Raw genomic sequence first — 72,089 nt, 5'->3', positions numbered from 1 at the left:
ACCAGAAAAATTTCGGCTACAGATTTATTATTAGTATAGATGATTGACCATATCAGTTGTGTATTAAGGCAACTTGTTAAAGACAAGCAGCTTCATTTATTTGTTTCTTTCTATTGTTGGCGGATTGACTGTTAGGCTATTCAAAGCTTTTTTAATTCATTTCATTAGGCAAACATATCTTACAGCAAACTGTAGCTATCTACTTATCCTATAAATTCCATTACCCTAATATTTGTAAGCTTATAGATTTTACACGCAATAATAGGGATTTCCGCAAATCTCCTGTGACTTTTTTTTACACGTTATTGTTATTAGTTAGCTCATGAACCAATGTAATTTGTGTTGCCACATCCAATGACGCCTCCTTCCCTCGCTACGGGCATGTGACGTCCAAGTTGTATAGGGTAAACAATGGTAATTTCGTGATAATTTCATGAAAACTAATTTAAAATGCAAATATGTAAATATATCCTTATTCCGATTTTTTCATCTAAAAGACGATAACTTGCTGTACAAATCTGGAGACATAAAAGATTGGATACGTTCTTGAATATGTGCCAAAAACCACTTTTGCAACTTAAGCTGAAAGGTTGGTTATTTCGTGATAACCTTGGTAATTTCATGATATTGCATTGATAATTTCGTGAGAGGTAGAAGAATTGTGGAAAAATTCATTAAAGTCAAATGAAATTCTCATTTATTGTTACAAGACTTCAAACATAGTAATTCCGTCTAATATTAATAGCAAGAAAACCTAGAAATACATATCAATACATAATAAGAATGAAATCAAAGTAAAAATTGAAATTGAAAAGGATCTTCTTTGCCCTGAAAGGGTGAACACTTTTATTACGGACTTTACTAAAGCCTATACTATATTACTAGGGTAACTCCAAAAGTAATGCATAACGTTTGTTTAAAAATTGTATTTTTATCCTACACCTTTGCTATTTTCACAGAATGTAGATGCATCCTTAAGGAACAAAATGTCACTTTTCCACATAATCCCTGTCCCTTTCAACTGCCTTAAGTAACGTAGGAACGAGGGCCTGTAGACCAGCACGGTAAAAGTCTGGACCAACACGTCTGAGCCACTCTTTAGCAGCGTGCACAAGGGAGTCATCTTCTAACCTCGTTCCGCGAACGTTTACCAAAGAGATGGTAATCGCATGGTGCCAGTTCAGGACTGTAAGGCGGATGTTTCAGTGTTGTCTATCTGAATTTTCTGATCTGGTCTGTGGTCTTGTGACTGACATATGGCTGTGCGTTGTCGTGCAATAGCAGAACATCCTGCTTCTTCCGATGTCGAACACGACTCAGTCGAACTTGAAGTTTCTTGAGAGTTGCAACATACCCGTCAGAATTAATGGTGGTTCCGTGTGGCATGATGTCCACAACCAAGAATCCTTCTGAATCGAAAAACGCAGTATCCATAACGTTTCCTGCCGAAGGTGTACTTTTGAATTTCTATTTCATTGGTGAATTTGCATGATGCCACTCCATTGTCTGCCTCTGTCTCCGGTCCAAAATGGTGGAGCCATGTTCCATCTTCTGTCACAATTCTTGCAAGTAAGTCATCTAGCACTTATCATTGACACTTAGCATGATAACAAATCAAACAGAAGCTACACTGAACACATTGCGTCTCCCTTTTCTTTTTTGTTATCACATCTTGTCTTCAGATTTCTAAAATTCCTATTGCAATATATTTTATACTATTTTAAAAATTGTAACACTTAATGCTGAACAAATTTTCGCCTCAAACAGCTAAGATTTCTATTAGTAAAGCTAAGTCTATATGGCGACTACAGATGTATCTAAAATTCCAAAAACATTTCCTAAAATTACATGAAGATACAATAAATCTTTGTACCAAATATCATATGCTTACCTTGAGTAATAAGCCTGTAATATAATTACAGACATCCACAAAATATGTATGCCTGAGAAGTCGACGCAAACTTGCTCTCTCCAAACATAAAAGCTCACTGAAGCAACTACAATAGTCACAGAAAGCTTAGCTGTATGTTTCTGGAAACTGGACAACATATATGCAATCCCTTGGCGGAAATTTGGATCTCGTAACACCATTGGTTAGTTCACGAAAGAGCAAAGAAAAAGTATCACGAAATAACCACTGTCACGAAATTACCAATGTTTACCCTATAAAATTATCCATGACATGCTGACTCTCTCAGTAATATCTCTGCATCGAGAGCAGCTACCATTCATTTGATTTGTAATCGTGAATTCTGTATTATTAAAATGATACAATTTGAGTGAGCCATAGTAAAAAATTTGTTGTGAATTGAGACTAATTTCGGAATATTAATTTATATGAAGAGAAAGTACATTGCATGTACTTCATTAATTACTTCTCTTACCAAAGATATACCATTTTGTTAAAGACAGACTTAATTTTACAGAAAATTGTATTTATTCATCTAAATTCTATACCCAAACTCTCGCAGAGACGTTACATGCAATCTTAGGGATTTCCTCATATCCCCTGTCACTTTTTTTTCAAGAATTTCTGTATTTTCTTTCCCCTCAAATATGTAAAAAAAAGTCTTCTTTAATATAGGCCTATTTAAGTTTTTTATTTCGTCTGAATAACTATTTGTCTTCCGCGTTTTCTTTATTTTTATAAACAATCATTCGACAACTCCAAACATTCAGTATAGAACACATAGGCTAGGCAGCACCACCATCGGATATTATTAAACGTATACAAGAAACAATAATTGCCTGCAAACAAAACATTTCATTTTTCCTCGGTCAGTCGCTATGCTAGAACGTAATTCCGGAGTACCTACAATACCAATTATTATTTTAAATGGGTGGTTTATGGTTTTAAAATTAATAATGGCTTATTGACAATAAATAATTTTCACCTTAATACTTAATCCTATTCCAACAGGATTGCCAGTGTTCATTTTATTTCAGCATTCAAATCGGACATTGATACATACGGCTCGACGCGGCCGCACCATGACCTGTGCCATACGTGTGTGTCTCTGCGCCCTCTCTCAGCCTTGTGTAAACAATTCGCTTTCCCATTATTTTGCTTTGACGACGATTGGGCGATTTTGTGATTCGGATCCGTGCCCCAAAACCAACGGTTGTATTTGTTCGTTTGCCCCTGTCATTGCCACATGTTTATTTCCAGCATTGTTCTGGTCCCAGGCGAGAGAGCATTGTTTCATTCACACCTCAAAACAAAACATAGGGTGGCTCGTTCAATGTGTGTGTGTGTTGACTTTGAGTTCGAATCGTTGTTTGATATATGCAGCTTCCAATGCAACAGTCACCTAAATCCACACGTGCTTCACCTTGCATTTGCTTCTCTTACTGTGTCACGAGAGAGGAGAAGAGGTAAACACTAAGAGTGGTTGCATGTCAACACTTCATAGTGTCTTCATTTTATGTAAAGTATACACAAATTAAGTTTTAATTATTCTAAATGGCTCAACAGCTATAAATTCAGAGGACCCTATCTCGAGTTTCTGATCAGAAATGAATAACCATTTCTTCCAAAGATACAAGTGTGTGTGTGTGTGTGTGTGTGTGTGTGTGTGTGTGTGTGTGTGTGTGTGTGTGTGTGTGTGTGTGTGTGTATTGTATATTGTCTAAGCGGCGTCCTCGTTCATAACGTTAAACACATGCCTAAGTTATCCCATTAAGTGTTTAAAGGTTTACATATGTCAGAATCTGAACACACATTTTCAGCTGAATAAACCCTATTTAATAATAATAATAATAATAATAATAATAATAATAATAATAATAGTTTTCTGCCCAAGGGCAGGCCTTTCAGTGGAATTCTAGCATTATCCAATCGTCCCTATTTACTGCCTTTCGTTTAGTCTCCGCATACAATTCATATAGGCCTATCTTAATGACATCTATCATCTGGTATTTTCTTCTTCTCCGAACTTGTCTTCCGTTCACCATTCCCTCCAATACATCCTTCAGTACACAGTTTCTTCTTAGCCAATGACTCAGTCAATTACTTTTTCTTTTTCTAGTCAGTTTTAGCAATATTCTTTCTTCAGCCACTTCACTTGTTTTTCTGTCTGCCCATTTCACACTCTCCTTTCTTCTCCATATTCACATTTCAAATGCTTCTCGTCGCTTTTCTTCACTTCGTCGCAATATCCATGCTTCTGCTCCAACAATGTCACACTCCACACAAAGCACTTCACTAGTCTCTTCCTTTTTTCTTTCTCCATAGATCCGCAGAAGATGCTATTTTTTCTATTAAAAGCTTCTTTTTCCATTGATATCCTCCTTTTGACTTCCTGGCAGGAGCTCAAGTTACAAGTATTTGAAGCTGTCCACGTGTTCTACTGCCTCATTTCGAATTCGTACATTTACGTTCTTAATTTTTTCCCGATAACCATGGTCTTTCTTTTGTTTGCATTTATCTTCATCCTATACTTAGTCATAGCCCTAGTAGCTTTTCATTATTATTATTATTATTATTATTATTATTATTATTATTATTATTATTATTATTATTATTATTATTATTATTATCATCATCATCATCATCATCATCATCATCATCATGGTTATTACACAGTGAATAACAAAAAAGTATGCCAAAACTTTAGGAAAATATTCCTCGCACGTAGAGTATGAAAAATGTTGCATGAACATGAGTCCGGAAACACTTTATTTCCTTCTTTTTTAGTAGGTTATTTTACGATGCTGTATCAACATCTCAGGTTATTTAGCTTCTGAATGAAATGAAGGTGATAAATTAATACCGGTAAAATAAGTCCGGGGTCCAGTACCGATAGTTACCCAGCATTTGCTCTTATTGGGTTGAGGGAAAACCCTAGAAGAAACCTCAACCAGGTAACCTGCCCCGACCGGGAATCGAACCCACGGCCCGCCTACTTTCGCGGCCAGGTGCGCTAGCCGTTACTCCACAGATGTGGACCTTTATTTCTTTGTTATAGGCCTAGCTATTTTTCTACAACTCTGCTTACATTGTATGATGCGCAAGTTATTTTGTTTTTGTGTGGAATGCCAAGCAAAGTGAATCATATGACAAGATGACTACGTAGTACAGTTCGAACAAAACAATACTGCGGTGAACTTAAGAATTACGAACATCACATCTAGTCCACTCCATCCCTCCCATTGGCAATCATATTTAACCAGAGGTAAATAAGATCGTCTAATGTAATCAGACTGTTCTGGTGTGGGGTTGTTGTTACACGATAGCTATAGTATGATGGAATTCCACACTAACTAGCTTGCACATCATACATTGGAATGAGGGTTGTAGAAAAAGAACTCTAACAAGGAAATAAAGAGTTCTCGGTTTCACGTTCATGCAACATATTATTTCCATCCTCATACTTTTGCGTTACAGACTGTATGGCACAGCGCTATGATTATAACTTGAAGGAAATTAAATTTCTCCTTTCGGGGAAATTATATAATAATTATTTCTGCAATATATATATATATATATATATATATATATAAATCAATATTAAATATTTTGTCAGAAGTTCGGAGAAATTTCATAGTTTGTGAATATGTACCAAGATGTATGACATTAATAAGACATTGTATGTAGTATTGAACTACTTGAATATTGAAATAAAGTGAACAGTAGCTATTCTATTGCAATCCCATTAAGTAATAAAGTGAAATTATTTATTGCCAGCAAGCCATATACCTCTGATTAAGTGATTGATGTTCTGACTGATACATTTATTATAAAGCAGTACATCTCAATTGACGATATGTGTCAAAGGAAGGACAATTATTGTTGCATACAACTCAAATATAATTAGTGAAATATGTTAGTAGTCAGCGATGTATGCAATGGAAGGGAAAAGGAATTGGATTAATTGCCTTATGAGTGGTGCGTTATTAGTATCACGACGTTCCAATCAGTCTTCGAAGTATAGACCTACATACTGTAGGCATATAGACCTATAGATCCTATTATTTTTAAAATAATAAATCGCCCATTTAAAAGCTTTTCTCAGTCAGTTTAAGTTGGTCAGTTATTTAATTCCCTAAACGAGTTTTCCCAAAGTCGAGATCTAGCTAAATCTTTTTATCGCATCCGAAAATAATAGCTTTACCCCATTTCATCAAACTCTTTAGGTCAGTTTCCAAGATAAAATTTACAAATATGGTATTCAAGAAATGCTCGTATTTCATTCATTCATTAATTAATTCAGTGACAAGGTTTGAGACTATAAATTAGAATCAGACCACATATTTTATTGTGTTTTTTTTTTCTTTTTAAGGAGGACCCGAAGGCTTGCACCGCAGTCTGAGGCGTATTGCGTCGACCTATTAATTACGGGGATGATTGTGGAAGTCTACAGGACCGCATTTCTGCAAATATCGTGATTCACTGTCTGGTGGCATCTATCGATTCAGCTACAACACCCAGGTCCGACGGAGTCCGTGCGTAACAACCAAAGACGCCCCTCCGTCCTCCTGAGAGATCTGCAGCCTCTTCAAATCGATGTCATCTCTACGTAAATCAGGTACATCCTGTTTCATTCTATATTGACCTGAAATTCGCGTATCGTGATTTACTATTTGGTGTCATTTGTCCATTCAGCTTCACAGCACCCATGTCCTACGCAATTCGCTATGAAAGCCTCTCCGTCCCCCTGGGACTTATGCAGCTCCATCAGACAAATGCCATCCGTGTGCAAATCACGGTACAATTGAAACTATTGAAATGAAGTTGAAATTAATGAAGGCGGAATGATACGATGTATTTATTTGTCAGCCAACTTTACAATTCATATTTAAGATGAACCTTTACATTTCTGCTTTTCGATCCATCAATTTAATATATATCCACATAACACCCTTGTTCATTGATTATCATTATTATTATTATTATTATTATTATTATTATTATTATTATTATTATTATTATTATTAACACTGAAGACGAATTGGGACCGAGGTCCAACGCCGAATGTTATTCAGCAATTCTGCTTCAATTGGTTGAAGGGGGAAACCTCGGAAAAAACCAAATCAAGTAATTTATCCCGATCCCGCTCGTTTCACGGTCGGACATACTAACCGTTACTCCACAACGGTGGATTTATTGTCTGATACTCTTACATTTTATTTTGAATTTTCTCAAGTATTGTTCCTGCTCCATTGTGAACATACTATTTTTGGAAATATTCTATCTGTATTTGACCAGTATTCGTACACAGTTCCTATGGAAACATAATGAGTCAAGGGTTTTCAAAGAGTTTGGTGGTGGTGGTGGTGGTGGTGGTGGTGGTGGTGGTGGTGGTGGTGGTGGTGGTGGTGGTGAGAAATAAATTACAGATTTATGTGTATTACTTGACCGAGGATAGTGGAGTCCTGCAGCCCAGACCGCCACTTGTACTGCTCCTGCGTTCGTATAGCGTCATCGCAATAGTCCACATTACGCACAAAACACTCGCGGAGTTCAATATACAGTGAAATGTTTATGTTTTTACGCCGTATAGTAAATGCAGGTGTACCGCTGTGGTTCTGTGGATAGCGTACAGTACGTGCTTCCCAACCAAGTGGTTCGTGGCTCGATTCTCGGAGTGGGCGGAGATTTATCTCCATTCTTAGGAACTGGTGTTTAAGCCTACCTTGATCTGTGATTGTTCTGTGATGTCTCCGTAGTGATACTGCGTCGTACCGATCATACGACAAGGAGGTCTGCAATGTGAATATGTCTGGGATTGGTCAAATTAAATCCCCTTCAGTACGCCGAAGTCTTTTGTAAGGCGGCATAAAGAGGAAATAAAACATAAAGAAAGAAAGAAAGAAAGAAAGATGCAGGAACATCCAAAGTTTCCGAGCTACAGTATGTATCGATTGTATCACCAGGCAGTTCAGTCTTGGAGAAAATTCCTGGTAACGAATCCAATAGATAGGTTTCCCTTGCTTTACGTAAAGTTGTGCAAAATTATTAGGTCGTCTCATAACTTATTTTAACAATAACATAACATTTAATAAGTTAATTCATTACAGTAAACATTACACAATTTTATCAAATAATCCAATTAATTTGAAAAACTTTATCACACTATTGCATTAAGAAGGTTCACCTAGAGATCCTACTATATCGATGGAAATTATTGCATATTGTAAGCATGTGACAGTCGTTAATAGTTAATACAATGTAGCTGTATAAAATAGAGTTTTTATTGAGATAAGAGTCATTCTAAAGCACTACTGGAAACATTATCATAAATCTGCTGCAGCGGCTCGAAGAATATGTGAAGTCGAGGGTGAAGATGTCGTTAATGAGTGTGTAACACAACGATGGTTCCATGGTTCTAGCGTTTTAATAATGGAGAAGGAGACATTAATGATTTACAACGTCCTGAAAAATCCAAGATAAGGAATATTGAAAGTACGCGCAGACTTTTGAGACAAAATCCACAAAAAAGTACTCGTAGGTTATCAGAAGATCTTGATGCTTCAAAACATACAATACGCTTAGAAAATCATACAGAAGTTGTAGATCTATACTTCATGAATTGACACCTGAACAGGCTCAACGCAAAGTGAATATCTGTCGTCAGCTTATCGCAAATTCCATGGGAGATAGATTTAGCAGGAGGTTACATATGATGAAAAGTGGGTAGCCTAAATTACCGTAACTCTGAAACCTCAAAACAGTGGCTCGATCCCCGTCAGCCTGCTAAAGTCGTCGTTAAACAAAATCGGTTCGGCCTCAAAGTAATGTTATGTATGTGATGGAATGTATAAGGTTTGATTCAATGGGATTTTTTCCAAACGGACGTGCAGTCGATGTGGATCTTTATTCTCAACAGCTAGAACGGGTGCAAGAAGCTTTGAGAGAGAGAGTTACCTGACATCAGTTAAAAATAGTATCTGTAATTAGGGTCTTAATGTAGGCCTATCTACTTAAACTGTACAATGTAAACCGTGTTTAAAAATAACACTTCCATCATTTTATTATTATTAAGTAAAGTATTAATAAGAAATTAGCATGGTACATTTCAAACTTTCAGAGTTTAATGTTCAACATTTCGAAAAATACCTATATTATTTCTGTTGCCATGGAAAACATTGTTGAAAAATGTGCAACTTCACAACATAAATCATTTTGCGTTATGCAACTTGAAAAAACAAATTCTTTCAATGCGGGTATGTGAAGAATGCAGCTTATGTGTCACCTCTACCACAGTCTAGTATATACAGCCACGAAGCTCAATACGTAGGGAATATGCATCCACAGATAGTTGCTAACCACTAGGATCGCTACTATCGCCTCATCATAGACAATGCGAAATAGTACCGGCACAGTATATTGTTCCTAGTACTCTAGGTAGTACTCTCAACAATTCAAGCTTCGTGACTGTATATATTAGACTGTGCCTCTACCTTGAAGAAGCAAGACATCGGATTATTACTGTGATTGTATCGATAAACAGATATATGGAGAGAGTGTGGCAAGAATTTGACTATCGTGTTAATGTATGCCATGTAACAAGGGGTTCTCACAAAGAGTGTATATAGCATATCAGTAAAAACTTTCAGAATTTTCTTAAACAAGTGTGCATACCATGATATTGTATAATTAAAACTTAATAATAATCATATGGAAGAGTTACCATAGTCTAATATATACAGTCACGAAGCTCAATATGTAGGAAATATGCATCCATACAGAGTTGCTAACCACTAAGATCGCTACTATCGCCCTATTACAGACAATGCAAAATAGTACCGGTACAGTCTATTGTTCCTAGTACCCTCAACCACTCAAGCTTCATGATGTATATACTAGACTGTGGTGTTACCATAATTTTGAAACACGATATATAAATGAAAATATCTTACTTTTCGGACTATAAAGAAAGCCTTTAATGTGCAATCTGGAAAACGAAAGGCATAATTTTATTTAAATTCATATAGAATACTTATTTATCTAGAATCTAACAAATACATATATAGAATAGTTTCTTAGAAATGGGTACCGGTACTTGTATAACAATGTCAGAAAAAATTCCATTTTGGATACAAGAAATAACAGTAGAAATAGTTACTTGTTTTGTGTTATTTCATTTATATATACCTTTGAATAATAATTATTCAAGAAAATAAACTGTAAGCCAGCAATATCATTCAGAACAGTATAAAAAAATGAATTGTTACGACACGCGTAAAACGTAGGCCTATGATGAGAAAGTACGCCCTCATGACATTTTTTACTACGAGCCTTTGTGACGTAATCAAGCATCGCTTGCATTCTGTTCACGATACGTTCTTATTATGATTCACTTGCAACTTTTGACATTAAATCATACACTATATCTAATGTTATTAGGAGAAAGAAAAGACATACAAATAGCAAACAGCTGTGCGTGTGGAAATTTGAGACATCTTTGTTTCATTAGGTTCTTTCAGTCTTTATGGTTTGTAGTTCTGTGTGGTTTTACGTACCTTGGTGGAAAACAGAAAACTACAGTTTCAGCGATTAACGAAAATTAGAAGGCAATGAGAAATTCGAGAATGGTGAATCAGCTACTAAACTGGTGGCAGATTGTAGAAGAGAAGTGACTGTACTGTTATGCTAGATTGTCCGGATTGTCTGTTTTTTCTGAAAATGTGTGCATATATTAAACTGAATAGTCTGATCGTAAGTTACTGTAAGTGCTCTGTTCCCAGAAGAGCTTTATCTTGCAATTCGATAAAGCTGTTTTATCCAGGGATATTTTTCACACAACTTTAAAGTGAATGTGATATAGGCCTACTGTTAGTTTAACAATAATTATTTATACGATTATTACTTTCTATTATTATTTCATAAAATTAAAATCCAAAACTAATTGTCACGCTTCTATCTCTTGCACTACATCTGGTGCAAGTATAGTTTTTAACACAATAACAGTCCAACAACACTGGTTTATATATGCTCTCCTCTCTTGGATTTGAAAGCCGGTATAACTAAACCGACAACCACTGGCCCTGCACATGACAGAGGCAATAATCCCATGTTTACCTTCATGTCGCGCGCTGGATTAACATGTCCTGATGGCTTGCGGCTGTTTTCCGCACACACGTACACTTCGCGCAGCGCATTCTGATTGAAAATTGAAAACGGGTTAAAATGGAAATAGAAACGCTTTGTCACCTCCCCCAATACACGGCGCGTAAATATATTGAGGCAAGGCCAATTTCAACAACTGCACAAGTTCATGTACAGAGATACAGCACCATATCGTGTCATCGGATAAAATGCGATATAATGAATGTCCTGCTTTCCATGTTATTATCATTATCTAGAGTGTTGAATAAAATTATATCTATGTTACTTGAAATTCTGTAGATCGATATGAATTAACTGCTGACTATTAAAAGAAAGACGACACACACACACACACACACACACACACACACACACACACACACACACACACATATATATATATATATATATATATATATATATATTCATATCATGCACATTAAAATAAATAATCTAATTATGTAGTAAGCATCAGCCAGGTCATTTTCAATAGAGGACCAGGGTACATACATTAACAAATATATACATAATGTGTTTAATTAAGTGTTCAACGTTTTCATGTGATTGATATATTGTTAGCCTCTTTACACTATAACAGGGTAGCATATTCTCTGGACCTATATTGCGGGAATATGGCGGTTTGGTCAATACTTACAACATAATTACCATAAATAGGTAAGGGATCAGTAGAGTGGAGAAAAATTCTCTTCGGCACCGGGATCCGAACCCGGGTTTTCAGCTCTACGTGCTGATGCTCTATCCACTAAGTCACACCGGATTCCAATTTCGATGCCGGTTTGAATCCTCTCAGTTTAAGCTCCACCTCTTAGTTTCCCTTTAGTGGCCAACCCTCATGCACTGTGTCACAGATGTGTGGCAGTGGCACAATGTCTAACACACTAATGTTCAGAGATGCACTCATTACGAGTGACTAAGTGGCCGGGATCCGACGGAATGAGCGCCGTCTTAAATCACTAAGTGATTATATACGCATATCATATCCGGTGTGGCTTAGTGGATAGAGCGTCAGCACGTAGAGCTGAAAACCCGAATTCGGATCCCGGTGCCGGAGATAATTTTTCTCTGCTCCACTGAGCCTTCATCATATGAAAACGCAGAATTCCTTCACGGAAATATATGTGCTTCGGTACATCGCAATAATATAAATAGGTAAGTAAATAAATGGTTTACTGTAACTTATCATTTAGTGAATGCTGAAAGAATAAGGATCATTGATCTGAAACACACGCAATATTAGAAGAAAATATGAAGACTGGAAAGAAGTTATCACAAACATTCATTCGTGGGTGGATATGAAGAAGAAGAAGAAGAAGAAGAAGAAGAAGAAGAAGATTGAAGAAGAGGAGGGGGAGAAGGGAAATGTGTTATAAAAACCAAATGCTAAGGTCACATGCTTCATTAAAAGGGTAAAGTTTTGACTTGATAATTTAAATACTAATATTACAATTATCAACTTTATAATCAAACAATATTAGCCTATGTTATTCTAATCACATTTCGGTCTCGAAAAGCGAACCTTCCACAACAGGCCGAAATACCTTTGAAAGCTTCTACTGTAAGCTTAAATACTGTAAAAAATATGATCTATGAAAATGTAGTTATCGATTTAAACTAACATAAATAAATAAATACCGGTATGCTTCAAATACAAAATGTTTCGCTGTACTGATACTCTTGGTACTTACTTAAAAAATTCGTCGTTAACGGATATGTCAGTTGCGTCACAGCTACCCATGTAGTAGAGGCAGGTTGGTGAATTGAAGGCTCAATTTTACAGAGCAGTATCTGCTTTGTTTTACAGTCTGACAGTAAGAATCCATAGTATAATAAAACTCGAAGACGAACTATGTTTTATACATTTGGTATATAAGTCTCTCTGGTGATAGACCAGGGATAATGAAGATCCGTTATATACAATTGATGGTCTTATTTATAGGCTAAATATATTATAAATATTTCTAAATTTCTGCAATAATGTTGTACTAACCGAGCGAGTTGGCTCAGATGGTAGCGTTTGAGACTCACATTCGAGAGGCCCCGGGTTCAATCCCGTGGTCGGCCAATCTGATTGGGGTTTTTCATGGTTTCCCTCAGTCACAAAGGCAAATGCCGGATTGGAAATTTACATGCAATGATGATTCATCACTGCCTCAATCACCAACATCATAAACATTAATAAAAAATCTAAAATCAGTTACATGAACGCAAGCCATCTACACCACACAAGAAAAACAGGAAATCAACAATATACCAACGGCCAACTGGTACACCCACAGATCCTAAAAACACGTGATACGACCACAGATGTTAAAGCGTGCATAAATAAACGTGACAAAAAATGCTATACTATTGTGAAGGCTGTGTTTAAAAAATCTGACAAAGGGATGGCAGGGGATTTATAAGATCTCCATAATTGTGTGGAACGTTTAAATGATTGGTAGTTGTGTGAGTTTGGATGTTTGTAGGTTTTTGCTTCAGGAAAAGGTACGAGAGATGCAATTGGACTGCTACGATCAATTGAAGAAGGATAAAGAAGTGTATGTAGTATTTGTGGACTTAGAAAAGGCGTTTGACAGAGTGGATTGGAACAAACTGATGGGGATCCTAAAGAAAATTTGCGTGGATTGGAAAGAGAGGAGGCTGTTCAGTAACCTTTATATATGAAACAACGATTCAAAGTCAGGATAGGAGAAGAAATGTCAGAAGGAAGTGAAATAGCGAGAGGAGTACGACAAGGATGCCCTTTATCACCTACCCTGTTCAACATCTACTTGGAGGATTTAGTGAAGAACTGTTTTCAGAACATGGGAGGAGTGATATTAGGAGGAAGAAGAATAAAGTGTATAAGATTTGCTGCTGATATGGCGTTGTTCTGAAGAAAAAACTAAGGAAGAGACTAGTGAAGTGCTTTGTGTGAAGTGTAGCATTGTATGGGGCAGAAACATGGACATTACGACGAAGTGAAGAGAAGCGAATAGAAGCATTTGAAATGTGGATATGGAGAAGGATGGAGCGTGTGAAATGGACAGACAGAATAAGAAACGAAGCTGTGTTGGAAAGTGTGGATGAAGAAAGAATGATGCTGAAACTGATCAGAAAGAGGAAAAGGAATAAGCTGGGTCACTGGTTGAGAAGAAACTGCCTTCTGAAGGATGCACTAGAAGGAATGGTGAATGGGAGAAGAGTTCAGGGCAGAAGAAGATATCAGATGATAGACGGCATTAAGATATATGGATAATATGCGGAGACGAAGAGGAAGACAGAAAATAGGAAAGATTGGAGAAAGCAAGGTTTGCAGTGAAAGACCTGTCCTTGGGCAGAACATTATGAATGAATTAATGATGTGTATGAAATAAATTAGAGATCTTGCTTGTTATATTATTAAGAGCATTTTATTTCCATCCTTTATGCTATGTTGCGGGTTGCATCTGCCCGCTGCAGCTATGTGTCGGTGTGCTCCTGCTAAGGAGTAAGATGCGCGTAGAATATTACAGAATTGATAACGAACATCTATCCCGAATAGATCCCCACTTAAACTTTCCACTTTAAAAGGTTACTCAAATACATATTTTAAGTTTTCTGGAAGTTGTTTTCGTAATTATCACGTAGATTTATTTTTATGTTTGAGCTTTTCTTAACTACCTATCGTGTCTGAATTTTGAAGAGCTTTCGATATATTGATTATATGAAAGATTCCTTTGCCAGGATTAATAATATCGTCAGTGAATTCTTTCTGCGATCATCCATGGCCTATTTCTTTGAAGTTAACTAGCTTTTTTCTTTTGCGTTTGAATCTTCATTAACAGTAGGCCTACCTACAATGTCTGAATTGTGAAGAGGTTTTCGATATGATGATTACGGAAGGTTACTTTACCAGGGTTAATAACATCGTCAGTCAATTCTTTCTGCCATCTTACACGGTCTATTTCTTTGAAGTATGGAATAATAATTTAGAAATATCTTGTGAAGTACGGAGTTGTATTTATCTGTTCCACAAAATAATGACAAGTATTGCATAATTATTATTAACAAATACAACATTATTGGACCTACCAAAAATGTCTGTGCATATTTTGGTGCGATAAATGTCAGTTAATAGTTACAAGTATTTTTATTAATTTATTTATTCATGTTCCAAACAATTCAAGTACACATTTTGCAAAATTGTAGATGTTATGGATAAATAAGCAGTGTAGTTAGTAAATGTTATACAACTGACCGTGCTTGCCTGTGTAAGTGTGGTAAGGCCTACCATATTGCAACCTATGCCTCATATAAGCTTTAATGTTGCACGCTCTACTAAAAAGTAGAACTATTTTTTTTCTCTGTACGCAGCAAATTTAATTAAATTTACTACCAATTTCGCTACTATAAACTAAAAAATATAGAAATATATCAACATATGAATTAAATTCATTTCTTGAAAAACCAGATACCATTAAATTCGAATATTATTTCACTACTAAATAAATATTATTCATTCATTCATAGTTTTCCGCTCAAGGGCAGGTCTTTCACTGCAAACCCAACATTCTCCAATCTTTCCTATTTTCTGCCTTTCTCTTAGTCTTCTCATCTGATCCCTATATTTTAATATCGTCTATAATCAGATATCTTCTTCTGCCTCTCCCGTTCACCATTCCTTCCAGTGCATCTTTCAGTACGCAGTTGTCACAGAAAACGTCAGAAAGAATGCCATTTTGGATACAAAAATAACAGTAACAATAGTTCGTTTTGTATTATTTCATTTATGTATGTCTTTGAATAATAGTAATTATTAATATTATTTATAAAACAGTTGCGAATGATATTGCTGGCTTACAGTTTATTTTCTTGAATATCTAAAAAACGAAAGGCATAATCTTATTTGGATTCATATTAAACATTTATTTATTTTGAATCTGACACATATGTCTATATATGTAAGCCAAAAGACACAGAATAGTTTCTACACAAAGAAGAGAATGGGTACTTGTATAAAACAGTAACTAAAATAACCTTTTTTTATTCTGCGGATCCCCTAAAATGTTTTCTATGATTTTGGCTGGCAAATATGTTATGCTTATTATGCTTAGGTATCAAGGAAACAGAAGTGTAAGATGAACTACGTGCCTCGTGGTTTTTCATGTGGTCTCTCTTGCTCGATTTTCGTGGTTTTCCACAAAAGTTATAGTAATATTGGGTATATGGCTTATGCAACTAAATATCAAATAAAATACAGAAAGAACGAAAGAAAGTATGTAGACCTTATTGTTTTTTTATTACTTCTGTTCGAGTATAGATGTTTCACACAATCATTTGGATTTCCTTAAATCCTGTCATATATACATATAGTGAATCAGCTCACCACTTGTTTACTACGAACTCCCCTTTTAGGAGGCCTTAGTCTTCATGAGACAAAATTGGCTCATTCATTCACTCATATACTGTATAATAATAATAATAATAATAATAATAATAATAATAATAATAATAATAATAATAATAATTTTTTTATTATTACAAAATTGTATTTTACTGAAAATTGGCTCAAATAACATTAATTGAAATTTTTTTACATATGCCAAAGCCATATATGAATGACACAGGCAGTAGGTCTCTTAATTCATTCTTTGTAGAGTAAGTTAATTATTATTTATTTAATTATACATCCAATCTAAAACCTCAGGCAAAAAATAATTAAGGTCAAACATATTCAATTTGAATTCTTTGCAAAATTAATGTTATCCTATATGTTACGAAAATAGAACTGAAAAGAGAATTTATTATTGAATTACTTATGACAGAATTTTGCCTCCACTTAAAAAACCTCTTCAGAAAAAAAAAGGGGGAGAGGTTAAATTATCTATACAAATTTCCAAAATTTATGTAACCCTAAGAGACTAATTCTGTGAAAAATTAATATCTATGAAATCATTTTGCAAACGGAACTGAAAAGTCCTGACAGAAATTTTATTTTAATGTCTGAAGATATATACACATACTATTTTCTGAAGTTAATGTACTGTTACTTTAACCATTACAGAGATGCATTGATTCACACATACTCATTCACTCATGTAATCGCATGTATTTGTTGCAATTATAAATATTTTTCACGTGACTTAGTTCATATGTTCCATGTTCTTCGTGGCTGCAATATTTTGCTGGGCACATGTATTTTTTTAATTGTTATTTTGCCGCTCTTTATTAACTGCTACGGTTATCTAGAATCTGAGTGAGATGAAGGTGATAATACTGGCGAAATGAGTCCAGAGCAAAAAGTTACCCAGAATTTGCTCTTAATCAGTTAAGGAAGATCCCCGGAAAAAACCTCAACCAGATAAAAGCCTTGGTTTTTCTGAACTGATGCATGTGAGGTCTGTCTCACACCAATTCAGACTATACGAGAGATAGTGAGTGGTTTCTATAGCTGCGAGGTGCGAGGTCTGCGCACCTCACAGCTATATTCACTAGCTCTCGTGTAGTTCAGATTTGTGTGAGGTGGGCCTTGCCTCGGACCTCGCATGTATCGGTTCAGAAAAACCAAGAATTAACTTGTCCCAATCAGGATTCGAACCTGGGCCCACTCGTTTCACGATCAGACATGCTAACCGTTACTCTACTGCAGTGAACAGGTGCATGTAATATTTAACTTATCATAAAATAATAACAGCAATTGAGGTTTAACATTACAATTATGCAATGTTGCTTAAGCAAAATGGCTCATGTTGTTCTGCGCAGCTAAAAAACCGCGACCTTCATGAACTAAGTCGCATGAAAAGAGGTATAGAATTTAAACTAAAGGATCTTAAAATATAACTATACAAAAAGGCAATAAAAAATTAACTATCATGTTATAAATAATGTCTTTACTGATTGAAATAACAGGAATTACATGACCTTATTCAAAATATCCAATATGTTTAGTTGAATTTCCTGAAGATTACAAGTGCGTATAATTCAGCTCACAAACTTATCTCGTACAATAGGCTGTCCTTCCCTTCAGAAAAATACCTACATAAAGTTCCCTCATTCAAAACACATAATCAAGAAATATACCAGTACTCAAAAACCCACGTGGTAGCCCACTTTTAGAAATGTTGCTACCAACATCTTTTAGTAAATTTCTAATCTAAAAGAAAAAGGTACCAGTACCAAAATAAAATATTGGTAAAAAACACAAAAAATTTTACACTTCACTTATATATCATAAATTAAAAACAATAATTACAATTACAAGCATAATTCCATACAATTATCACATTATACAGCAAATGACAAGTAGGAACAATTAATATGATGGCCAGTTTGACCTTTATGTACAAACAACACGTAAATACTGCGTGATATGTTTTCACTAGATAAACCTATACACTGTTTTAACACACTTTCTATATACAAAAGACTAAGCCCACAGACAAAATATGACATGAGGCATGGGCCAGAATGTGACAAGATCTGGTAGGTAGTTACAGGAAGTAAACATTACAAGAACCAAAGAAACAACAAAGATGGTACAAACTCTAGTAGTTTTTCCCAAGGAAACTAAACAATATCGTATTGCCTCTATACCGCTTGTTAATTTCACTTATGATGAACATACACACGAATAGAAAAACTATGAAATAACTATGACATTAGTTAACTGTTTATACAAGAGTCAGTTTTTATTTTAAATTTACAATGCTCTTTACTTAAACAATTTGTCATGATTCATAACATCAAAAACTAACAATTCACGGAATTTTTTTTATTTACTTTACACTTCCTCTTTAGAATAATTTTTTATTTCATTTTATTTTCCAATAGAGAAAAGGTGGATCACATTTTTCAAAAAGGAACCACCCCACATTATAACTAAACCGAGAAAAAATGCACTGTAAAGTTAAACGTGAATGATAAGTTCACAAGTAAATATAACTGTATACTTATTGCTTCAACCAAAACCATATTATACTAAGTATGTTTGTTCAAAATATAGATCCTTGGAATTATTTAATTATTGAGACATTAAATTTGTTTGTGGGTTGGTCCCTTCATGCAGAATGTGGTAAAGTTATTCTGTTACATATTCACGACTAAGTGTCCTAAAATATTTTATCACTATCATCTGTAGCAGCACCGACCTTTAAGGATGGAATTCCTTTCTCCAATCTTCTCTCCACTTTCGTTCGTCTGTTTGAATGGCACAAGATCATCAGTTAAGAAAAAATAGGTCAAATACTCAAAGAGGGATGAATGAAACTTGAGAACTTCGAAATGAAAATGGCTGAAAATTAATAAGCACAAAATGGGAGAATTTCTAATATGATTTAAATTTAATTTCGAATTGTTCCAGAAAAACTTTTGCAACATTTGAAGTTGTCTCTGAATATAATAGTATATATTGCAGATATGGAATTTCATTTCCAAACTGTTATGTAATGAACCAGAAGAATTAGATACAATACATATAAGCCCTTGCAAATTTCCAAAAAAGTATGCATATCGGATATTAATATTGTGTTGCAAGATGCAGAGCACTGGATACAAACTGATTTTGTTTTATATCAACAAGAAATAACAGTCTCTAAACACAAAATATAGTTTAGTATGAAATTCTTAGAAATCCTCAATGGTAAAATGACTTGTGGGACATGAAATTAGTCTTTAGAGACTACACCTTGCCTCTCTTTTACTTTAAAAGACAACAAACATAAATTTGGTAAATTTATGAACTGAAAATAACACTGGTCGACACTGAAAATGCTTCGGCGATTAAAGTAATCAATTCCTACTAAATTTGGGTCGCTGATCACGAATATATTAATTTTTGTCAATTTATTCTGGTTTTGGCGATATAGCATATGACTGGATGTGCTCTGTTCTTTATAAATATTAGGCTACACGAAATTAAGATTGTATTAGTTTTACCACTCTTGAATGAGAAGGTATTCATTTTAAGACATCCAGCTTGACTTGCCACTGATAAAGCGAGCTTCACAGCACTAGGCAGTTGCTATTGAAGATTTTGTTAATGAAAATGTCTTTTCTTTACTGTGTTCCCTTATGTTTTGTTCAATTTTGTACAATCGGTTGTGATGAGATCCTATGTGATTTTCTGTGAGCAATATTTTTGTCTGCGTAAATAAGTAAATAGTAAGGTCAATTTTTGTTACGAAGAAATTCGTTGAAGATATGAACCTAAACGGAGATGCATATAAATACTTTCTGCGTAAATTTCCACGAATCACTGGAAATAAAATGGAAGGTATTTTTATTGACCCTCAGATCCATAAACTCCTCAATGATCATCATTCTGTAACACTGTAAAATGATAATGAACAGATGGCATGGGATGCTTTCCGAAACATGCTGACACAATTTCTGGGAAACGTGAGGGCTGAAAAATTCCCATACAATTGCAATGCAGTGAGTGACTAGGATGGACAACGTCCACTACAATGGAGAGATGATACCAAGACCGGTGGAGCATCTCTATGCTTGCTGATTATTACTGAACCATTGTAAGGGTTGTTCCAGAGCTGGAGTACAAACAACAGGCAAAGAGGCGCAGTTTGTAATATAGAAATAAGTTATTGTTTTGTTAGATAGATCGTGTAAAAATACATTAATAATGTACCCAATATTTTCTTTCATTACTCATAAATGATAACCAATCCAGCATTTTTAAGATCACTTTCGTATTCAGCAGCTAAAAATGAACAAGGGAATGTACTTTTAATTTCCGAAGCATAAAATAAGCTAAAATTTGTTGTACAGTGTAGCCTAATTGTAACATCATAAGTGGGGTACCGGTACTTGTTATGTTGTTTACTGCATATTTTCATAAATAAACTGAGCACCAATCTGTCACTCTTTTTTAAAAAACATTTCCACTGCCAAGGATTGAAGGGAGGTACAAGGAAAGCATGAATATTGTGCAAAAAAATGGGCGAATTAACCAAAATAATATAAAATTATTTCTATTAAAATGTCATGTAATTTAAGTAAAAAGCACTGTCAATTTATTTTCAAACCAACATTCATACGATAACATGTTTGGGTCAGTTTGAACTATATTAAATTATATTAAATTCCTTTAGGCTAATTGTGCTTGATTAGTAAATATTTCAAATAAAGATATCAAAACGTTCACAAAATCTATGCTACTTTGAATATTGCACCCAATATGAATGGATTAACCAATATGAAACTATTTCTACAATGAAAAATGACTTAAACATATAATGGCAAACAAAAAATGTATTTGCTCCCATTAACATAATATCGCAAACTGAGAAGCCTACAACATCAAATTATTAATAAATACTAAGTTTTTCACTGATAGCTGTTTAAAACCACACAATGTTACTCCTAATTGACTATAATTTCAATTTAAAATACCTAGTATTTTATGCCAAGAAATGGCATTATTTTAACATAGTGAGCTTGTTTTAGGTTATGTATTCAAAATCAATTAAGGACTTCACTTTGAAACTATACATGGAAGAAAATGTGAAACACTATAAAAACAATATGATACTCAAAGACATCCCTCAAAAACATACTGTATCCACACGTTACAATCTTTCTCAGTCAGTCACCTAGCTGCAAATGACTTGAGGAACAGCTATATTCTACAGACAGCAACACTGGCTCATCATGAAACTCTCATCCTCAGTCACTGGCATTCATAAACTTACAACAAGTGAATTTGGGGTCATATTTTAAAAACTCGAAACCATTTAATTAATGATGTAAGTTCAACAGTTTTTAAAAATTCATTGAAGTAAAGGGTTAAATAATGTCAGATATAAATATCCTAACATTTAATAATGCATTTGCATGCTTCACATGATTTCTTGAGTTACAATGTAGTTTCTCATCAGAAGACTTCCCAACTGGCTTAACCATTTAAAAGTTGCTATACAAAATACATTATATGCGACACCATTCTTTATACAGAATATTATGGCTTCCTAAAAGAATTCTGAAATTTTGTTCCTCACTCTCTTGCTCCATATGATTTTTCATCACTATTTCTTCATCATTATTAATTCTTCACAATCAACATCATAATCATTATCATCGTAATCATCATCTACTTTTTCTTCCATTATTGCGTAGAACACAAGTCTGTTCTAGCTTTTATGGAAATGTTTATATTAACATTTATATTAAATTTAGTACCAGTACATAAAAATTATATACCACAATTTCAGATATAAATCTTATTAATTCTGTACAATATAGTGTCACTGATTAAAGGTCACATTATATTTATTTCAAGGAAAAAAATTTTACACAGTTAACTGTGAGTTGTATTATTCAGATACACTGAAAATAGTTCACACCATTAGCCAAATGGCTATATCATCTGCTTTCCACACTGGTAATCAAAGTTCGAATCCCGGCAGGTCCAAATGAAATTTGTAGTGGGCAAAGATTGTGCTTGGTGGTAGATTTTTTTTTGCGGGGTACTTCCTTTTCCCCTACCAGTATTCCACCATGGCTCCATTAATCATCACCATTATGTGGTACCATGTAGATTCCATCCATCCCATGGCGCACTGAGGGCAATACCTACAGTGGCTAAAAGAACTATAGCATCAGCATGTTAATTCACAGATGAGAACACTTGAGTGAATGAAGCAAAATCAAATATCCTCATTGGATATATATATATATATATATATATATATATATATATATATATATATATATATATATATATATATATATATATTGAGAATAGTGAATGAGGAAAATTTAGAATTCATAAAAAAGATAATATTTGTCCTTAATTCACACGAACATACACCATTTTCTTTGTTTTTATTTTATTGGGTTATTTTACGACGATGTAACAACATCTCGGTTATTTAGCGTCTGAATGAAATGAAGGTGATAATGCCAGTGAAATGAGTCTGGGGTCCAGCACCGAAAGTTACCCAGCATTTGCTCGTATTGGGTTGAGGGAAAACCCCGGAAAAAAACTCAACCAGGTAACTTGCCCCGACCGGGATTCGAACCCGGGCCATCTGGTTTCGCGACCAGACGAGCTGACCGTTACTCCACAGGTGTGGACTTTTCTTTGTTACATGTCTTGTACAGTCAACAGTCCAAAGACTGGTTGGAACCTCTTAAGTGACACCAATAAGGCATCACTCAAGAGTCAAATAACGCAGGAGATAATGTGGTAGGATAGTCAGTTCCTTTCCCCCTTTTGTTATATTAATTATTAAAACAATGTATGATTTATGGCCATACAAAGAAACATAGTCAAAAACAAACTCCATACAACTGATTAACAAATTTATGGTTTCTATAGCTGATAAGGCAACTGTAACCCAAGTCACTTTTTTTAATTAATTCCTCTACAGGTTATGCATTTTATATGATCATGCATTGTTTTTGTTAGAAAAAATATGTGTACTGTTCAAACAATTATTCATTTCTTTTACATTAGAATAATGCAGGATACCCAACAAGTAAGATGAAGTAAATCAGTTCTCATAATATAGCTCTTTCTAACATATGCCAATATTAAGAAAGTAATTGATTAAGTATCTAAATGAATGCAGGAATGAGATTTATACTAGAAAAGTGGGATACATGACAATAAAATCACTCACAATTTGTTCGTGTCTATTATGACATCTTGTTCTTAAAAAGAAATAAAAGAAAAACTCAAACAAGACAAGGGTTCACATTTGTATCACAAAATAATAGTTAGATGTTTTTTTTTCCCAGGCATTGTTATGAAGTACACCTCAATTGACACTGACATTGTGTCAATTTAAATTCTATTATAGCATATTGTTGTTGTTTTGTCAACTGTCCTAAGACAGTCTCAACCTCATTATTATATAAAATTTCAAAACTATAAAGTATCTAGTTAAACTCAGGTTAATCGATTTTGTTTCTCTGTCCTTTAATTTACGAAAATGTCAATAAATCAAATTATTGTTCAAGCAACAAGTTATACAAGAGCATGTGGGATGGTTACTTTACTCAATTATTAAAAAATTATCCTTTTTTCAAAAGATATAAAGATGCGTGTTTTTCTATCATGAAATAATAAGACGTATGTTATGCATGACATGGTGTCTAACAACCTATTAAACCAATTCAAAAGTTAGCAGTCAACAACGAAACATATTTCTTTAAGGAAGAGTTGGTCAATTTTAAATAAATTTGAACTTACCAAATATAAATATTAGTTACAATTCGAAAAAGGCGAGTTATTCCATGTAAAAGACACAATTAACAAAATTGGTACTTTCATTGCACAAAAAATGCAGCTAAAAACTGTAATTATTATTTACACAACAAATTTTAAAAGTAGATAATTATTACAAAGCTATTTCTTTCAGTTATAAAAATAGTTATTAATCCATCACTTATCTTAACACGAATTCTTCAAAGCTTCTGTATCACCACTGAATAGTATGATTATTCCAAAAAGAAGCAAATTATTGTACGGAACAATTTAATGCATTTTTGCACCCAACTTAAAAGTAACCCCAACAATGTACTTCTTACTTATAGTAAGACAGTAGTAGGGCCAGCCCACCTCCCTGTTTTAACCCTTGATTAACATGAAAGGTTAATTCTAATTTCCCTTGTGTGTTTACAGTAGAGATTGTTTCTGTTATTGTTGCTTCTATCAATCAAATTAGTCTTCCAAGGATTTTAAACTCTTGTGCATTTCTTTTAAATTACAACTTTATTAATACTCAAAGGAAATGATTTCATTACATGAGTGTAAAGAACAAATTCTTCTATTTGTCTTTTTTTTTAATGGATACGATTCTTGACAAATGAGTTACTGCAAATCTCTATTACAATGACTTACAGAAACCACAATATTGATCAGACATAAAAGAACTTTAAAAAATTCGAACGAGTTTCATATTAGTATTTGCTATATTGAAAGAATATAAAAACGTCTTCAAAGTCATATGCAATAAAACTTATCAGTGTGGTAGCAAATTAAAAGAAGGATGACAGAAATATCATAGGTTGCCTAAACTGAATTTCTGTACAGCAATATAACACACAAGAACATGCTAAAGCAAGACTTAGAAATCTATACACAGAAATAACGTTTTCTTTTATACAGCAAGATGAAGGAATAAAACTTGAAGCCAGAACAGTCAATCCTTCCGTCCTCTCCATTCCCCTCTCTCCCATTACTGTGTTTTCTTCTAGTTTTTGTTTTCACTTTGCTTTTCTATGTTAAATGTCGAGTTCCTGGGAGGTTCTGTAAACTAATTATTTAATTATCAAATTAGATATTGCAGTTTTATATACTCTTATATTATAAAGTATATTCAATTTAGTTATTTAGAGCCAATATGATATATTCAGAATGTTGCAAGTCCACACACAACATTCTGGAACATTAAAAAATACAAAGAATTTGCATGCATACTACTGCAATATGCACTGTGTCCTTTCCTGTTCCATTTAGTCTCCGGTGTTTTCTGATAGCTGCTCATGATTGCTGAATTCATTTTGTGTGAAACATTAAAGAGAAAAGAACGACAGAGTATTTGTTGCAAGACAGAGACATATAAAACAGATATTTATAGAGGCAGTGATTTATTATGTAATCTATCTTCAGATAATTTTGGTCAGTTCAGAAATGTTTGTTACATATCCGGTGAAGATTGAGTTAGTATTGAATCGGTTCAAAAATAAGTATACGAAATCATATGTGTAAACTAAATGATTACTACTGACTTTTAGATTGCTAACTTTTGCAGAATCTTAACACCAGCTTATCATACATTTCATATCTAAAAACAGAGCACTTAAAAAATAGCTGTGCTAATACTGGCATCACTCTATTTTTCAATAACAATTTTTATGTTGTAGGTTCAAAATTCCGGTATTCTTCTACAGTGAGATTATTCGTTTGTGAATCAGCTTTTCTGCTATCTCTTATTGGGTGTGAAAGAGTTGCTGGCCAGCTGGCAAGTCAAGCTACAGTCATTTGAGTACCTTGTCTGTTCAGCAGTATTCAAGCAATTCTACACTGAGAGAATAAGCCTACAATTGCATGATTTTAGTGTTTCTGTCTTTGTGAAATAATACGTAAAGTTTTTATAGTGTGAAGAATTCAGTAGTGTATAGGTCCAGGGGGGAGGGGCAAAGGCTAATTGGGATTTCCAAGTCTCTATCGGGTTAAAAACCCTGACAGAACTGATATTTAACCCTTGGGGTAAATTTCGGTGAAGTCCGGAGGACCCAATTAGTCAAATCCACTCTCCTCACCTCTATGCTGGGGTCCCCTGGGATCTATTAAGATGCGAAAGAGAGAGTGGTATGCAGAAAGCAATGGGAAGCTACTGCATTTATACTTCCCAAGAAAAACTGCAAACATGGCATGATGAGTCTTTCCACAATATTACGACGAAATGAAGAGAAACAAATAGAAGCATTTGAAATATGGATATGGAGAAGATTAGATCATACGAAGTGGACAGACAGAATAAGAAATGAAGTTGTGTTAGAAAGAGTGAGTGAAGAAATAATGATGCTGGAACTGACCAGAAAGAGAAAAAGGAATTGGTTGGGTCACTGGCTGAGAAGAAACTGCTTACTGAAGGATGCAATGGAAGGAATGGTGAATGGGAGAAGAGTTCGGGGCAGAGGAAGATATCAGATGATAAACGACATTAAGATATGTGGATCATATGCAGAGACTAAGAGGAAGGCAGAAAATAGGAAAGATTGAAGAATGCTGGGTTTGCAGTGAAAGACCTGCTCATGGGCAGAATAACACTTATGTATGTAATATATGTATGTATAGATCCAGAGCCTTTATGATGAGGACGTCAAAATGCCACATACGAAATAATCCTTACGGCAATGAGTGTTAGGCAAGGCCAGATACAAGAGTGACTTATTCTGTATATCAATGGTTTCCACTGTATTTAAGAAATCTTACCATATTCACAGCAGATTCTACGTAAAGATTATTATTATTTTTTTTATTTGCTCCTACAGAATACATCTGTTATGGTAACAATTAATATTAGAGGAGAAAAATTCGCTCTGGCGCCGGGGATCGAACCCGGTTCTACGTACCAAGCACTCTCACCATTGAGCTCCGCCAAAGTCCAATCCACAGCACCCGCCACCAAGTCACTCAACTGAGTGCGCTCCTTGTATAATGGCAATTGACTTAATATAAAATGTCATCATACATGCCCAACTTGGAATCAGGCCACAAAGGGAAAAACACTGGAGGAGAGGGGTTCGATCCAGTGCTGTGGATTGGACTTCAGCGTAGCTCAATGGTGAGAGCGCTTGGTACATAGAACCAAGGATCTGGGTTCGATCCCCAGTGCCGGAGCGAATTTTTCTCCTCTAATATTAATTCACAGCAGATATTTAAAGTGATCATCTTCTTTGGTACTCACACACTCATTCTCTTCAACTGATCACAAAATCTAATGACAAAAATATAATCTAATACCTTTATCTCTAGGAATAAGCTGGTGTACTGAGTTTGTCTTTAGAACTTTAATTTTAGGAAATTTTGTGGCATTTTGTGCTGACGATTTAGACACCCCAGTCTCTTGAAAAGACGCTGTAAGTGAGTTTGTTGGTATGTTCTAATCATTTACCAATCTCGTTTAGTTTCTGTTCTGTTAAAATCCAGTGTTTTACATTTTGCTTCTTTTCAAGTAATTTTCCCAACTCTCTCAAATTTTTCACAAGCCTTTGAAAAGTTTCTCTATTTGGAACATTAATACCAGGACATTTATTTTGAAATAGTCTTATTGTCCTACCAACTAACTCAGTTTTAACAAATGTATCATACAGAAACACTCGTAAAGAATATTTCAAATACACAACATTTGGACATCTTTGTCACGAAGGATCTAGACCTATACACTACTGAATTCTTCATACTAAAGAAAAACATAACTTATTATCTCACTAAGACAAAAACACTAAAATTATGCGACTGTAAGCTTATTCACTCAATGGTGGAAGTGACTGAATGCTGCCGAGCAGACAAAGTACCCAAGTGACCACAGCTTGATCTTGGTGGCTGGTGTCAAGCTCACACTCAATAACATATAGCAGGGAAGCTGACTCACAAACGAATAATCTCACTGCATCTCAGACTGATGTAACACATTTTGCATGAAGTAGCAATTTCTTTTGTAATACTGACAGCAAACAGACAATGTTTCTGAATGTGTGAAACAACTCAATGCTCAGTAACACGTTCACACTTCGATCTAATGCAGTATTCGCAAATTTGTACTTTATTTATGCTTTCTGTTAAAAGTAAAAATACGTCATTCTTTTTTTTTTAACAAATCAAGCTAAAATGCATCTCTGTTAACATAAAAACACACAACAAACAAAATCGCTATGAGAAATGATTATCTCTCTACACACGAACAAATAACTTTTCTTTTTACTTCCAATCAGACACGAAGTCATATAAACAGATGAAACGCAAATTCTGTAAAAGATATAATTAACTTTTTAAAATAATTTTCGAGATGAAAGTTACATATTTATTCTGTTTATTAGAAAAAGTATATGTCAGGTTCTAATTGATAAAATATCGTTATAAATGCTTACTTCTGAAAAAAAAGTGATAGGTACTGTATATAAATGTAATATAATATGCACTGCCATAAGGTAACAAATTTGTGCTTACATTGCAGAACATTTCAGTTCAAGAAAAAGTTATATTACGTCACAAAATTCAACATGTACATACATATATGCACAGAATGTTATAACTGGTATTTTGGAAAATTCAGGTGGTGCCCCAAATTTTGTTTCTGAGTCTACAACATTTTCATTTATATCCGCGAAAAGTGTTTCTAAATTAAAATGTTTAAACTTTATAAAATGCTTTACTAAAAGAAAATGTATATAATTAAAATCGACATTCAACCATTTCCCCCCGCATTCTTCAATTTATAACAGTCTGTTTTGAGGCCTAAAAAAACCAATACTATAGTGTTAATACTTATACATGTACACAATCAGTGAACTACACCTTTTATCAACTTTCAAAGGAAACAAAACTTAACTTAATATGCATATGCGTTATAAAAATAATATAAACATGCATTGAACAGTAGAATCATGTTTTGATTTATACAATTACACTACAGATAAATGATAAAGAACATATTAACCAAGCAAGATTCAAGTAAAATAATGTTCAATTGTATGGTGTTTGACTGCAAATTAAGTGGGGCAGAGGAAGAAAAAAGGGCAAAAGGAAAACTGTTTACATGTGTAAGTATATTATACCAGACTTTTTGGTAACAAATGTTTATCCTTATTGCATATATATATATATATATATATATATATATATATATATATATCCATGAGCGTCAAGGATGGGAGGACAAGGTGACCTGTTCCCTCTAATAATTTCCCCAAAAATAGTTCTGAGAGAAACTAATTTACTCAGTAAGAAAGATGAAAAATACGTTTTGAATTGGAGGCACAGTGATTTGAGTAGGGTAGTGCATCCCAACATTGTTTTGTGGGATTTTACAAACTGCTTTAACTATTGGTGAAGCCATAGCATTACTCATTTGTGATGCTGTCATTAGACTACAACTACCATCGGCAAATCTTGGGAGGACAGGCTTATGACAGGATTGGAAAATGAGTGGGATCAATAAAGATGTTCAGTCTATCATAATAATAATGACAAACAGCCTTTGGTTAGTTACGTATGTGCATTGTGGTGCTCATTGCTGTAACTTCGCCATAAAGGAGAACTGTAATTCATCTAGAACAGTAAAATATGCTATGAAATGGGCCAATCCGTTGAGAATACTATTTTCTAACACAAAAGTTAAATCTATATTCACCCACATCCATGAGGAAGCAGTCCAGGGACTAGGTGAAAATAATGCCAGGATCAAACTGCTCTGTCCCACAAGACAGATCTAACAAAGGTGACATTGAGGATATTCTGATAAAGGATGATTTGGTCTTCGAAACAGCCAGTAAACTGTCAAAAGTAGACACAGACATCTATGACGTAGTGCAGAGGGCGGCCACTAGAGGGAATCAAAGAGTTGGAGCTTAATCTGAGACGATTCTGTCTGATGCCGGGGTGGTATCCGGTGTGGCTTAGTGGATAAAGCATCAGCACGTAGAGCTGAAAACCCGGGTTCAAATCCCGGCGCTGGAGAGAATTTTTCTCCATTCCATTACTCTTACATCGTGTCAGAAGAAGGTTATGAAGGAGCGCGTGGTCTACTCAGTGTGTTTGAAAATAGAGTAACACGTCTTGGTTTGTTGATGAGAAAACAGATAATTGATATTCTTGAACTCTTCAACAAATCTTTCCAGGGGAAGAAAAATGCAATAGCAGGTCTTACTACATCTGTTGAAACCACTGTTGATGGTTTAAACGGACTTATGTCTACTGAAAAGTTCCAGTCTATTGTAAAAGACTGCAATGAGAAGATTAAGGATCTTGTTATGGAACCGTTAACACGTCCACGGCATAAGAAGCCACCAAAAATTTGATGAAAGAGCCTGAGTCAAATGCATATCAATCATATGAAGAATGTTATCAACAAAAATACTTTGAAGTGATAGACACAGCTGTGATGGGACTTCAAAATCGATTTTTCAATCAGCATGATATAAAGAAATAAGTTCTTCCAGAAAATGTTTTGATAAAAAGGGAAAATTTTGGTACGTTAGAATCTTATTCTGAAATACACACATCATAATTAAGAGTGGCAATACATTTATTCCAACAAAAGAACGAGATTTTCTGGTTACTGATGCTAGAGAAACTTTGAAGTCAATGATGAAAGAGTCAGGTGTCCATTCAGAAATGTGGAAAATCTTATCCGACTTTTACTGATATGCCCATTGTCCAGCTGTGAGGCAGAAAGCAGCGTCAGTGCACTATGCAGACTCAAGACTTACCTGCAGTCAACTATGACTCAAAAAATTCTCAACCATGTAGCAGCGTATCAAATCCACAAACAAGTACTGGATGAGATTGACAACAAGATTGCAAGAATAATGCATAGAAGTATGTGTTCGGAAATGTTTGGGACCAAAAACATATTTTTCCTTTTACCATTACACAAGCCAATGTTACTATTGTATTTACAAGTTAACAAAGTTATTGATGTAATATAATAGCATGTCTAGTCATTGCAAATAAATAGCAGTTATTAAGGTAGTAAATAGTAATTGTGAATCATCTTTATTTGAATCCGAAATCTGAATCCTAGTTTAGGTGAACAAAAGGAGATCTTAAAATTATGACAAAATAAAAATAAATCAGGGCAGAAAAGTACTTACTGGTATATATTATCATTTCAATTAGATCTATGCAGAACCAAAACGTGCACAGGTGTCTGATGAGGACGACTCTCTGATCTCTCAGAAAAAAAAAAAAAAAAAACCTGAGTGTTCCCCCCAATAATCAGATGCCGGTGACGCCAATGCATATATCACCAAACAGTATTATATTTGTGACCTCAATCTGCATATGAACTTAACTTTTAATGTTTACGCAAATAATCATAAGTCTCACTTGTATAAACATAGATTAGAAATCAGCTATATTTTAATTATTGAACTGAAAATATATTACCGGGATAGGTTCCAATCTTTTACATATTGCTGACTACATAACAAACAACTCTGCATCCTAATCCAAGGATGGCACATGTCAGATTAAATTTTCGTTGTCAGCACTCCAATTGAAATGAAAGAATATTGGTAACTTACAACACACATCGCACAAGATGTAATTATAATATGTGCTCGAACACAAGCAATAAAGGTTGAACTCCTTTTGAACATGTTTGTTAACACGAATGTTTTTTTTTTTTTCATTAAACAAATATCTTTGTACAGCTCGATTCAGCGTTATTGGCCCTTGTCCTTGGTTGTTTGGCTAGTGAGCGAGCTGTGTGTTGCACCATAAGAAAGAAATTTAATCATAAACATGCATTGGAGGGGAAGAGGGAAGAGGATGAATGAATGTAATATCTTGCTCATAGCTGAGGGACATTCATGTCACGAAAATATAAGTCACCATGACTTGTTTAGTCAACAGATATAATGGTTAGTGACGAGACGTGTGGAAGAATATTCTGTTTAAAGACAGAGTGTACCACGACATGATAAGAAGGAAGCTTTAGGTGTTACGACCTATGTGACCCAGTCCACCACTAGTGATGAGTATCTCGCTCTTAGTCTATCTATTTACTTTTTGCAAGGGCCAAAATCCCTGAATCAACTGTACTTACAATGGCTGTTTAACAGCAAGTACCATGATTTCTCTTACTAATATTTTTTTTAAATAATACCTTCGAATAAGAATGAATTATTCTGCATGAGGTCTGCTGTATTTAAGATGTCATCAGTCATCACACATTAAACATTCTACCTCACAAGTAACATGGAGCACACATTTAAATAAACAAAATTCATCCTTTCTATACACAAGACTAGTATTTCTATGCAACACGATTCTTTAAATACATTTTTCATAATGCTGATATGATGAGGATCATGAAAGATTAAAACTAGATCAATGCCAATACTTAGCAAAGGTTCTGTAAAAGTCTTTCACATTTGCTCAGATGATCATGGTAAAAATGAGCGAAATGTCAAAAACTCGGATCTATAAATTACCACTGCTTTTCTTACATGAGGCTTCTGCAATTCCTGGTAAAATGTTTCTATAGCATTACATTCAACAAAGTATTTATAGTTTTAATTATGGGAGCATATTCATGAATGAATTAATGGCTTTTTGCAACAGTGTAAATAAACCTTCATGAAATATCTATTTTCATCTAACAATGGTTCAAACTGCATGTATCTAGTACCTTGTTCTATTGTTTTCCTTTGCATCCACCCATACATGACTTTCTCTCAACAATATATGATGAAAGTTTCTTACAAACCTTTCTTTGGTAAAAGAACACAAGTAAATCAATCTTGCAGATAACTACACAGAAATCATTCTTAAATAGCATACAGTTTTATTATCTCTGACATAGGAAGCTGTTGATAACAATAACAACGACTATGCGTCATATTTTAATGTATAATTTAATATTAAATACAGTATAATAAATTACAGTTTTTAACAAAAGACTGACAGGGCTCTAAATACAGTATAATTCAAGACTGAAAAGTATCTGCAAAATTGAATCAATCTTTACATGTGAACAACACAGCAATTATCACCAAACAAATTCCTGGCTAGAGACAGATGCTATTTCACACAACCAATTAATGACAAGCAATGAATATGTGATGACAAAGCACACTAAAGCTTTCATACTTCAGGATAAAATGGCGTTTGTACGAAAATATCTATTTAAAACATATTTAAAATCTAATTCACTGGAAATTTAACTGTAAATTATTAAAACAACTACATACATATACATATATTTATATATAAACTTTATCCAAATGCCTCTGGACAATTCAACCAAGGCTTAACAATGTCATTATGCAAAAGCCCATATATCACACCACCATTCGTTTTTTTTTTCTTCCTGAATTCAGTCTGTATAGCGTCCCAGTACAAGTGCCCTCAGAAGTGGTCCTACCTCTTGAGGATCTTGCAATGCCTCCACTAACATCTTCTCCACATTGCGCATAATGGCTACTTTCTGATGGTCTTTGAGCGGGTAAACAATTTGACCTGTTGGACCAGCCTGCAATCAAGTTGCATATATGAAAAATAGAAGATATTAAAGAAACATTTCAGATTAAATTATTAGAGTGGTTGTGGAATAGCAATATATATGATTTCTGGGATTGTTTCCAATGACAAAAATATAAGATGATTCTTTATGAAAGAGAGACAACACAGAACCAATACCTGCCAGCATGTAACTAGCAAAACAAGCTTTCTAGTATACCATCTTATTAGATAAAAAACAAAAAGTTCATTTAAATAAGAAAAAATAGTACAAATGCTTCACCTGCTTAGAAAATGCTATTACAATTAGCATCACCAACATACATTAATGAAACAAAACTCGATAAAATGACAAGCATGAACACCACAAATGTGATAAACAGCTACATTTATGTACTGTTAAAGGCTGGATCCATGATGGTGACATATATGCTGCTCTTATAGTTCCATATCTATACTAATAATAATTCTGTACCCATAGGGTGTAAGGGATAGTGATGCGTCTCCTATAGCCTCTCCTATCCAAATCCCAACCTCTACCTGCTCATGGTACACCCTGCTTTATCGAATGAGGATATGGGAACCGAGTAACAGTGGTATAACCATATCATCTCAATGGAGGAAATGCCATTAAATATTCTAATAAATCGCTGGCCTGTCACGGCATGGAGGGACGTCCCCAAGTGGCGGATGGGGAAAGGTCGGTGGATTTACTTATGTAATCCTCCTGGCTAGGTTAGAGAGACCCGATGACCAAAGACAGATGCAGTCCTCCATTCATATTGGGGATTTTTTTCAGGCGATGTAACTGCCAAAATGTACAACTGGTGCCCAGTAAAAACAGTTATGATCCTGCCAACTATCTGCAGAAGACACTGTAGCCCAGAAGTATTAGAGAGCACGAATTCTAATGGCTTCATTGCTAGATGCAAGGCATTGAAACAACAACATAATTCTGTAACCTAAATTTTTCTGTTAATATTCGTTTTTACAAAAAATAACTGATGTTAACATGTATAATTAACTACCCTGAGACCGAAAATCGCATTTTTTTAAATTTTCGTTTGTATGTCTGTTACCTTTTCATGTGATAATGGCTCCTCCGATTTCCATGAAAATTGGTATAAAATATAAGTTACGTCCCACTTAGATTCCAGGCTATATGGCATTCCAAATACTTTCTTCTGAAGAGGACTTATAAGGAGGCCTGATGCCCATTGTGCAACTCAAACCAAGAAATGGATTCGGAACACGTCAAAATCTGTGCTTCAGTGGCTGGTCATGATAATATCTTTGAAAAATATTGGAGTGCAAGAGGTCAAATGACTTTATTGTCAAACGCCTGGCATTAGAAAACAACAACAACATAAGGAGGCCTGAAGTACATAAATAAAAATATCTCGCTTATTATTAATTTTTTGGGAAAATGTTACATAAGAAAGCTCGTTTTAAAAAATGTTTCCCACAAGTTTTTTTCTTTTCAAAATTTTTATAGGACTGATTTCGTAAGTTGGTACCCTGACATTTCTTCATATTTTACACATAAAGAAGGTGTTTGTTTTCTGGAGGAAACATAACACAGTAATATAAGAAATGACAAAAAGAGTAGGCAGTCTGTGGAGTAGCTTCAATATAAAATGATGTGAAACTATTACTTTTATAATATGATAGCTTTTAGTTACCATCATGGATTTAACACTTTTATCTTTATGAACAGACCCAGAAACAAAATTAGGGTCACCTGAATTTTCCAAGTTCCAGTTATAACATACTGAGCATGTGCAGAAGCACTGAGCATGTGCAGTATGTTGTAACTGTAACTTGGAAAATTCAGATTTTGTTTTTGAGTTTGTACAAACAATCAAATATGTGTCACAAATATGACACAAACTGGCTTGTCACTTTAAACTAAACTAAAATAAAATAAAATAGCATGAATTGAAATATTTTACTTTTCTGAGAATTTGAAGAAAGAGTTACTATTGTTTTTATGGTGAAAGCCAATAGGTTAATATGGATAGGACATCTATTTAGAAAAGATGACAACAATCCCTGTAAAAAGGTAACTTTTTAAGATTTATTTTATGTTAAAAAGGAGAATAGAAAAACCAGCCCTGCAGTGGCTTGATGATGTAGAAAATGAACTTAAGACTCTCCAAATAAACCAGTGAAAAAATAAAGCCAAGAAAACGACAAAATTGAAGAGGATCATTGGCGCAAGCCTGCTGTACTGGAGAATAATAAGAAAAAGACGAAGAAGCCATAAAGAACTGAATACATGACATGAAATTTGTGATTAGTAATCTTCTGAGATGTGTTCTTTATTTTTATTTTGTTGTTAACCATGAACACAGAAAGTTTTAGGCTGAAACATGGCAATTTGTTAATTATTATATTTTTTGTTTTTATTGAATTTACATAAGGCCTATGATACTGTGGGAATATCATATAATTATTCACCCTAGCAAACAATACAGTCTAGTTTAGGCGACTACCATCATGAGTCAGCACTGCATAGAGAGACGGAACAGAAATGCTTTAGATTGCTACTAGGAGGCAGCACCGACGGAGGAATTCACAGTAGCAAAACCTAGCATATTTATTGATTAATAATAATAATATGAAAGTTGTTGTAAATTCACAGAGCAAATAAAGAAATAAAGTAGGAAAGAGAGAAGAGAAGTTATTGCCAAAATGATTACCAATTTCTTCTCCTCAAAATAAAAACTGCAGCTGGAAGAACAAGAAAGTAATTTCCCAAACAGCGATACAAATTAAATACACGAGTATGTTAACATACTTATATACAGTATTTCATTAACTTTAAACCACGATATTTCCTATGCAGGCAGGATTCAAATGTAAGGGATCATTATTTTGTCACTTGGGTTGCAAAACAGTGATGAATAAATGAATGAATGAATGAATTAATGTTAAATTTAAAATCTGAAATATATATTCTAAATTTACTGAACATAAATTTAATTAATTTATATGGAAAGAGGTTCATCATTTCATCATTATTCCCTTTCACATAATATTAGACCTAGTAGTCTGTTACAATCTTTGACCATTTTCCTTCCTTCTACTCCCTCCCCTTAACCCAAGTTTCTTGTACCTCGTGGAACATATGTTCAAATATGTTTGGGTATGTGGTTAGATTAGAGTGTATCCTGTCATCACGTTCTTCCTACTTCAGTCTAGTGATGAAAATTTTCCGAAAACTTTCTTGAACATTTTCAGAAACTGTTAGAAGTTGGCCGAACATATTGTTCAATAAGCAACAAACTACTGTAATTATATTCACGTGTATTGAATAAATCACAGTTCAAATAAATTCTCTTTGCAAACCTCTTTTACAGTAAACCATTTAGGTCCTTGATTGATTAGATCTAGACCTTGAAACTACTAACTTTAATATAAAATAATAACACATTATATCTGACTAAGCCAATTTACCACTTAGAAAATAAAAAGTGCAGTAGTCTACTGTATTCAGAACCGTTTTTTCGACAGAATTCATGATACGATTCTTTATTGTTGATGAGGTCTCTGTATATTAAGAGCATCCAGTCATCCTCAGTCATGATAGATCTCAATGATCTTTACTTTCCTTAATCCTCTTAGGGTACTGAAAGAACCCGATCTTTGCAGAAAAGTCCAGTGAGGGTCAGGTGGCCCATCTTTATCTCAGCCTGTGGGTACTCATACATTGTACTAAGGAAAGAAGTAATAGCTCTCTTCTTTTATTGTGTTTTTTAATATAACAGATACAGGTTCGTAAATTCAATATATTACACCAATAATACTAAATATAGAATAATGTAGTGAAGTTGAAGCAAAAATATATGAATTAAATGAATCTCGAACGCCCTTATTTGTTCCGTGTCTAAGCATTGAGCTACTGCAGCTACCTGTCAAAAAATGGGAAGGCAAAATATTACAACTTTTATTATAAATAATATGACAATATCTGAACATTACATAATTTTACTTTGCTATACTTCGTTTTTACATCATTAAGTTCATCTGAAATGCAATCGTTAAAATTAGTGATCTTAAAAGCATATACAGTGAAACCTCTCATTTACGGACATCGAAGGGACATAACAATCTGTCTGCATCTGGGAGGTGTCCTTTATTACGAGGGAGGCTCCCCAATCTAACAGTAAATTTATAATATGCAGTATGTATGAAATGTATTACTGTAGTTTAATTCTAAATACAGTATACTGCAGTAAATTCTTTGCAACGTTGAACTACAGTATATAAGACCGAAAAAGGAAAATACAGTACTGTGCCATGCAATTTTATTCTAGGTCTACAGTTATGCAGTACCATAATTTAAAGTTTTCAACTTAACCTTTACGTTCAGGTGCCATGTCTCTTGAAACAGAACAACTAATTTAAGTGAAGACAATAATCAACCCTATCATGTGTCAAATACAATTTCACGATTGCGGAAACCTTGGACCCATCAGACAGGTTAAATTTTATTACTTTGTTTATCCATCCACTTCCAGCTAACAAGGATTAGTCGGCTGGGCTAGTGGTAGCCTATGAGACTCGTATTCTATCAAGTTAAGAAATTTCTGTACAGTTCTCAAAACTAAATTTTCCATTTTTGTAACATATCAGGTCTTGAAATCCAAGTTTTGTCCGCAGTCAGGAACTGAAGCAAGCTTTAGGACTGTGAAACAGCTGTCCGTGTCTGTGTCTGAGAGTGTCTGTAAACGAGAGTTAAATCTATCATTATTTCTATATTATTTCAGTTGGGACATAAAAATCTGTCCGTATATGAGGAGTGTCCGTAAGGAGAGGTTCCACTGTATATATATTTTTACATCAACTACTAGGTTATTTAACGTCGATGGGATTGGTGAGATGAGCCCAAGATTACCTGACCTGAGATTACAGTTGGGGAAAACCTCAGAGAAAAAACCCTATCGGGTAATCAGCCCAAGCGTGAATCAAACCCATGCCTGAGCACAACTTTGGATCGACAGGCAAGTGTCTCAGCCGACTAAGCTACACTGGTAGTTAAAAGCATAATTTCTCTTTGAAAACTGTTACTGAACCAAAGAAATAATAAATGCTGAACAACCGCACTACAACTTGTTTAGCCTGTTTCTTACCTTATACCAGAAGTTGACTGAAACTGTATAACCTCCTCTCATTATAGATTCAATATGGTGCCACCAATATATTGGAATGTACAGGACGTCCCCTGGACCTACCACAGCCTCTTGTCCACGTGCTTCTCTGAACTTGGGAAACCTTGTATAATCTGGCCGCTCAAAATCCACCTGCAAATGCCATAATTAACAAACTTAATTTTTTTTTAATTAAATAATGCATACAATTATATGAGCACATCATCTACATACTTTTGGATTACTAAAATGCACTAGCAGTATTCATACTAATATAAATTCTGAAGACCACTGAATGCTTTACTTTCAAACTCTGTTACCTTGCTCAATACACACACACACACACATGTTGACATACATCCAAACGTATGCACAGACTCACAAATTCACATGAAATAGTTATTCATAGAAGAACAGAAGTAAGTGACGAAGAAAGCAGGAAAGGGAGAGAGAAATAAAGAAAGAAATAATGAAAGAAAGAAAGGATTATTTATTTAATTTAATTATTTGTTTATAATTTTTTTGCTAATGGCAGGTACTTGACTTTTCGTCATTCACCCATATGTGTAGACCAATTTACTGACAGAGGTGTTGCCCAGGGTGTACCATAGGAGGCTGGTCTAAGCGATGAGATGATGATGGAAATTTGTTGGGATGTCACAGGGGAATCAGAGTTCCCGGAGAAAACCCTTGTCTTACTTGACCACAGCTTTCCCAACACAAGTTATAAACCGAGGATACATCAGGAATTGAACCCGCTTTTCTTAAATATTATAACGACAAATGGCTTTTAAGGAACCCGCAGGTTCATTGCTGCCCTAACATAAGCCCAAATGTAAAGATTTTGTTCCTAACAATTTAACATTTTCTTTGCACTTTATCTCCAAATAGATTTTTTACATTAACGTTGTTATTGCATCCAGCTCCTCAATTACATTATGAAATTCGAAGTTAGTCATTATCTAAGAAAGTAAGGCTCAGCTGAGAAAAAACTTTGAGATGAAACTCACAAGGCAACAGAAAACAAAGAAGAATGAAGATTGCTAGAAGAAAACATATGAAGAATCAAAGAGAAAGATTGGAAATTCATGGGCAAAATGAAACACAATTACCTATAACAGAATGCAGTGAAATTGTTCTGAGAAGACAGGATACAAACAGAAAGGGGGAAACTATTGTGCAGGTTATGTTCTTCCTTTGCATTTGAATGTGATATGAATGAAATACATAATATAAAGATGTTCTTCCAGAATGACGTGGCATGAATGAAGCATGGAATGCAGAAATATTTTCGCTATATATCTGAATGTGACACAAAGTGAAATGTAAAATTCAGACTTGTTCTCCCTTCTTATTTGAACGTGACATGGCCAATGCACATTAGTTTTACTTGCATATGATGTGACATGAGTGCAATGTAAAGTGCAGATCTGTTTTCCTTTCACAACTGATGTGACATGAGTGAAATATGAAATGCAGATTTGTCTTCCTTTTATATTTGAATGCAGATTGAGTGAAATGTAATATGCAGCAAATATTCTTGTAAGCAGTGTTAAATATTTGTTATCTTCTCCATAGTAGGCCAATACAGTCCATTTCACCTCAGTGATGGTTCTCTCGGCATCATATCGTTCTCTGTCTCTCATTCCTGTAATTGGTTTATTTTGTGAAGTTTTATCAACTGCTATGGTTAACTAGCATCTGAGTGAAATGAAGTTGATAATGCCAGCGAAATGAGTCCAGGGTTCAGCACCAAAAGTTATCCAGCATTTGTTCTTAATGGATTGAGGAAAAATCTTGGAAAAAACCTCAACCAGATAACATGTCCCAACCAAGATTTGAACTCGGATCCACTCATTTCATGGTCAGACCTGCTAACTGTTACTCAACAATGGTGTACTCTCTCATTCTTTTTTGCTTATAATATGTTCAGCATTTGTTTTCACGAGTAATAAGTGTTTACGCTAGTTGAAATTCCTCATTTCAGCTGAAAATGTTGTTGTTGTTGTTTTCTAATGCCAGGTGTTTGGCAATAAAGTCATTTGACCTCTTGCACTCCAATATTTTTCAAAGATATTATCATGGTCAGCCACTGAAGCACAGATTTTGAGGTGTTCCGAATCCTTTCTTGGTTTGAGTTGCACAATGGGCAGTTAGGGAACTGATATATTCCAATTCTATGCAGGTGTTTGGCCAAACAGTCATGGCCTGTTGCCAATCTAAATGCAGCTACAGACGATTTTCGTGGTAAATACGGAATTAACTGTGGATTTACTTCTTGTCACCAATTTAGTCCATAAGTGTATATTCAGCAATGTGCCTCAGAATCTAATTCCAATTGCTTCTACAATTTTCTTTCCATTCTGCTTATTCTTTATTTTCTGAACTACACATTATCACTATAACTGACATGACAAATAATTCTATCATGATTTGTTTGCAACTCAAAGTGCACATATATTTTGAAATTTATATACTTTCATTCTTAAATCTATTTTATTGTTAAAAAAGAGGCCTAACATTATAAATGAAGAAAAGTTTTTTAAATAAAATATTTCATGTAAATAAATAATTAATTTAATTACATTATAGCAATATACGAACTAAAGACCTTTTCTCCATAATGTATGTACTTATTCAGAGAGTAGGCCTACTTGTAGCTCTTACCTGACTCTGTCGATCATGTGGGTGATAAACAGGATGAGGATAGAAACATTCATACTGCTCTGGAGGAAACAGGATGCATCTCTTGTATCCTCGTACCTCCGCAAAGAAATTCTGTTGTTCATCATAATGACAAGGTGTCACGTTGCCTATAACACATACAATGTCATTGTACTTTTTTATGAACAAGAACAATGAAGTTAATGGAAATCTGTGTTAAATTTTGTAATGTTATTAACTCCTACAACCTTTGCAGATGTTCCACTAACAAATTAACCTACAATTATCAGTTATGAATCATTTGGCATCGAGCAAGTAGTCACCCAGCGACAATTGTCAATAGAATTCCCTTAATTTTTTAATTATTTATATTGAGTGAAATAAATATGATAACATTATGTTATATTATTACAATGTACCGAAGTACATATCGTCGCCTGAATGCAAGAACTAGGTAACTTGATTTTTCATATTTTGTGACATCGCCTATTTACTTATTTATTGCACTAAGGAATATGTCTCGTTTTCTTTTACCTATTTGTTATATTGGAAAATAGATGTTGCTGGTATCGTTCGATCAGTTACCTAGATCCCGGATTACATTTTGTGCGATTTTTGCTACACTGTAAGAGCGGTAACTAAAAAACGCAAATTTCGAGTTACCTAGTTCTTGCATTCAAGCGACGATATGATATTTCCATGCAGAAATTCTGCGTCATCATGTGATGAAGGATGGGTGGAACGGAGAAAAATTCTCTCCGACACCAGAATTTGAACCCGTCATCACATGATGACGCAGAATTTCTGCATGGAAATATCATATGTACTTCGGTACATCGTAATAATATGATATGCGAAAATAATCACTTAGTGATTTAAGACGGCACTCATTCCGTCAGATCCCGGCCACTTCATCACTCGTAATGAGTGCACCTCTGCACATTAATGTGTTGGACATTGTACCACTGTCACACATCTGTGAAGCAGTGCATGAGGGTTGACTACTAGAGGGAACCTAAGAGGTGGAACTTAAACTGAGAAGAGGTGTGGCTTACTGGATAGAGCCTCAGCACATAGAGTTAAAAACCCGGGTTCAAATCCCGGTGCCGGAGAGAATTTTTCTCCGTTCCACCCATCCAACATTACGTTAATCCATTCTTAATGAGTTAAATTAAATACACTTTTCATAAACTTGTTGGTTCCTTTTCGATTATTTTTCGAAATAAACAAATCTCTACTTATATTCCGTGGAATTTAAGTTAAGAATTCCAAACAACATAGCTATCCATTCTAGGCGACCTAAAAGATCAGCCTACTTGTAATCTGAAGGACCATATAACAATGAATAGATAAAAATTAACATTTGAATAAAAATTATCAACATCGTAGTGCATCCAAGGTATAGGCCCAGTGACCTGTTCCAGTCTCAGTAGATGTCGAGAAGTTTTTCCATCTGTCTGCCCTGGGGTCTTCTTCCGTGTGGTGTATACTTTACAATTTGGGATGGTATCCTGTTTCTGTCCATGCGTTGTACATGTGTGATCCAATTTTCTCTATTATTTTTTAATTTTGTTAGTGTTTTGTTGTGGTTGATGTTGAGTTGTGTTAGAATTTCCTCATTGGTTTTATAATCTTGCCAAGTATAGTTTGCTGTTTTCCTTAAAAATCTAATTTCTGCTGCGGCGATTCTTGAAGTATCAACTTCTTTAATTGTCCAGGTTTCACATCCATACAAGAATGTTGGTATGGCAAGGGTGTTACATATTTTCAATCTTATGTGTTTTTGTACTTATAATTAATTGCAAAACATATAATAAACATATAATGCGTTAACAGACAGCTGCTGTCATGCTATGCTTAGCTTTTATTAAAGCAGAGAGAAATACATTAGTTAGCACTGTACAAATGATTATGTAAAATGCCTGAGAAGTCTTTAGGAACTTGTAAGGCCAGCAATAAAAGTGATTCAATAACAAATGAGAGATAGCTGTCCACCGAAGACTAACACTATATCTAAAATAAGCTTCAAATATAAATTTTAATCTTTTTTTATACAAGTTATAAATTCGTTTCCATCTCTAAATAAATTTTTACAAAAAAATATTCTTTTCCACACTTAGCTTTTTTTTTTAAACCAATGGTGACGGGTACTTGACTTTTCGTCATTCACCCTTATGAAGCCAGTTGTGTACACCAATTTACCGACAGAGTTGTTACGCAGGGTGTGTCATAGGAGGCTGGTCTACACTACACTCGAGATGAGATGATAATGGAGATTTGTTGGGATGCCACAGGGGAACCGGAGCTCCCGGAGAAAACCCTTTATTGCCTGGACCACGGGTTTGCCCAACACGAGTTATAAATCGAGGGTATGCCAGGGATCGAACCAGGGTTCACATGAGAAGAGCATCATTATCATCAATGTTGTCATTTCCATTCAGAGATTTGACCTTTTGATTACCCTGAGAAATAAGCACCAACACCAGACATTCACTTGCGAGAAAGCTTGTACAGTGCTACAGATAAAAAGATTGTAGAACTCAATGTATGAAATACAATAATCAAACATTACGTTAAAACATACAGAACTGTAGAAAGAAATAAATGATTATATTGTATTTAACTAAACAATACAAGCACTACAAACAGCTCTATTTACGTACTGTCAATACAAGAAAGTTGAACGAAAAAAATCCTCGTTTTCTGTGCTATCAGGTATTATGTGTAGTCTACATTTCGTAGTGAGTTCGAGGTTCTACTGTATCTACATTTTTACGGGACAAAATCTTTATCATAAGCACTACAGCAAATGTAAGAAACTAACTTCTATATATTGGTCTGCTTTCCTTACGAAAAATATCATTACATATATCAAATTACAAGGTGGCATAAACGACACAGTATTTCAAGAACAATATCACATTTATATTATATCAATATTACCATTATAATAAACCATTCTTGTTGCTTTCTAAAGTGACAGTGAAGTGACTTTCGGCTTTCAGAGTGAATTCATTCAAAAGAAGAATTCTGAGCTTAAATCTCGACAAGAGGAAGGCTGAAACCCCAAACATTATTCTTCTGAAATCGCAGTTAATTCATGCAAAATTTGGGCTAAACTGATCTTTAATTATAATTTCCCACTCACCTTCCATTGCGATAAGAAGTAAATTTGATGTTAGGGGGCCCCATGAATGTGTCTTCTGTTTTGAATTTATCCAGTCCCATCGGAAATTCAGAAAGTCCTGAACAATAGCTTGTCCCACAGTATTGTTCAATGCTTGTTGCAGGTACATTCTGAAAAATGAACATTATTATTGGCATGTTTATCAATTTCACACCTATGTGGCAATTTCTCACAATCAGCCTTGCAGCAAGGTCATAGAGGTCTGATTCTTTACAAGTGCATGAAAATTTAAAATTTTTTGGATGGAATTACAGTGTATGTAAGCGAATTCTGAGCAACTTAGTGATTGTTCCCAACTATTGATAGAATTCCGGAAACTAATGTAAAATATCTTTTTGCCATAATACTTCTATTTCTGCTAATTTAGTGTATCTTCATTTTCTCTCCATATATATGTTGATGGTCGTGTGTTTGGAATGGTATTCAGTGGCATAGCATGTCCTCCACGGAACTGTAAGCAATAGTATAAACAACCCTAATAAATACATAATCATATCATTTAAACTTAACAAGTGTAGGTTAATTAATATGTGTACAGTATTTACCTAACAGCAAACAGTACCTTGTGTGTGGCACTGTATGAGAAGCTGTGAACTCACATGGTTGTAGTGTTGCACACTGGTTGCACTGTATTATATATGAGTGCACTAATTATATTACAACTAGTAGTAGTAGTAGTAGCAGCACTTGCTGAAATGGGTAAAGGATATCTGGAGCAACATCAAATGCACCGTCGTGCAGCAGGCAGAGAGGGATAGAGCATCCCCGCCAGCAGCTACGGTGCACCATAGTACAGTTTCTTATCCGCGGGTAAGTGACGCTAGCCCGATGGTGCTCTGTGCTGACGACCGCTGCTTTAGACCTTCTTTGGCTCTAAACTGTCGCCATGTAAACTTAGCATTACAGTGGATATTTTTGTAATGTCGTATGCGGTTTTTATTTATGGGAGAACTTAAAAAATACATAAAACAAAGTGTATCGGAATAACTCGCATACATTGGAAGAACTGAAAGACAATATAAGAAAGGAAATTGGAGCAATTTCAGAAAAAAAGAACTAATGCGTGTTAATGCAAATTTTCGTAAGTGATATGAGAGATGTATGGTAGCACAAGGACATAATTTCCAACATCTTCTATAACAAAGGTAGATGATTATTTTAATTTGCATGAGTAATCTATGTGCTTGACTTAAAGGGGGTATGAATATCCAACTCTTCTGACAAACAATGTCTATTTGAAGGCTCTGTACTTTATTAGACAGTAGCCTACTATGCGTTTTTACCGGCCATATATCGTTTCAATATTATCAAACCTTCGATTGTTTATTTTTTCTTCGTAGTTTTACATTATAAATAAATAACCACAACTGATTACTTGAATCTGCAATGTTATATTTAGATGCTAATGTGTTAAGTGTTAAACTCATTATAAATAAAGGACATGGTGATTAATTAAACCATCCTGTTTCCTCATATCTCTATTTTGATTAATTTCTTGTTAATATATTTTCTTCACATAATTACTCCTCAACAACGACTTTGCATTACACTTTTCCCTGCTGCAGTGTACCCTATGGAATGCCCTATGATGTGTGGGCAAGTCTGGTATAAATTCACTCAAACATTCTAACTAAATGCTTACATGGACAGTGATTGACAGTCACATGATCTGCTCACCTCCCAATATCTTTGAACTAGCTGACCATCCACTTATACATGTGCATAGCTAGAGTATTGACCACTTGTAAACACATGTAAAGTCCACTTACAATAAAATTCAAACATGCTACCTTAGAAATTTTCTCTGATTGAGATTGTGGCTGATATGTACATCTATTATCAGGCAGTACATCTCACTTTTCGATTTGTGTGAGGAGAAGAAGAACAATTGTTTGTTTGCATCTGAAGTCTGATTAGAGTAATATGTAGCTAGTCAGTAATGTATGTAATGGAGGAGAAAAGAAATGGGCCACCCTTCCCCATTATCTCCTGGCTTAGTTGCCTCATAAGTGTTATCTTGTTGGTATCTTTGTGAGGTTCAGACCTGTCTTTGGACAGTTGACTAAACAACAACTACCTTCAAAATTGTCAACAATTAAGCTATATGAAGGCACATTCAACTGCAGAGCATTTACGACATTCTAACGAAAATAGAATGTGCTTACAGTGCTTATATATACAGATGCCAGATCTGTAATGGTATTGTAAATGAACGTGTGTTTTTGTATTTGTTAAGAATTTGTTTGCAAAAATGGTTATGTGACTTTTGTCAGTAATAAGTGAGCAGTTCCATTATAATCTACAGCTCTTATTATTCAATAGTGCATTATTTATCATCAGTTCATCACCATCATAATCATCAACACAGTCGTCATCATCATCATCATCATCATCAGCTATATCATACATATAAGTATGTCACATTATAATCTAAGCTGTTATGTGGACCTAAAAATAATGATAAATCAGAGAATTTCAAAGACAATTTTATATCGTCAAGTAGAAAAAAAATATGAGAGAAGGAACATTGGATGAAAATGTTAGACAAAATATCGAATACCATAGTGTTACATACGCAGATGGCTGTAGAAAAATAATTGTAGAGAAGTAAAATTAAGCTATGGGTGAAGGAAACTAGTGTACAAGTATATTTCCTGAATTCAATTACATGTATCCTTTGCAAGGAAGCCAACTCCTTTTAACAAGACTATTTAACAATTTCGATACTGGTATTTGGTTATTTCCAAGGAATTATCTCTATGTCCTTTTTACCATCTGTTTTATATTCTATTACCCTTCTATCCTAGTCTTAGCCCTTCTGTTAGATCATCTTAGGGTAAGAAGAAAGAGAGACCTATCTTTTCCCCCCTCAAACCAAAATTTTATAGGTATGTCAACACAGCAGTTTGTTCTTCCTCCTTTCTATGATCACCTTAAATCTGGAAATATTTTCACTAAAAATAAGTTAAATAGTTCGTAAGTTATAGTTTATTAGACTTTTACAATGTTGTAGCTCTGTAAAGAAAATATAATTTTCATTAAAGATTGTTCTCTCGCAGCTAACAAGTTTTTTTACACAGATAAAAAAATTAATAAAAATACATAAAACACAATATTCTTCACAATGTTCAGATGTATCTAGAAACAACAGAATCATGCAATCAATTAAACAAAAAATAAACGCAGGTCTATGTTCTGCAACTACAATCTATTAATGATACTGTACACCTGAGATAATTGCAATCTTATCAAATATTCCAGTGATCAATGTCATCACAATAATATATCATTATCTTAATTTTCATGTATATCAGTATGTTCACTGTGTACTTAGTCTTTTACTTTATTTACACAATAAACTCATCTGCTTTGATATTTAAAAAATAGGGTCATAATTTACACATAGCAATTGAAGAGTGTTCTCTTTTAGACTCTCACTTTACTTCTAGCTCACAGCTTTTCCATTTGCTTACAAAGGCTATACTACCCTGATCGTTGGGTATTTATACAGTTGTTTGTCGACTTTCCCTCTCACACCAAAATTTTGTAGGTATATCACATAGCAGTTTCTCCTTCTCCCTATGATCACCTTAATCTGGAGTTATTTTTCCCTACTGTACCGGTATTACAAAAATTGTTATTACCAGTACTGTAATTTATTACTGCACAAAATGACTATTTCTATGAATGCGACATATTTTATTGCTATAAAACGTGATACCGCACTTTCCTCTCAATTTATATCCAATAATGCCTACGATTTTGTTATCTAAATTAGTTTATGACTAGTTACTTTTCTCTCCATAAATTGGTACCATAATAATATTACTCTATTTTAAATTATTGTTTTGTATCACACCTAATTCAAAGACTCATGTTCACCATTCTGAAATCAATACAGATACACCGATTTTTCACAAACAGTATGTTTGCTGTAATTTTAATCTTGATATCAAGAAACGCACGTTGTTGTTTAGTCAACTGTCCGAAGAAAAGTCTGTACATCACAATTGATACCAACAAAGCATCACTTATGAGGCAATTAAGTCATATACATCACCGACTAGCTACATATTACACTGGTTATCACGATTGGTTTAAACATGCATTAAAACCAGACGTAAGTGCAAGTTTGAACCAATAAATTATTGAGATTTGCGATAAAATAATGAGTCTAGGAAATTGTATATTTAGTATGTAGAACTACATTTGTTTATAGATCTTTTGTTATATTATCAAGTTTTGTACTTGTGAACTATATCAATAAATCAATATAGTATAGTAATAGTAATATATACATATTACACTAATCAGACTTCAGATGTATACAAACAACTGTTCTTTCTTTGACTCATCATCAAGTGAGATGTACTGCCTGATAATAGACGTACAAATCAGCCTCAACCTCATCAGAGGTAGAAATGCACGTGTTTCTACTACACTGTTTTGTTTAGCAGCGCAGTTTTCATTTTCCCGCTAGGAGCTTATCTGCAGCCTAGCAGCCACCATCTGCCATCACTGAAACATTTAGTATAGGAAGGTGTTGAAAATTCCCCCACCAACTGCTACACACTGTTGACACCTTCTTATGAAATTGTTAATTATTATTACTTTAAGAAGTTCTGCTTCACTAACTGACTCGATTTAAAGCCATACAGAATTCCGATATTTCAAAAGTTAATGACCAAGATACCAATAAGAGGTAGCATTTTTGTAATTGGATTTTAGAGAAAGTAAATTCTGAGGAAATTGATCAGACATTAATTTATTTTTCTGATGAGGCCTATTTTCATTTAAATGGACACGTATCATCACAAAATCATCGGTATTGTACTCGAAACACCTTTGTATGGTGAATAAATAGACATTTGGTGTGCAATGAATGGACACAGAATTATTGGGTCTATTTTCACTCACTCAGGGAACAATTACCAGCGAGTGTTATGTGAATGAGATCCTTGACCCATTTTTAGGTGAACTGACTTATGGAGAACGTTCCTTTGTATATTTCTAACAAGACTCTGCCATTGTTCATACTGCTGAAGAATCCATGAGAGAATTGCGTCGAATTTTCGGAAGGAGAATTATCTGTAAAAATTTGTGGGCCCCACGAAGTCCATATTTAACATCATACGATTTCTATCTACGTAGGACACTTAAATATAAGGTTTATGCGAAAAACCCGAATACAATAATTTTTTTTTTTCATCCCCTCAACAATGTAATTACAGAGTAGAGAAAAGTGAAAATAACAGTAGTAATACATATAATAATGGTAATTTAAACTTAAATAGTTACAATCCAATACTACTCAACAATAGATATGAGCTTAAAGATTATACAAGAGCTGAAATCGAGTCAACCAGTGAAGCGGAACTTCTTAAAGTAATTAACAATTTCATAAGAAGGCGTCAATAGTGTGTAGCAGTTGATGGGGGACATTTTCAACACCTACTTTGGCTAAGTACAAATTCCTATACTAAATGTTTCAGTGCTGGCAGATCGGGTGGCTGCAGATAAGCTCCTAGTGGCAGATGACGGGAAAATGAAAACCACACGGCTAAACAAAACAGTGTCACTGTATATTAGATTGATGCACAAGTTCATAGCACTTTTATTTGTCATCACAACACTGCCTTGTTAGGAGATTATCGTTTGTCATACACTCAAAATTGTCTAAGAATGTGTTCTTTCTTCCAAGGCATACCAAAAGTCTAAATTAACCTAATCTGTCACTGATTCGACCATACAAAAACTCGCTTTTTTCTGTTATCAGTAAGGAAACGCACGGAAATGAGATGTATGTTCTCTCATCTCTGCCGCCTACCCCTTCCATCTTCTGCTAGCAAATCCGCCTACACACACCTATCTGCTGGTCACCACTTTCACAGCAACATTCGACCCTTATTTTTTTTTATTTATTTATTTTTTTTTTTTTAGAAATTGGCGTCTGCACTTTATTTTCATTTTTTTTCGCATAACGATACGTATGACTCGACTAGAATTCAAAGATGTAAATACATTTGTACGGTGAATCTTTCTTATGTCCCAGCCACTAATAAATAAATAAAAAATACCTTGAAAATGCCTTGGATTTAAAGTACGGTATTGAGTAACAGATAATTGATGTGATCACTGGGAGAGTTGTAAGCCCACCCAGCCCACCCTAAATACATACCTTACTTATATACGAAAATCGTCGAGCGTGAACGAAGAATACCGCCATATTTCTTTAATGTAACAGTGGGTTTCAGTGTTGCCAACATAGTAATAATATACACACCTAATCAAACCTAATCTAACCTTTCTCATAATACTACACACCTAATCAAATCTAACCTGTCACATAATACACACCTAATCAAACCTAACCTAACCTGTCACATAATACTACACATCTGTAATAACATTCCTCATACTTAGTATCATTTCGATTTCATGTATTGCTGGCTCTGCCAATCGTGTCAGTTTCCATTTAGTGGAAGGAGATCGTACTAATACTACTAATTTGAAGAAGAAGCAATGGCGACTTTCATTATAATTACATTTTACATGTTTCGTGATACCGTATACTAAATGTGTTAATGTAGTAATAATTCTCTATATATTTATGTAAGATTTTAAATGTGTTGTATTGTGATAAAAGTATTGAAAATTGGTTTATAGCGCCACATTGGCAGTGACACAAGTGTGCAATATTCGTTCAGTGGTCGGTGGATACTCTACATTGACTCGACTAGGAACCATGTAGGTAAATACTTTAATGTAGCAATGCAATTGTAAAGAAATACCCTCTTTTTAAACACTTAAAGAACAATATCATTATGACTTACCTTTCTTCTCCCCTTTTCCACTGTCGTAATCTTCGGGTAAATTCTGGAAATTTCATATCAACTCTTCTTGTTGGCGGTGTGAAATCCAATTTGGAATCTCCCGCCGCCGATGGAACTTTCTTGTCATCAAAATATTTGAACTTGTGATTCCGTGACAGAAATACTGAAAAATCTCCAGTTCCCATATTCTGTTCCAAATAATCCAGATCCCATTTCTCAGCTGATGCGACAAGTTCTGAATCTGTTATAACCACAGGTTTCTGGAACAATTAAAACAAAAGTTTCTTATAAAGTGCTAATAACTACGTGGGGCCTACTATGTAAACACTGTCAATTGTGATCATGATTTTACAGGTTCTCTATCATTCTATTGTCTGCAAAATAATTTGGTTGGGATTACGGCTACTTTGCTACAGCGTTTATCTCTTTATTTTTTACATTAGCCTACTGTCGTTTGTGTAGCTGAGAATTAAATTATATAGTAGGTTCTACTATGATAGAGATTCTGGCTGATACGTAATCTATTATCAGGCAGTACATCTCACTTGATATGTCAGAGGAAGAACCAGTCTGTTTAATCTAATACTGTGTTACTAGTCAGCGATATATGCAATTAAGGGGGAAAGGAACTGACCACCGTACCCCAATATCTCCTGGCTTAGTTGCCTCATGAGTGATACTTTATTGGTGTCAATTATGAGATCCAAACCTGTCTTCGGACAGTTGACTAAACAATAATAGTAGGTCTACTTGCTATTACAGCGGACAGTGGTGAAGTTAGTAAACTCAGACACATTTTATTACACATTACTAAAGTATGTGGTATTACATGTTTGTCTAATAATATCTGTACTTACATTTTCTGAAATAAATTCATCGACCCTAGGATCTCTTATGCTCAGTCTTGGTATTTCATCTAAATGAATGTCATATTTCCGCAACTGACTCTGATCCCACTCCCTTCTATCCGCCATGTCTATCTCTTGTCGACTGTGCTGCTGCGCCTCGAGGAAGCTGGGCAAGGAAAGGAAAACAAATATTTGGACGTCATGACTTACGTCACGTAGGCAAATGATGTCATATCGAGCCGGTATATACGAGAACAACACCCAAACAGGGAAGAAAGAAGCACAAATGTTTGCGCGCATCTATTTTTCACTTTTTGATTGTGATTATGAAGTCTTGAATGTTGAGTATGATTTATTGTTATGATTTAGTTAATTGTTTTTACTCAAGTATGAAATTAACTTTCCGAGCTCCTCCGAGTTAATGACGATTCTGAAAGATGGAATCCAAGTTATAATAATAATAATAATAATAATAATAATAATAATAATAATAATAATAATAATAATAACCTTTATTAGCCAGAAAAATATACATAAATGTCACAGGCTTCGTCATAGAAAAACAAAACAACAAGGAGCACAATACATTATAATACAAATACCGGTATGTAACAGAAGTAAAAAAAGCCAACTTAAACACAGTAAACAATGACTAACATACACAAAAGTAAATAAATTAAAACAACAAAAGACGCAAAATTACATCACCACTCAGAAAATTAGAATTTACACTAGCCTACAGAACACATTACAGTAACAATGAGATGTCCAGTGGACTCCACTCACTAGGTGGCCGCACGGCCTCAGCATGCTAAAGATAGGCTTACGGGTGGTCCGTCTCCCCCAAACGGTGTCCGTAATTTGTGGCAAATAAAACTCATAACACTAAACAAAATGCTTACCTTACTGTAGTAATTAGGCATTCAAGCATGCTTGACGTCGCTTCAGCATATTCTCGGACACTTTCTGCAGTTCATTTCCACTTAGGCTTATGACCCTGGGAGTGACACTAGACTATTTATTATTATAAAGTTGGTTAGTGATACAGCTAATGTCCTAAATAAAAAATAGTGTATACATCTTGATTACATAACTTTTAACACTATATCACTTCGGAATATGTATGGTAAGACTTTCCTGTGTTAAAATTTCAACGTACGTCGTTTACATGTTTCGACCTATTTATGGATCATCTTCAGAACCCAGATGATGACCCATAAATAGGTCGAAACATGTAAACGAGGTACGTTGAAATTTAACACAGGAAAGTCTTACCATAATTACATATTCCGAAAAAATAGTGATACGTCATTAAAAAATATTGAGAACCTCTGCTTTGGAGGAAGTTACATGTGGTCAGACGCAGTAAGGAATGTTAGTTTTAGAGTTGTAAAACTGCGGTAGACTACCATAGAATACCAAATGACAGTGTAGAATACGACAATTGTAGAGGTTGCGAACAAAATCGGTCATTTCCAAAAATAGTATTTTTTTTATACTACTGTATCAAACCTTCACTGTAGGCCTACTCCAAAGTGAACGACAAATTTTATGCGTCATGCATGTTACGTTCGTTGTTGTAATGGTGTCAATAATTATGATTTTAGTCATTTTATGTGCATTTTATAGACAAAAATATTTTGGAAATGTCCGTTTTGTTTGGAGATATGAGGGAAATGTTCATTTTTGTTCGAAAAAAGCTATTTGCCATTTATAACAGTAAAACAACACGTCACTTACACCAACAACTGTATCATGGAGTAACGAATATAACATTACAGTGTCGGCTAGGCAATCTTCCAGCAATAGAGATCCAGAGCACATAGGGTTACATTCAGGGGCGGCCCGTCCATAAGAGCTGCGAAGCTGCAGCACTCCCTGCTTTGACAGGAAAATAAAAATAATATTTATTTTAATTTGTAGAAGAATTGTTACAGCTGTTATTGGTAAATTGCTTTATATTTCATCTGGCCGGGAAAACGTACTATTATCTTATGCATTATCTTTTTGCGCGTCGACTGTACTGGAATTGACACTGCATTCAAAGTCGTCCTGGGCTCTGCAGGGTGGGACAGCTCGTAAGAGAGTGTGTCTTGCTTGGTCAGGGGGTAGAGAGGTGAGGGAAGCAGAGGGAAACTGCTGTTTAAAACCCATATCTCGCTGCAGTGGCTTGCAGAGCCAGGCCACAAGGGAAGATCTTTCCTCCCCTCCCACACCGCTATTGCAATGCTACGTCAAATGGATTCTCTATTCCCTTGAAACTTAATGACAAATTTTTTATTTTCTCTTCACATACTTATTGTTGTAGAATCTTATCGAGTTAATATAACGAAATTAATATTCTCTTTTGCCTTATTATTACATATATATCCAGCCTCTGGCAGAACCTAATATTTTCTTTAGCTCAAAATGATTGCACTAGTATAATCCTTTTGATATAGCACGTAAAATACGAAAAGAGACTTCTTTTCCAGTTTTAGAAAATTGTTGACCATCAGTATATCTGAGTGTTGCTTTGGTGTCACGTTTTAGTACCGTAACTTAACCAGTGCAAATGTGCAACCATGAGTGTGTGTGAATTACAGAATATTAATTTTATTTTTCTCAACTTTCCCTTGCGGAGAAAATTGATGTAATGAAGTGAAATTAAAGGGTAGTTCGTTACCCGACTTAAATCTTACTCAAGCTTCATCCAGCCGAAATTGTGCATATATGTAAGGAAGTATAACAATGAAATTTACGCTAAGCATTTGTGGTTGCCTCCTCTTCGGTGGTGATACTGCATAGACTAGGAGTGGTGTAACAGATTTAGGACATTTGCCCCTAAAAATTAAAAAGCACGAATCTTCGCAATCTCACCTGAAACATGTTGTTTCATTGGCAATGTTAGGCAAAACTAATTTTCCTGCGCAATTAAGTGAAGCGAACAGAACAAACATTCTCAAACATAATCAAGAAGTGAGGAAAAATCTTGAAATTATTTTAAAAAATATTCATTGTATCAAATGTTGTGGCCAATATGAACTTCCCCTTAGGGGACATAATGAAAAAACGATTCGAAGAACTCTGGTGTATTTCGTGGGTTGCTACAGTCCGTGAGTAATCTAAACGAGCCTCTCAAAAATCATTTGGAACATGCCACTGTTTAAAGGTAATTCTAAGACAATTCAGAATAAGCTGGTAGATTGCAAGTTGAGTATCTGCCGATCAGAATTTCAGACTGAAATGGATGGTATTAGTTTGTTTTAGCGATTAGCAAATGATGCCACAGACATCTCCCAACTAAGTGAGAAAGTTTTGGTTTTTCGATACGTAGTGCATTTATTTTTGTCCTATACTTATTAGTAATGGTATCAAGAAGTGAAATTTGTATGTACCAAAATCTACTGCAGCTCACCCAGTCCACAAGTTCACGAGCCGCCGCTGGTTACATTACCAAAATATATTAAATTCCTTTTAATTACATTTTGAAAATTTTCTTATGACTAGCATATTGTGAGTCCCTTTACACTCTAACGGCAATATATGTGCCCAGATCTTCTACTGTGAGAAAATGGCGGCCTGACCGGTGCTTACTACTTAATCACCCGTACCGTAACACTTTTACAATAATTTCAATTAAAGATACATTTAACTCAATTATGTGAATGCACATTGTATTAAAATCTCCCTAGATATCCTTCCCTTTCATTCTACTTTATCATGGAAAAGTGAATATATTATAACCAGTGGTGATTTCTCTTAAGGAGCACAGGAGCAGTGTACCACCTCTACAAATAACGCATGTTTTTAAAGTTATATCAATGAGCTGCAATAGACTATGTGAGCGACATAATTCTTTATTATAATACTATGTAAAAATAACACTGCATGTGTACTGTTCTTGTTGACGCCTGGGACTTACGTTTACCGCTCGACACTTGCGGCACACTGTTCCATTCGAGCATGCGCAGTAGTACTGTTTCAATGGCAGGCTTTGGAGCATGGTAAGGAGCCAGTATGGCATAGACAAATAACAATAGTGTGCGTAGGAGGGATTAGGAGCACTTTCAGATGTGTTCTCAAGCTGTCTGCAGTAGCTGTTGGCCAGTTCTATCAAGAATATTGCAATGAATAGTGTGCAAAATCTTTTAAATATGTAATTTTCTGTAAGAACTTTACTCGAAAAGATAAAAATAAAGAAGATGGGTAGACGTACACAGGAATTAAAATTATAAGTGACGAAGAACAGTAATAGAGAAGTGACAAGAAAATTCAACATTCGGACTTACGAAAAATGCAATATGTGGTTGCAATATAAAAGACGCTGTATTTTGTTTTCCTTGCCTATTGTTCGGCGGCGAACATTTATTGACAAAAACAAGTAGGCTACGTGTTATGAATTTTATTTATTTTTCTGCTTGAATTTAGGACTGTGCGTAGTAACTAAATAATTTTTATTATCGTTCTGTAGGTATGATTGATTTGAAGCACATGAATGAAAGAAATAAAAACACGATTCTTCAGCTGCACATTCAACAATAATGTTAAATTAGCAATTTTGGGTCAAACAATCATACAGACACAATTGGATTCAATGAGACTGTCGAACTTCAAAATGATAAAGTTGCCAAGAACAGATATGGGCGTGCGGTTTTGTGGAGCTTCTGAGATGGCTTTAAGAGTCACGAAGACGGAAACTCATCTTTAAACGCTAGTATTTTTCTTGACCTCGTCAATTTCAGTTCTCAATTAGACGCACTCTTAAGGAACATTTGGAAAGAGGAACAGTGTTTAAAAGCACATCAAACACTATACAGCACGAAATCCATGAAGCCATTTTGGATGTATGCCATGCTAAGATTTCAAAGAAATAAAGAATGCTGCTGACTTTTGCAGTTAAGGCTGATGAGACGACACACGTATGGAATGCTTGTGAACGTGTGAACTGTGTTATAAAACGCAATATAGCGAAAACAATATTATTTACGGTGTGCTGCATAGAAATTGAACACTTTACTTTGCTATTACTGAACCTACCTAGGAAACTGATTAACTGCAATTTCTTGACTAAAAAATTATGTAAATCTATATCTATATATTTATAGTTATGTTGTAGTTAGTACCAATAATAATAATAATAATAATAATAATAATAATAATAATAATAATAATAATAATAATAATAATAATAATATGATAATCATAATCATAATAAATATTTGTGCACCACCAGGATTATTTATCACCACACGCCACTGATTATAACTATAACATTTTTACAATAATTCCAATCAGCAATAACATATTATCACTCTTGCACATAGAAGTGGAAATGACCGATTTTGAATGGATTGGTAATTGCAACACATATAAAATATTGGAAATGTCCGTTTTTTATACAGAGGTGACAATGAAAATAGTGGCATTAATATGATAAGGAATTATCCGGTTTTTATTGTAAAAACTGATTGTACCACACTGTTTCTCACGGAAATGATTGGGTTCGGATAAAAAGAGTAACGTATTCAGAAATATGTCTCTCTAAACATACCGAAACCGTAAAAAAACTCATTTTTTGTTTTCTGTGGAAATGACCGATTTTGTTCGCAACTTCCACAATTTTCCTAGCTGCATTCGTAGAATACAACACAACCTTACATACACCAAGGCTTAAACAATTACATAAACAACAGACGATGTTATCTGCCAATGCCATTAAAAATTATATAATAAGCATATTTTATAACAGACGGCTTCGTGGTTTAGCAGTTAGCATCGTGACTACAAATTATGATATCTCGGGTTCAATTCTCGTCCTAAGCATGGAAATTTGTCCTTAAAGGGACTCGAATCCTGTCATACATTTCCAAGAGGTCGCGGAAACTTGGGAAGACTGAAAAAACGATGGATAGAGACCGTAACAGGTCTAATTCGTGAAGTGTTGATTATTATGGTGACTTTTAAAGATCTAGATTCTAGACGCTAAGTGAGTGTATAATTATAAAGAGTTTCTGTAGGCAGAAGCAGCTCAGTTTTCTCCAAGTAAAGATTCTCAGAATGCATCGTAGGCACGGTATGGGAACTATAAGCTACAAAAACTGTCAACAAGAAGGAAGCTAAATCTAAATATTGCGTATCGATTTACCATAATCCAGTGGCAACTGAACACTAAACTTATTACTTTAAAAAATGTAAGTAACTCAACTCAACTAAAAATTCAACATTATAAATAAGTTAATTTGATTATTTATCAAATCAAATTACACAGCTGATATTGATAACGTAATTTTCATTATTATTATTATTATTATTATTATTATTATTATTATTATCTACTTACTTACAAATGGCTTTTAAGGAACCCGCAGGTTCATTGCTGCCCTCACATAAGCCCGCCATCGGTCCCTATCCTGTGCAAGATTAATCCACTCTCTATCATCATACCTCACCTCCCTCAAATCCATTTTAATATTATCTTCCCATCTACGTCTCGGCCTCCCCAAAGGTCTTTTTCCCTCCGGTCTCCCAACTAACACTCTATATGCATTTCTGGATTCGCCCATACGTGCTACATGCCCTGCCATCTCAAAAGTCTGGATTTAATGTTCCTAATTATGTCAGGTGAAGAATACTACATTATTATTATTATTATTATTATTATTATTATTATTATTATTATTATTAGGCCTATTATTATTATTAGACTGGATTAATCTTGCACAGGATAGGGACCGATGGCGGGCTTATGTGAGGGCGGCAATGAACCTTCGGGTTCCTTAAAAGCCATTTGTAAGTAAGTATTATTATTATTATTATTATTATTATTATTATTATTAAACAAAATTACTTCTAGAGGAGCAACCTACTTCATACTGTATCGTACCAGCGTTTCGAATAATTTCACAGTAACAGATTTAGATATAATGTACTCATTTTTTAAAATCAAATATTTGTTGAATGGACATCAAATGGAAATACATATAGTTTTGTTTCCAATCCTGATAGGGATCCTTGGCTTGTCGAGGGCCGAACCAGGGAAGAATCCTTGTACTTAGGCTTACACTGATCCATTGTACTGCCTGTATATGTGCGATGGTTGTCCAAGTGGTATTCGTGAATTCGATGCTGACAAGTGGGCGATCCTGCATTAGCCCTGACAAAGCCAGGTCCCATCTTCAGACGAGTACAGGATAAGGCCCAGCGCACGAAGCTCTTCTTGTATCAGTATCGGAAAGCAGTACTACTACCGGAAAGACTTCACCCCAGCCTATTTTGAATTATTGTACTGTGAACATTACCAATACTTGTTTACTTGAGATTGAAACTAATATTAGACGGCGTGTAACCTCTGTAGCAATGGTCAGTGGATACAAGTAGACATAAACAATCTTCCTATTTTACTTAGCTACGTACAACAATTGTTTTGACATCTTGAATATCCCAGGGTTCAATTTTTAATTCAATATCCAAGCGGTGTCAAAGACGCTGCTTTTCTTTGAAAAGATAATATAAATATTTGATTATTGATCAGGCCTTCTCAGATATCGCTCCATTCACAAGGTTATTTTACAATGCTTCATCAACTGCTAAGGTTATCTAGCGTCTGAATGAGATGAAGATGATAATACCAGCGAAATGAGTTCAGAGTCCAGCGCCGAAAGTTTCCAGCATTTGATCTTAATGTGTTGAGGGAAAACCTAAATAAGTAACTTGTCCAAACCAGGTTTTGAATCCGGGCCCGCTAATTTCATGGTCAGGAATGCTCACCGTTACTCCACAGCGATGGACTCCAATTACAAGAAGCAATAACTAATGTCTACCAATGATGCTTTAGCTTTTTCAATTGACGTCCCGTTATCAAATCCACGTGGAATATAGAACAGCATTGTCATATCTCGAGTTGATTGATGATGACAGAAATGGTTAGTAATTTCAATTTTAATTAAAAGTCTTGAAATTTATTCACTATGGATGGTGGTGATAGAAATCAATGCATTGATGTCGGTATAAAAATAATTGTAACTAGGGATAATCTTCACAGTGAACAACCGGTTGACATTACAGTATTAGGTAGTATTGATGCCTGCAAAAAAGACATATCCAACACAAAGTCCATTGCTAATAATCTGTGTGTGTATAAAATTATGGTTTATTTAACGACGATCTGTGTGTATGTATGTATGTATGTATGTATGTATGTATGTATGTATGTATGTATGTATGTATTTATTTATTTATTTATTTATTTATTTATTTATTTATTTCATCCTAAACATCATACAAGAGTATTAATTTAAGGAATTAACTGTATGAAGATAGAGAAGAAAAAATTACAAAAATTGACTCTCTACCCCTTTACAAGATTTTGGTTATTTTGCCATTGTAACCCATCAGCAATGTTGAGTTTTTACGGAACGGAAACAATCAAACCTGTGTCTTGAAGATCTTATAATCTTAAGCATTATACTGTAGTAGAGTACTTTTATCCGAGAGGGTTATTTACATTTATTCTAATTAAAATATAGTAGTAAATTTTTCCGAACAGAGAGGTGCGTAGTAGATGGTTAATGGTGTATGGCTTCATATTATAATGTATTATTATGCGGTAATACCGTAATAATTAGCTACGGAAAATCCTCAGCTGCTGCGTGAGATATGTAATGTAATACGGTATGAGTAATAGGCTATTTACCTTGCCCTCGTTTCTCTTATGTACATAACCCTACACACCTCAGGAAGCCTTGACAGACGGAGATATTTCTGGAAACAAACTGCATCGGTAGAGTAGTCTTGCTGTCATCGTTCAGTTCTCCCCTCCTTTCCATCCGGTGGAACTCAACTGTGGCTGGCCTACGTGGTAAATGACACGACGCAAAAGTCTCTCTACTCGTCACTCAACAAAGTTCCAGCACCTGTGCGCTTTTATTACTTCTTTGTTAACAACCATCGATTTTTCTTTACTTTTTGGAATAGGTATGCTAATAGAATTTTATTACTCCACGTGTCGTCTTAGTTAGTCAAAGTAAATGAAAAGAAATGAAACAATGCACTTATTGTTTTAAAATAAAGGACAGCTTTCTGTACATAGTTTTACTATAAATAAAAGCAAACTTTTTAAGGACAGAATATAAAATAGTGTAATATGAAGAAAATTTAAAGTATAACTCCTCTGTGGAAAACACTTTTGCGGTTACAAATCCAGCGAATCCAAGTTCGATTCCCGACAAGAGATATGGAAATTAATCTGCCTCTCAGAGTAATTGGGTATGTATCCTTGTATTGTGTTTGATCTGTGTTGCCGTAAGTGGCTGACCTGCGCCAACGTGACTACATGACCAAGGAGTCCTGCTGCTTGTAAATGTCCAATATTGGTTCATAATCATCGCCAAGTGCGAGGATGGACGTGATAAGATCTCATTTGTTGAGTGTAGAAAAAATGGGAGTATGTGCTCGTTATTCTTTATTTACAAAATCTTCTTTCATTAGAGGGCTGCCTGCCACATGGGCGAAGTGATACAGACATATGGACAACTAGAAAATTTATAACAACTTGACAAAGATCTAATATAAAAATACAAAACAGCTGTAATATGTTTAAACAAAAATCCACAACAAGAACAGAAATTAAAGAGTAGGATTTTCTTTTACACAAAAATATTAACATTTATAATATTATAAAGATTACAATTTTCTTTTACATAAAAGTGTTCAAATTTATTACTGCCAAAGAAATGATATGTTAATATGGAAATAGACCCCTGAAGCCACTTTGTCTGAGTAGTGCCAGAACATTCGAGTCAGAAACGACAAGTAACGATAATGTATCGTTTTATATCGCGGTTATTTTATATAAATAATAATAATAATAATAATAATAATAATAATAATAATAATAATAATAATAATAATAATAATAATAATAATAACAGACCTAGTAATAAATTAATATAATAAATTCACGGAAGTTTGAAGTTTTCTAAACTGTTCTATACTTGAATTCTATTTTTCTGTAATTTTCAGCAAAGAGTTCAATGAATTTCTGTCTAAAATTGAGGATCTTGCTACCACAAGTGAACTAATCCATCAAACCTTTCTTAGACCAATGCCATTTGAATTAAAAAAGAACACGAGGAAAATAGAAGAAAGAATTTTTAATATCACATCAACAAATCTATTTGTTTTTTTGTATAAGCATTTTATCACCTTTTATTTGCACATTTATGTACAAATCTAGAGTTAATCTTTCCATATGTATTTATTTCTATTTATCTTCATATGATAAAGAAAGTATAGTTTATAATGGAGTATTTATTTTATTCATAATTTATTGTTTCTCATCAACACAGCACAATTACATGCATAATTATATGACACCAGATACCGCACTGTTTTGCCTACGCTCGCGCACTTTTCAATAATACATTTGCCGAGAAGAAAGTCAACTTTGGCATGGAACAAATATTCGTTATTTAGTGCTACCACCTCGAATTGAGTTGTCAACTGAATGGCACTGATAAGACCTTTCCCCTTGTCCTTTACACCACCGTGGCTTATCGAATGGATTACAAAACACTTCTGCGGATGCCCATACATAGGTAGTTAGCAACCTGGCTCGAATGACAAGGATACAGTATGTATACAGCAGATGAGCGGGCGAACGGCATTGTTACTCTGACATGGCGCGGTAGTTCAAATCGATGTTCTGCTGGATTCACTCCGTGATAAATCCATATTTTTTATAATATTTGTTCCTTGTACCCTAACCATTAAGCGAACAATGTTAAGAAACAAAAGCATGCATTATGCATATTGTAGTTGTCGAGACCGGCAAATTTACAAGAAAAATTCTAAATATGTATTAGAGAAAAGCTCGCTGTAAATGACGACACATACTTCCCCATTATATGAAATGTTCAGAACCATAGTGGGCCAAGTGTCATTTACTAAAACCGTAGAAAGCAAGGGTTAAAATGAAGTTATTACCATAATTTAATGGAAACATATAGCAAGGAATATAAAGTATATACATTAAAACTAAATGATATGTCAATCTTCATTGAACTATGGCATTCACTTAACTTTAACCCTTGCTTTCTCCGTTTTTAATAAATGGCGCTTGGCCCACTATGGCTCTGAACTCTTCATATGTTTTACGATTTTTGCGAAATTTGATTTCTTAATCACTTTACCAATTACGTTAGTGCTTGCAGTTTATGTTCTTAAATTATTATTGAATATACATACATGTAAAATCATATTCTGAGCATTAAAATAACATATATTTTCATTTTATATATCAAATGCAAAAGTTCTTTTTATAATCCAGAAAATATAGGAAATGTGATATAATGAATACATTTTACGGTTTAAATGCAAAGCAGATAGGTGTGACTGAATTAACACAAATTCACAAGAAATATCTACTAGTCGTGTAGACTAGTGGTTCTTAAACTTTATGGCACACTAAAGGTGTAATTTAAAATCCCGCGGCACCCTGTGGAAGGGGGGATTTTGAGGGTTTTAGGAGCGAATATGTTTATTGAATGCTGTTTTGTGCCGTGTTCCCTGTACGCTGATTCTTGTGGACTTACCTTCTTACTACTCTTTTCACTTATATTTTTTCAGTTTTTGCTACAACCTTCACTTGCTTGCTTAGTACAAGGTAATAAAATATTTTCATATTATATAGTATTATACGAAGGAAAACCTGGATGGACGATATAAGAAGTGGAATAAAAGAGAGAGGGTTGGAAGAACGAGATTGGTAGGCAAGAGAAGAATGGAGGAAGAAGATACGAATTTAAACACTTTGGATACAGGAAGATGTAGTTTACATTGTAACCCTGCTAATATTATATTATATTATATTATATAAATCTTACTGTTTACTGTAGGAAGGACGGTGCTGCTTCTTTGCCACTAAATGTGCAATATAGGTATTGGCCTATACGTCCATGTTTGAAATATGTGTGCGTAAATCTGATTCAACATTCAACCGATTTCATTACTTGTTTTTCATGTATGCAAGGTTAAAAAAAGCATTTTGGATAAGTACATTCTGCAGAAGGGAAGTAATATTCCTCACGTGTAATCAAATTCCAGAAGAGTTGTTCCGCTTGATAAGTTTCATGGAATTATTTCATATTTTCGCAAATCCAGTCACTTGACTATAATGAAAGATTAACTGGGATTGCATGCTATTTTTATTATATTTTTCATACAGAATTGTGACAGGTCTGTCTTACGGAAATACTATGGATGAATAAAATATCATATATCATATCATATCATATCATATCATATCATATCATATCATATCATATCATATCATATCATATCATATCATGTCATATCATATCATATCGTATCATATCTCACATTTTTCATAATGAGATATCTAATCATATTTTAGTTTGAAAACTCCTTGACTATCAACTCTCGGACTCCAGGGGGTCCGCGGACCAGTTTATTGCTGGTTTATAGCTATTGTAATTGAGGAACGTTTGTTCTGTATTCGATAGAGGACAAATTTTGAAAAAATGAGTTATCTCGTAGTATCATATTTTTTATGGTGCTAATCAGTGTATGAATTCAGATTTCGATTCTCTCGTGTCTATTGAATAGAGAACCATGAGCGATTTTCATAACTCGATATATCTACATGTGCTCACTCTGTTCACATGCAATACTTTTAGGTTTTCCTTGTACTAACGTCATAACGTGAAGAGCAAATTAACATGGTAGGTTAGTGACTCATATATTATACTGGGAAATGTAAAAGATGGATTGACACTGCGTAGTCGAACTAAACATGTGTGGAGGATCGGCGTTCTCTTACTCAATAAGAATTCACGATCCCCTTACATCATCACGGGTCAATCACAACCTTATATACATATTTCTCAGTATACTTTGCTGTGAAACATTTGTCTACGTCTGTGTCGCAAGTGTTATACAGAGTGATTCACGAGGATTTACTGTCATTCTGAGAAAAAAATGTAATATAAACATTTGTCCTAATCTCAATATTTTCCAAGTTACATTAATTTGAATTTGTTAGTAAAATACTATTTTTCTTAGTTTTAAGGGTAAAAAAATATTACAAATAGAGAATGAACTACTCAGAAGTGTCATTTCTTTAATTGACTAGTTTTCTAAAGCTAGAAATGTGTTGTTAATTGCTTTGTACAGATTTTATTTTTCAATTTTTAACTAAAAATGACATCATTCTTACGTAATTATCACAAAATTTCTTACAAATCATACGACTTTAGGAACTTGATGCTTTACAGTTTAATTATGCATCAAATGTACAGTCCTAAATAATTTACAGGAGTGGTGTCATTTGTAACAATTGTTGTGATAAATGCGCAAGAAAATGTAATTTTGTAGTTAAAAATTGAAAAAAAAATAAATAAAAAAAATTCTGTATGAAGCAACTAGGAATTCACAACACATTTTTAGCTTCAAAATACTAGCTAATTAAAGAAATAATACTCTTGACTAGTTCATTCTGTAATATTCTTTTACTCTTAAAACTCAAGAATAATGGTATTTTGCAAACAACTTCAAATTAGTGTAATTCTGAAAATATTGAGATTAGGACAAATGTTTATATGACTTTTTTTGCTCAGAATGTGTTCGGAAATGAGCTCCGTAAGGGACGGTAAATCCTCGTGAATCACTCTGTAGAATAAGCCAGTATTTCACAAACATAAGCTATGCAGTATACATACTGGTGAGTTCAATTCTCCAGTAACTGAATTTGAGGTTGACAGTGTCAATCACAACCTTATAATTATATTTCTCAGTATATTTTTGCTTTGAAACATTTGTCTACATCTGTATCGCGAGTGTTAAAGAATAAGCCAGTCTTTCACAAACATAAGCTATGCAGTAGGCTTATACATATATGAAAATGGTGAATTCGACTCTCCAGTGACTGAATTTGAGAATGGCTGAAAAAAAATATAACGTCTTGTTCAAGCTAAACAAAATTAATAAAAATCGTCCATAAAATGCAGCCATGAATTTCAAGATGTTCATACAGAACAAGACTCATCTAAAGTAACCTGCTGTCTGTTCTTTACCTACGAATTTGTTAGAAAGACATTTTTTGCTTACTGTAGACTTTTTTTTTCAGGACAATGAACAAGGCCACAAAAAGTAAATGGAAAGAAGCAGCTTATGTTTGCGAATCTGCTGAGACGTGGGATTCCTTGTTTGTTCGCACTCAGTGTATGTATGACGTAACGTCTATTTCCACGGTTTATCGCTGGCGCTGCCATTAAACTGAACACAATAAAAGCTAGAAGTGCTAAGGGACAATCGTTCTCAACATAATTAACACAACTTCGTGTATACTATTATGTATATTTATGTTATATGTATACATATATTTATAATACTATAGGTAAGGTATGTGGGCCGATAAAAGTTACACTAACGCAGAACAACTTCGCGATTAAAATTAATTAATTTCTTCACCTTGCAAAGAATGTAATATGAGTTGTTCCGCGGCAGTTTCATTAACACATGACTGTAACAAAATTATACCGGTTGTGTATCCAAATGCATGTCTCGTTCTTGTATAGGTGAATAGGATGCGATTTGTAGGGAGAGAGGAGTCTCCCCCCTCCTCTACCGTAAGCATCACCCTCTTCATGCACATCTTATCCCAGCTAGGGATGACAATTCCTCTTTCTTTACATTTTATGTGACATGCATTCGTAAATGTGCATAATTTCAAATACGGAATTATTACAATCAATATAATAGCTTATTTTTTGTAAGACTACAATTTCACCCTTTGCACACCTATGTCTGCAATTCTGTATTGTTGAGAGATTTTGTGTTTTTTAAGCGATTCATAGTAAGATTTCTGATACGAAACTTTATTAAAAGTTCGCCTTTACACTGAAATTGAATGTAAAAAAGTACCTACTACGATGGCAAACGGAAACTAAGCTAAATTTTGTCGTATTTAGCCTATATTTATTTAAACATAAAGATACAATTGCGAATTAAGTCATATATTGGACATCTGGATGAAAAGTACGGTATACAAAAATATACTGTACAATTATCTACGAGTTTACAAAGTGCAAGGGTGTACGTGCTAATAGTCTGATATTTATTTAACTATTTAACCCTTAAATTGATTAAGTATTCTTTATGTCATAATTTTAATATAATATCAGAAAAGCATAGCCTATATTATTATTTCAGGTACATTTTATTGAGATAAGCGCATAGTTTTGTTGATTAGCAGAATTCTGTTTCTTTCGTAAAATTGTAACAAAACCCAGTATAGTCTACTGTTTGTAGCCTATGTTATTTTTATTTTCTTGTAGGTTCCCTTTGAAAAATAAGGAATTTATGAAACAGTGGATATATTGACAATACATATAAAACGAGATAAATGATAAATCTAACTACAGAGCATCATAGCTTTTTGTGTTCACGACGCTGAAGATAAATATATAGTGAACAACTACGATAGAATTCTGTAGACTATAAGTAATTTTATTGTCATGCTGAATGCATTTAATTGCAATGTAAAGATTTATCCAAGAAAGATAACGGAAATACTTCAGTAATATTTTGTACACAACGATAGGTTCACCGTACAACTATGTGTTCTACACTAATTCTTCCACGATTGTGTACGACATGTTCCATATGATTTATCACCCTGGTGACCATAGCATCACACTGCTCCACGTTAAACTGTGCAGAACTGTCCCTATGTTTGCACGAAGTTTGTTTAGGCCAGCCATTTTCAACCGGTGTGCCGCAAATGTTCCGCTGGTGTGCCGCGATAAAATGTAGTAAACTGCAAAAAGAGAAGTAAAAAGTGAATCCACAAGTCAACATTCAGTGAACGCGTTAGGCTTATAAGTCAACATTCAGTAAACACTTTCCCTCTAAAACCCTCAAAATCCCCCCCCCCCGGTTGGAAACCCCTGATTTAGATTATATGAGTGTGAAGCGGGATTTTAAACTACATCTTTAATGAGCCATATGTTGAAAAAGGTTGAAAAATACTAGTCTACACTAAGATGAATGGGTATAAAGCACTGTTCTTTCAATATCCCCACAAAAACGCAACACACAACGACAAATTAGGATTTCGTGCATCTGATTGTGAGTGGCGCTCCACACCACATCTTTATCCCTACAAAACAATTACACAGATGTTTAGGGATCGTGTCATCAGTAGGCACTTTCCAACAATGTGGCCTCCGCGATCTCCAGATATCAATCCCGCCGACTTTTGGTAAGAAATTGCCAATATTCCAAGACTTTATCTGCAAAATGCTGTGGATGGTGTCGCAGACAGAATGCTCAATGCTGTACGTTGAACAAAAGAATGGCGGATATCTTCCCAATGTTTTGTAAACCCCGTTGTTTGCCCAATACTGTGATGTTTTTGTTTTTTCCCTATCTCAAATATTATAATATTTATAGCGGTTTAATGATTGAACTGACTTTTGAAATGCCCTGTATTTTTAACATGATCTTACAATTAGGCACGAGAAACGTGTTCCAATGAAGAAAATCTTTAGGAATTTTGTTTTGTGTGGGTGAATAACGTGAACTGTAAAACTTGTTCAAACATGATCCTCATTGTAATTTAGAAAGGATATTTCGGAATATACAGGGAGTTCAAAATGTAAAGGAACTTCTCACACAACGTCCAACACTTCATCACGGAGTAAATGTAACTGTACTGTTACTCCTCCAGCGAGATGAAAAACAATAGGAATAATAATGAAGTGACAAAGCAGAAGTTCTCCCTCGATTCAATTATATCCTTAAATTTATGTTGGTTTGCTAGTCAGGTACTCACAGACTATATTATTTGGACAAGGAATATTCTAATTGTTAAATTTAGTTTCTGAAGAAGAAGCAACGATTCCTTTGCCATGAATTCAAGAACTTTCCGGTGTCTATAAATTATGTAAATTAATTCTTTATTAAGAAGTTTCGTCTGCTTTTATTATAGTTTGTATTATTTTATACATTAGATGCAAAGCATAATTAAGCCATAATATTTGCATTACATTTTAACAAGTTATAAAACTGTATTAATTCGTACTTGCACACTGAGGTTTCTATTCAACGTACCAATGAGAAGTTAGTCATACTGACTACAGGAAAATCATGGAAGCAGTTCAACAATGTCACGCATTTTACAGGATAATTGAAACACTCGGGGAACAGTCGCTTTATCCATTACAAATCACGTGATGATATTCATTCTCTGCCAACAGTGTTCCCACTATGACAGTAGAAAATTGCAACTTCTGCATTACATTCCAATGCAGCTATTTAACATTTCTGTCTCTCTGCCTCTAAATCACACACACAAAGAAATAAATAAATGTAATAAAATATTAAATCGGAAGTTGATCCAATTTTAAAATCCACACTTCTACATTCGACCTCTTTAACGTAGTACAGAAATTTAAAAGTTTGAAATTGTATGAAATACCTCCAAGGTAATGATATCAGCGCAACATGAACTTTGCTTTATTACGTTCTTAATGTTAAAAAAAGTGCTATCATATTCTTACAATTTTTCTTCAGTGAAATAAACTATCTGTAGGCCACTGGTGTGGTCTATGGGTAACAAGGGTGCTTAAGCTTCAAGACTGCGCTCTGGCATGGGAGTAAATCCCGGTTGGGCTGACTGTACTGCTGGAATTTTTAGACGGTTCCACCAACTGTCAGACGAATGTCGACTAATCCCATGGAGAATGCTCAGGTTCATCTGGCCAGAATACCAACTTCGTATCACCCTTGGTCATCTAGCGGCGATCAGTTGCATCAGAAATGGGTTTTAAAGGGCGATAAAACGTTTCTTACATGGTAGTAGGCCTAGCACTTCTCACAATAAATATAGAGAACCGGATTTTGATTCCTGGTATGTACAGAAACGAAAATACTCTTATGATGTTTACAGCTTACAGAGCTCCAAATTTTATTTCCGTATCTATACATGAAATTTAGCTCTACCGCAAGAACTGGATAAGTGGTAACGTTGTGTTGTGCTAACTGCATGACCAATGAGTTCCGCTACCAGTTAGCAAATATTGTTGGCTCATAATCCGCAAAAAATGTTGAATGTTAAATCCACCACTGATTAAGGAGTTGTCAGCAGTGACCCAATTGAAGTATTACTGCCCTATACAGTTACATGAAGAATGACAATATTTTGTCAGCATTCCCCAATATTTAAATTGCTGTGAGAATTTTTCTGACATTGTTTGTGACCATTTCATCTTTAAAACGTTCATTTTCCGAGCTAAAGTTAATAAATATGTATTGAGCAATTGCATGGCACAACTACGCTTAAATAATTTAAGTTCGATGAGTATTGAACATGAAATTGTGATAGAGATTGGTTTTGAAGGCACAATAATAACGGCTTTGTCTGTTCGAAGTGCTGAGATGTTCCTGTCTAGAAACTAATATTTAAGAAAAAAGTGTTAATAGATGTGTGGCTGCGAGTATAGTTCGTCTCCTTGCTCAGCATAAAAAGAGTCATTATTATTATTATTATTATTATTATTATTATTATTATTACACTATTTCTATTGTTATTGGTACTCCTAGTATTAACTTTATTATTATTATTATTATTATTATTATTATTATTATTATTATTACACTATTTCTATTGCTATTGGTGCTCCTAGTATTATATTATTATTATTATTATTATTATTATTATTATTACTACTACTACTAATACTTTTTTATTTTTTATTCAAAGAGCCCAATTATTACTTTCGCCGGAGGCACGTACCATTCTTGAATCGTCCCTGCTGATATTAACTTTTTTATTGCTATGTATAGATCCTGAATCCATCTTGTTGAGTGTCTATATACAGAGAGAACCATAAGTAATATCATTAATTTCAGGGGATTATTCCTTGAAATGTTTGAAACAAAAAAAAAAAAAAGCTGAATAGAATTTTGCTCGTTTTTGCTTCTTTTTCGAGATAAAAATTGTTTTATTTGAAACATTTCATAGGGTGTTTTGGGGAAACCATTGATTTCATTCTCAATATGCTCAGTCAATTTAAGAGAGTGGTGTATTATCATAGATGATTGAAAGAACTTTAGTTTTCGTCCTCTAAGTATGCAGAAATTTGATCCGAACTAATGTAACTTCTCCTTCTGAAAAGGAATTTTGAAGTATTGTATTACGTTTGTTCAGATCAAATTTCTGCATATTTAAAGGACAAAGCCAAAATTCTTTCAGTTATTTATTATCGCAATATTGTGAATGTCGTGTAACTTATATACAGAGTGAATCGTAAGTACGGACAATGTTTTTGATTACAACAAAATGTACTGCAAGGACACGTTTGAATACTCCAGGTGTATTTCCTGGATATGATATTGGACGTCTCTAAATTCCCCTCGTCCTCGAGTAGTGATAGACAGCTGAAACTGAGATCGTTGGTAATTCACGTTGATGTTTATCTCCATTCATTGAATGAGGAAGTAGATGATAGAATCATAGAATAAAATCAATTAGCATGTTGCGAGCACGTCATTGATATACAAGTACTGTAATTTCCTCACATGGCCAACTAATATGTTGTAGAATATTGGAATGTAGAAGACTTTCATACTTGAATGAAAACATTCGGAAAGATTTG

The 72,089-nt window shown here is 34.4% G+C and overlaps 1 protein-coding gene and 1 long non-coding RNA gene across 2 annotated transcripts; one reads left to right on the top strand and one right to left on the bottom strand.

Annotated features, from left to right (window-relative positions):
- Positions 1-17,905: 17,905 nt before the first annotated feature.
- On the bottom strand, positions 17,906-61,253 carry LOC138710760 (hypoxia-inducible factor 1-alpha inhibitor-like). Its single transcript, XM_069841861.1, has 7 exons — positions 61,144-61,253; positions 52,441-52,597; positions 51,584-51,843; positions 44,712-44,860; positions 41,567-41,712; positions 38,882-39,052; positions 17,906-33,759 (listed from the first exon to the last, which is right to left on the bottom strand). Exons 1-7 carry the CDS (start codon positions 61,236-61,238, stop codon positions 33,604-33,606), a joined length of 1,134 nt encoding a protein of 377 aa, XP_069697962.1. The 5' UTR covers positions 61,239-61,253; the 3' UTR covers positions 17,906-33,603.
- A 3-nt stretch (positions 61,254-61,256) lies between these two features.
- On the top strand, positions 61,257-71,082 carry LOC138710762 (uncharacterized). The gene is made up of 3 exons (XR_011335305.1): positions 61,257-61,386; positions 66,557-66,651; positions 70,006-71,082. It is a non-coding gene; the product is annotated as an uncharacterized lncRNA (long non-coding RNA).
- Positions 71,083-72,089: the final 1,007 nt, after the last annotated feature.

Source organism: Periplaneta americana, chromosome 12 (genome assembly GCF_040183065.1).
Source record: "Periplaneta americana isolate PAMFEO1 chromosome 12, P.americana_PAMFEO1_priV1, whole genome shotgun sequence".
Classification (NCBI taxonomy): domain Eukaryota; kingdom Metazoa; phylum Arthropoda; class Insecta; order Blattodea; family Blattidae; genus Periplaneta; species Periplaneta americana.
This window is presented reverse-complemented; position numbering and strand designations above follow the sequence as displayed.

Excerpts from the sequence above, each read along its gene's own strand:
- LOC138710760 (XM_069841861.1), bottom strand. The coding sequence starts at position 61,238 with ATGGAAAGGAGGGGAGAACTGAACGATGACAGCAAGACTACTCTACCG. Across the intron at positions 52,598-61,143 it reads GTCTGTCAAGGCTTCCTGAG|CTTCCTCGAGGCGCAGCAGC; the intron begins GTGTGTAGGGTT and ends TTCCTTGCCCAG. Across the intron at positions 33,760-38,881 it reads CAGTCAACTTCTGGTATAAG|GCTGGTCCAACAGGTCAAAT; the intron begins GTAAGAAACAGG and ends ACTTGATTGCAG.